The 72,089-nt window shown below is 35.8% G+C and overlaps 3 protein-coding genes, 1 long non-coding RNA gene and 1 other non-coding gene across 5 annotated transcripts; 2 read left to right on the plus strand and 3 right to left on the minus strand.

Moving 5' to 3' along the window:
- Nucleotides 1–12,694: 12,694 nt before the first annotated feature.
- Nucleotides 12,695–14,015, minus strand: LOC110880041 (E3 ubiquitin-protein ligase PUB23). Its single transcript, XM_022128602.2, has one exon. The coding sequence runs from the start codon at nt 13,912–13,914 to the stop codon at nt 12,697–12,699; it is 1,218 nt and encodes a 405-aa protein (XP_021984294.1). The 5' UTR covers nt 13,915–14,015; the 3' UTR covers nt 12,695–12,696.
- Nucleotides 14,016–21,469: 7,454 nt separating this feature from the next.
- On the plus strand, nt 21,470–21,576 carry LOC118482857. The gene has a single exon (XR_004869034.1). It is a non-coding gene; the product is annotated as a small nucleolar RNA R71 (small nucleolar RNA).
- An 8,920-nt stretch (nt 21,577–30,496) lies between these two features.
- LOC118491552 (zinc finger MYM-type protein 1-like) lies at nt 30,497–32,548 on the plus strand. The gene is made up of 2 exons (XM_035989410.1): nt 30,497–30,723; nt 31,120–32,548. Exons 1-2 carry the CDS (start codon nt 30,497–30,499, stop codon nt 32,546–32,548), a joined length of 1,656 nt encoding a protein of 551 aa, XP_035845303.1.
- A 1,140-nt stretch (nt 32,549–33,688) lies between these two features.
- LOC118491555 (glutathione S-transferase T3-like) lies at nt 33,689–34,746 on the minus strand. Its single transcript, XM_035989415.1, has 3 exons — nt 34,506–34,746; nt 34,118–34,422; nt 33,689–34,006 (listed from the first exon to the last, which is right to left on the minus strand). The coding sequence occupies exons 1-3, from the start codon at nt 34,744–34,746 to the stop codon at nt 33,689–33,691; spliced, it is 864 nt and encodes a 287-aa protein (XP_035845308.1).
- Nucleotides 34,747–42,416: 7,670 nt separating this feature from the next.
- Nucleotides 42,417–43,369, minus strand: LOC110940270. Its single transcript, XR_002592952.2, has 2 exons — nt 43,138–43,369; nt 42,417–42,666 (listed from the first exon to the last, which is right to left on the minus strand). It is a non-coding gene; the product is annotated as an uncharacterized LOC110940270 (long non-coding RNA).
- Between the last annotated feature and the right edge of the window lie 28,720 nt (nt 43,370–72,089).

The raw sequence follows: 72,089 nt of genomic DNA on the forward strand, positions 1-72,089 counted from the left end.
AAGAGAAAGAATAAGAATCGACTCAAGAAAAAAATAGCAGCAATAAAACATTTGGAAGAAGAAACTTTAAATGAGATAGTCACAAGATGTTACCATATGTTAAGTGAACTTGATCGAGTTGGTATCTTGGATGTAACCGATGTGGTAAGTAAAAAGTTGTTGGATGCTTTACACAATGATTGTGTAAAATATGATGATGAGGTTGATAAATGCAACATTCAACACCAACTTGCTCGTGATGAAAATATAGAGTTATATAGAAAGAATTTGAAGGTGAAGGGGTATGGTCTCAAATCCTGTGCCGGCCACATGAGTTAGCATCAGGTCGCGCGCGAGACCATACCCAAAAGTAAGCCAAAATGATGACTTTCCTAACTTTGCGCCAACTACAAGAGTGTATCCCAAGTCGCGCGCGAGGTCAGGACCACGATAAAATCAATTCTGACACTTAGTTCCTTTGACAAAAGACCTGGCTTCCTTAACCTTGCGCCGACTGCACGGGATGTATCCAAGTCGCATGGGGGCAAGAAGCGTAGGGTAACATCGGACAAGTACAGAAGGTACGAGTGGCAGAGCAGTGGACCAATATGCGCTACCCTCGGCCATATTGGTCTGAGTTAGCAGGGATACAGTCCCGCATGGCATGTTTAAAGTTTTAATAGTAGTTTATTATTAAGAGATCCAAGTCATTCTTACTTCCCTGATTTGATGCTATCTGCCTCAAGAGAAGTCCTAATAAGCTTGAATCAAGTCCTCGCAGGATCTATACACTGAACGAGACAAGAACTCTACCCAAACCACCCTTCTAACCCCCTTCCAGACAGTTAACGTGCTTTATATAGACCGTAAAGACACGAATGAGTGAATGATGTAGCGCGTGATACGGAAACGAAGATCAAACACGTTGATTCAAAGAATACCCGTGTGTTCTTCCCCAACTCCCAAGATTCCACCCAAAAGGCACGGAATTTGAAGTGAAAAATCAATTATGTCAAAATTCAAGTCTGATCATTCATACTACTAGAGGGACATATAAATAGAAACCGAAATTCGAAATGGGCCTCAAAAAGACAACGGGCCAAACACAAGCCCAAAAACAAAATGCCCAAAATACTTCAAAAAAACATAAAAATGTATATAACTAATAGAAATAAGCGTTTTTTGGCCCGGACGATGACCCAAACTGCCGTAGGCCATTTGCAGCAAGATGGAGCTCGTTCCCACGTTCGTTTCGCCTGGTCGCACGCCCAAAACGGACCCCCGTAGCCCAAGTTAGAGCCATTTTAGTGAAGCCTCTTTTGTTACACGATCTTGGGCCTCCAAATACAAAATGGCCCGCTCCTCCACACTAAGGCCCGCATCAGTGAATCAACAAAACATGAATAGATGATAGAATAAAGTTCACTTAAAATATAAAAAAACTAGTTATTAAAGTCATTAATACATACCCAAATAAAAAGTTAACTAAAGCTTGGAAATCAAAGTAATACATAAAAGATTTGTTTTCACCAAGTGATGTAAGAGATTAGCCAAGCATAACCTTTGTTTGACAAGAACTCTTATGATCAATCTTGGATCCCGAGACTACTACAAGCACTCTAAAGATGGATAATGGTGTTGTAGTGATGGTGGAGTGGTGGCAGGTATGAGAGAATTGGTTTTCTAAGGGATAAGTTGCAAGTGAACCAAACACCTCTATTTATAGCTGGAAACAGACCCTTCACACGGCCCCGTGCCCAGGGGGCACGACCATGTGTCCTTTTCTTCTCTGTCTTTATTTAATGAGTTGTGTCAGTCTGTATGCACACACGACCCATGTGTCAGAGGGCACGACCCCGTGGTCTATTACTTGCTGTGCTTTGAGAGATTTTGTATATCTGGGAGTTGACCATGACCCGTGTCCATGGGACACGACCCCGTGTCTCTTGTTCTTCATGGACTCTGGAGTGGGGCACGGCCTCGTGCTTGTCTTCTGATTTGTTGTTTTGGTCTTGGGGTGAAGCTTGGAAGGTAGGCATGGTGTATCAACTTCTCTTCTTTTGTATTTATGTTGGTTTTTGCCATTAATTTGTTCCTTTTGTACATTTAAGTTCTTTTATTCGTGAAAATCAAAAGTATAAAAAGAAGCGTACCTTTTCCAACATTAGTACATAAAAGGGTTGATTTTATACCTTAGAGTAAATTACGTTTTTGGCCCTTGTGGTTATATCACTTTTACTATATTAGCCCAAAATAAGAATTTTTAACATATCTGCCCCCATGGTCTCTATAACTAACCATTTTGGCCCCCATGATCTCTAGACTTAGGGGCCAAAATGGTTAGTTATAGAGACCATGGGGCAGATATGTTAAAAATTCTTATTTTTGGCTAATATAGTAAAAGTGATATAACCACAGGGGTCAAAAACGTAATTTACTCTATACCTTATTTGATATAATTTATATGTTATATTTTGCGCATATCAACCACCACCACCACCACCCTAATATCCCATAACCATCACCTCACCACACACCACCACCGATACACAAACAATTGATATTTAAAACTCCATCACTACCACACCACCACCAACACAATTACCTCCTCCCCCACCAAAAGGCCAAAACCAACCAGACAAATAAACACCACAGACCTCATCATTAGCACCGTCTTCCTCGTCATTTTCTCCATTTTACCCTATCCTTCCTTTTTATCCCTTTACGCTTCCCCACCGCAGGCTCCATACCCCCACCCTTTCCGTCCAATCCATAACACTCTTCATGTAAACCCTAACTCCAACACATCAATCCACAATCCAATCAACCCTAATTTAACCAACATAGACACAAATTAGATCCAAAACACGCTTCCTGTAAACCCTATATCCAATGCATCAATCCATAATCCAACATGTGCATAACTGCTTATCAACACAATTCATACAAACTCTTGCTTCCGAATATGTAAATAATCAACTCCGAACTCCCCTTCATGTTCCAATCTATAGATTTATTAAAAAAATCAAAAATTATATTTTCATAATTCTAGGTTTTTTTTTGAAAACATAAGCACAAAAAATAAAATTAAAATATCAAGATACTTGTATCATTTTATTATTTGTTTAAAAAGAAGTCTGCCTCCATTTGAGTTCTCAAAAATATATTTTCTAGGTTTACAAAGATGAATTTGGGTCTCGTATTGTTCTAAGATAATTCAACCAGAAAGATGTTTTTATGGTGGCATGACAGTAGGAGCTGGTGAGGGTGAGGATTGGTGAGAAATGGGGGAAAAGTTAGGGATGTAGGGTGTGAAAATGGGAAAAATAGGGGGTAGAGTGGGGTTAGGTTTTCTCAGAATGCGAAATGACCGATTTTCTCCCGCTACAGTATTTTCAGTTACCCAGTTAACAAAATATTCTAACGAAAACAAACCTCAGGGACTCAAAGTGTAGCGCTTTTCAAACCACAAGGACGCAACTTTCCATTTTGTTCAAAATAGGGACTCAAGTTGATTTTGCCTCGTACCAGAGGAACACGAATTACACTTTACTCTTTTCAAAATTCTTCTAATTTGTTGAATAACATTTTTTAGTCTTTACGTTACAAAAAAAGGTAATTAAGGAATTAGGTTTCAATAAGTCTCCCAACCTGTTGGTTATAGCTAGGTTCCATATGCTCAAGATGATATAAAATTAAAAGATTTCACACCATTTGAGTCATATGTCAATGATCTCTCAAGTGATGATATATCTGATTTTGAAAAATATGAGAATCTTGAATCTTGTGCAGATTTAGAAAAGTGTGAAGGAAGGTAAAGCAAAGAAAGGTTGTAATTGGATTTTTTTTTTTGAAAATAAAACTTCATTAAAACACACCTCCGAGCTAAACGGGCAAAAGGCCAATACAAAACAACACCCCCTGTCCAAACAGGCAAATGGCCAAATTACAACATATACATAGGGTATATACACCAATCCTTTCAACTAATATTTTTACAAGACCGTCTACTTTTGATCACAAAAACCTCTCGACTTGATCTCTAACAAAATATCTTGTGAGCTTCTCCTAATTTGATTGAATACCAAGTCATTCCTGCCTTTTCAAATACACCAACACGATATAATAATCAAAGCACGGATAATCTTTTTCATCTTTTTCCCACCCTGAATAGTATTACGAATATCCATTAAATCTTTGAAATCGAAAGCAAAGATCTGCGGAATCTTGCACCAAACACTGATAGTTGCCCACACCCGAATAGACACTGTGCATGCCAAAAACAAATGATCAACAGTTTCCTCATATTCTTCGCAAAAAGGGCATAATACCGATGTAATATCCACGTTCCTTCTTCTCAAATTAACTTTGGTAGCAAGTCTATATAAATTACCTCTCCATGCTATAATGTTACATTTTATAGGAACCCATTTGCTCCACTCAAATTTAGGGAGGATACAACTTTGCCTATCGGAAATTAAAGCCCTTTTACAGAATTCATCGAGAACACCTTCTGTCTGTCAACGTCCCATAACCATGCGTCTTTTTTATTTGACAAACTCACCATGTTGATGACTTCTTGGCACTCCTGCCATTTCTTAAGCTCAGTATCAGATTCTAGTATTCTAACCCAATTCCATGTGTATCCACCATTTCCTTGACTCGTCCCCATTCTTTCTGCAACCCTGCAAGATTTAAAAGATTCCAGAGCAAACATATGCGGCCATCTTTCCACAAAAGGAAGATCACCCACCCATTGTCTAGCCAAAAACGAATATATTCTCCGTTCCCCACTTTACCCAGGACCACCCTATTTATACTTTACCCGTTTAACTTCATTTTGGAAATCAATTTCACAATATTGCTCCAACAACTCGAATAATTGCCGTTTAGTGGAAAAAGCCTCTTTGGTTGATTTTAGAATGACACGCTTCCACCATTTTCCTCCATAAACTATCAAATTCGACCCTATATCTCCAACCCCACTTATACAGAAGCGCCTCGTTGACTTCTTTTAGTCTGTTGATACCAACCCCCTTTTTTTCTTGGGCCAAGAGACCCAATCCCATGCCACCCAATTCATTTTGTTATTTTCACTAGAGCCCGACCAAAAAAACTTTCTCATCTTAGCTTCGAGAATGATTTGGATAATATTATCCTTATTGAGTAGATAGTGAAATGTTAATAAAGTCAGGAGTTACTTTTGAAAACTACATTGTTAATGCATTGAAACTCATCAATGTTTTGAAACAAATCGACATTTTGGAAAACCAAGGTTTGAGTTCAAGTGGTCTCCCGACATGTCATTGTTTAGCAATTGCATAAATATGTTATTATCGTCAGTTGTTTTAATATGACAAAGATTTTACTGAGAATTTATATATTGAGACGGGAGTGTTAAAATGTTTGAGAATATATTGTATTTATTAGGGATGTGCATGGGTCGGTTTGGTTCGGTTTTTACTATTAACCATAACCATAACCGCTAGTTCGGTTATGGAGTTTTGGTAACCATAACCATAACCAAACTTCGATTATGGTTAATCGGTTATGAAGTTGGTTATGGTTCGGTTTTGGTTAATTTCGGTTAAGTAACCAAGCAAGGTTTGAAATAAATAGGGTTGTGCACGATTTGAACTTAGCTTGAGCCTATTTTATAAAATAACGGAGACTAAACTTTTTGGTTAAACTACCGATTTGGGGTTCCCTTTTAATAAGGTAATTCTCAAACAAAAAAAAATTATGAACATCACACCTTAGTTCTTTATTAAAATAAATGGCATCTACATCAAGATCATTTTGTTACTAACATACTTTTATCTTAGTAAAAACCTTCTATATGGTTTTGTAAAACACAAATCCATTATATAAAGTTAGCATTACAAGTTCGGTTCGGTTTCGGTTATATCGGTTAACCAAAGCTTCATAACCATAACCATAACCGATTGAGCGGTTATACAAAGTTTCATAACCATAACCATTGGTTATATTGGTTATCGGTTATTAGTGGTTCGGTTATGTCGGTTATGGTTCGGTTATCGGTTATGGTGGTTAATTTGCTCACCCATGGTTCGGTTATCGGTTATGGTGGTTAATTTGAATTTTTTTTAAATTTTATTAGTTAGATAATCTTCGGATGCTTAAAAGTAGGGGTCAGCAAATTAACCACCATAACCGATAACTGAACCATAACCGACATAACCGAACCACTAATAACCGATAACCAATATAACCAATGGTTAAGGTTATGAAACTTTGTATAACCGCTCACTCGGTTATGGTTATGGTTATGGTTATGAAGCTTTGGTTAACCGATATAACCGAAAGCGAACCGAACTTGCGATGTTAACTTTACATAATGAATTTGTGTTTTACAAAACCATATAGAGGGTTTTTAGTAAGATAAAAGTATGTTAGTAACAAAATGATCTTGATGTAGATGTCATTTATTTTGATAAAGAACCAAGGTGTTATGGCCATAATTGTTTTTGTTTGAGAATTATCTTATTAAAAAGAACCCTAAATCGATAGTTTAACCAAAAAGTTTAGTCTCCATTATCTTATAAAATAGGCTCAAGCTAAGTTCAAATCGTGCACAACCCTATTTATTTCAAACCTTGCTTGGTTACTTAACCAAAATTAACCAAAACCGAACCATAACCGACTTCATAACCGATTAACCGTAACCGAAGTTTGGTTATGGTTACCAAAACTCCATAACCGAACTAGCGGTTATGGTTATGGTTAATAGTAAAAACCGAACCAAACCGACCCATGCACACCCCTATACTTAAAAGTTCAATAATTTTCTTTATGCTACCAATTTAATGCGGATCCCAAACTCTCCAATCCACTCGCGTTCAGAAATCCGGACATCATCTCCCCTTTCGAAAATGAACAAACTCTCCAATGGGGTCGTCCGACAACTTAACGCCTGGCTATGCCACATCTAGGGTTGTTCGGTATTCAACCGGGCTCGACAAAACTCGAAATCCCATTTGAATCGGATAAAAAAATCACAAATTCGAAATTTGTTTCGAATTTTCAAATCAGATTGGATTCGATTCGATTTGACTTATGATATTAAATTCCAAATCGAACTTCAAGCTTTCAATTTTCGATTAGTTTCAGTTAGGAATATTAATTAAGACTATGCATATAATTCTTTTTATTTCTTACCCATAGATAGTTTATAATATCCTTTAAAAAAAAAAAAAAGATAGTTTATAATTTACATATACACACATAAAAAAGGCGTTTAATATCTTACAATTTGGTTAGATGCTATAAGCTTGTAATTTGGATGTCGTCTCTTTAAATGTTTTGGATGTTGCTTCTTGCTACATTATTTTGATTTTTTTTTTTGTTTATCGTGTGACTAATTTAAATTTGTATTCTAGATGTTACAATTATGATTTTGGTCATTTGACATTTTAATGGTTTATTAGTTTTATAGACTTGTATTTTTTTTGTTAACAAAAGTTCAAGTTTGTAGTACTTACGAAAATTGGATTAATCTACTTCATTTTTTAGCCGAATTCGAATCGACTTGAATTCTAATTTTAAATATGAATCGAATCAAATCTCGAATTGGATGCGAGTTTGAATTTCGAATTCCACCTTAGCTTCAAAATTTCTAAAACTAATTCGCTTAATTTGATAAATTCGAAATTCGATCCATTTGAACAAACCCTAGCTATGTCAGCCGTCAGCTTTATGCATTAGAGATGCTATAACTTCAACTCTGATCAAGGGAAACAAGTAATGCACCCTCCTGTTTTGACTAGCTACATACAAATTTAGTAGTAAATTGTGTTGGACAAAATTTGATGGGTTCAACATGAAGGGTTCCAACTTCTGAAGGATAAAATATAACAAATTTAACATTTAAAGGGTGAGGGAAAGAGCATTACGTACATAAAACGGCCCACGATTTATGACTACAAACCGGTTTAAGGGCCCCGCTAACTCCAATATTGACTTAGGGTGAAGGGGGTGCTCACCTAATAGGTGAGTCCCCTCTCTTACGCCAAACCAATCCCCGTGTGCCACGTCAACTCCCCTCTTAAACTCCCCTAACACCCCAATTTGATGGCGCCACTCCCCTCTTAGGTGAATTGGTTTTTTTTTTAAAAAAAAAAAAAAAAAAAAAGAAAAGGTTTGATTGGACAGCTGCCTTCTCTCTCCTCCCTCTCTCTCGGTGAGCCGCCACCGGTCCCCCTCCATCTCTCCTCCCCGATTTCCTCTCCCGAGTGATTGGCGCCACCCACCGATTTCCATCTCTCCTCCCCGATGAGCTTTACCGAATACGCCCCGACCCCCCTTACAATCAGCGTTTACTGGTCAACATTTTACTTTTGGTTCCAAAAATCTTCTTGTCCTATTCATGCAGACGTGAACCACGTTTTATTCTTTTAAAAATAGATATTATAAAAGTACAATTGTAAATACTATATTAGTAAAACGTGACTACTTTTTGAATCACACATAATAAGACATTTCTACATAATAAGACATATTCATTTTTGTCATTAAAAAATGTAAACACGTTTTAGTCTTTTTTATAGAAACATTTGCTATTATTAAATGTATTGTGAGAGAACTATATTAATATCTCATAGCATAGTTGCAAATCAAAAGTTATAGAATTAAATACACTTGGAAATAAGATATGAACTTCTGATTTTCAATTTTAAAGAAATAGGGTTTTGTATGTATTAATGTTAATTGTCTAGATATTGATTGTATGGTGCATATGATGAGTTAATTTGTGTCTTCCTTCCTTGGATCCCTTGTCACTAGCCATTTAGGACAAGATTTAAAGTTTAATGTCAATGAAATGAACCTCTTAGTTGATTAAAGTGTATTAAATTGTGGTAGAATTGATAGATTAAAAGAACCTAAAATGGTCATGTGACCTAGAAATATTTCTTCTAGCCGTTTGAAAAACACAAATAGCGCAAGTTGAATAGTTTTAGATGTCAAAACAATAAGAGTTACACGTGATGGGTGATGACTAAATCAAGCGATAAGGCATACTATTTCACAATATTTGTGATATTGTGAGAAATTCTCGGGATACCTGGCTGCTTTTGCCATAAATGTACAACACTCAAAGCAAAACCCACAATACTTGATGCATGTAAAAAATTTGAAGCCTCCGCGAAAACGTCACAACCTAGTTTTTTCTACCGGGTTAAAGAATTTTATGGTTTGCTAACCTCACTACTCTTTCAAACCTTCCATTTTTAGTATAAAACCGAATCGCAAGATTTTCGCGAGCAAAGAAAAAATCGCAAGGTTTATGCTGGCGTTTACAAAATGGCTCTTTTTTCTAATTGGTTACTTCTAATATCGCTCAACTAGCATTTCCTTATCTTCAAAAAACTACAACTGAATACTTCTCTGAATATATATATATATATATATATATATATATATATATATATATATATATATATATATATATATATAGGGGACCGCTAAAATGAGAACCACCTCCAGTTGTAAGAACTGAAGGAACCACTTTCTAGCCTTTAGATCAAGGAAATGGATGGATGAGATTTAAAGTAACTAAAATTAATATTAAATAGATTTTGTCTTATTATGTCTTTAATATTATAATCCAAAAGGGTAGTATAGTAAAATTACACTATTTTGTCTTTATATATATATTAGTATTTAATTGCCTTTTTGTCTTATTCATTAATTACTTTATATTAAAAAAACAGAATTTTATGTTAAACAATAATTTAAATTCAGATTTGTATAATAATTTTTTATTAAAAAGAATTTTTTTATTAAAATCTTTCTTTAAATTAAAATTTTTTTAACAAACCGTTTTTTTAATGCCGTTTTTTTTAACGCGCCGTTTTTTACGAGCGTTTTTTTACGAGCTTTTTTTTACGAAACGTAAAAAAGTTTTACGTTAACGTTTTTTACGTTTTACGCGCCGGTTTTTTACGTTTTACGCGACGATTTTTTTCATTTTACGCGCCGGTTTTTTACGTTTTACGCGCCGGTTTTTTTCATTTTACGCGCCGGCTTTTTACGTTTTACGCGCCGGTTTTTTTACGTTAACGTTTTTTTACCTTTTTTACGGAACGTAAAAAAGTTTTGCGTTAACGTTTTTACGTTTTACGCGCCGGTTTTTTACGTTTTACGCGCCGGTTTTTTACATTTTACGCGCCGGTTTTTTACGTAAAACTTTTTACGTTTTACTAAAAAAAATTACGTTTTACGTAAAGCTTTTTACGCTTCACGTTTTTACGTTTTACGTTAAAAAAGTTTACGGTTTTGCGTTAAAAAATTTACGGTTTAATTTTTTACGTTAACGTTTTTTTACGTTTTACGCGTCGGTTTTTTTACGTTTTACGCACCGGTTTTTTTACGTTTACACGCCGGTTTTTTTACGTTTAACACGCCGGTTTTTTTACGTTTTACGCAACGGTTTTTTACGTTTTACGCGCGGTTTTTTTTTACGTTTTACGCACCGGTTTTTTACGTCAACATTTTTTTACTTTTTATGTTTTTAAATTTTACGTTTTATGTAAAACTTTTTACTATTTAAGTTTTACGTTAAACTTTTTACGTTTTACGTTTTTTAAGTTTTACGATAAACTTTTTACGTTATACGTAAAAGTTTACGGTTGAACTTTTTTTCCACAAAAACTTTTTTACACGAAAACTTGTTTACGCAAAGACGAAGGTACCCATAAATCGCAAAGTCGGTAGGTGTCTCGGATATATTTCTATCGTCATCGAAGAGGGAAAAGAATATAAAAACCAACAACACCAAAAAAACAAAAGTATATCTCGAAAAAAAAGGGTTTGGCTCAGATTAACGGATAATCAAAAGGCTGCAAAAGAGGGGTTGCAGGTTTAAAAAACCTACCCTCCGCCGTCCTTGCCGCGCCATCGTCCGTTTTTTCTTATCATCACCGCCGATTCAAAAAGGCACCAGATTCAACCCAGATTCAACCGATTTAAACAAATCCGAAAATGGCAGTAGCAACAAAAATGGCAGTAGCAACATATTCAACATGAACATCATTCAAACCCAGATTCGATATGAACATCATTCAAACCCAGATTCAACATGAACATCATTAAAAAACAGAACATTATTCAAACCCAGATTCAACAGAATCAAAAAGTTCCCAAAAACATCATTCAAATTCAACATGAACATCATTCAAACCCAGATTCACCCATCGGAATCAAAGAAACCCCAAACCCAATCAACCCCAAACCCAATCAACCCCAAACAACATAAAGAAGCAGCACCCCCAAAAAACCCTCTGCCTTCACCCCCCAAAACCGGCACCACTTCTAGCCATCACTCAATCACCGGCACCACCTCTAGCCACCACTCAAACTCCGGCACCACCGACGTCGCTGGCACCACCGGCACCACCAACATCGATGGCACCACCGACATCAACATCGTCGTTAATCTCTCAGATGAAAAACAAGGCTCATGTGTGGGGTTTCCACATCATCATCGCCATTAAATCTCTCAGATGAAGAACAACCAGAAGAACAACAAAAAAAAACACACATTATGACTACCTGGCTGGCGTCGGACGATGGCGGAGGAGACGGCGGCGGCGGCGACCAAGGCTTAATCTCCGATAAACGAGGGCAGTGACGTTGGCGGTGATGATGGCGGCGGTGGTCACTACCCCCAAATCGGAGCGGTGATGATGGCGGCGGTGGTCGCCGGAGAAGGAGTGGTCGCCTGAGGGTTTCATCAGTGAAGATGATGAAGATTTCTTCATTAGTTTGGAGAGAGATGAAAATGGGTTTCAAAAATGAAGTCTGCTATTTGAATAAAGGATGAGAGAAGAGAGAGACAATAAAAAAGAAGACTAGACATCTCTGGTGAAAAATAAATGAAGAGAGAGAGAGTGTTAGAGATTAGACATTTGAGGTAAAAGACCAAAACACCCTTTTAGTTGGCATGCTCTGATTGGTTGAAAGTGGTTCTCGTGGTTCTTACAACTGGAGGTGGTTCCTATTTTAGCGGCTCCCTATATATATATATATATATATATATATATACACACATTTAAACTTAACTTGGTCATAAGAGAATCTGTAATATGGTTAATGCCCTTAAGAGGCATTTTTCGCCACATCACCTTCATAAAAGCTTACCTTTCCGATCGATGAATTCTATGTCCGAGTTTAATCAACCCCAATTAACATAGTTTTTAGGGGTTCTATCTCCAAGAAGTAGTTGATGAATGCTATAAGTTCACTTATGATTGCTAATTAATCATGGATCAATAAATTGAAAACCTTTAACACCAAATTAAATACTTGCCTATCTGTGTAAACATTTTGTAATCATTTAAGTTTGGGCGAAAATCATAGTTAGGTTGTCTTTTGTTTCCGTATTGTACTTTGTTGGGTTTTTACAGCATATGCTATTATACTGGCCATAGTCTATAATCATATAATCTTATCGTTCAAAAAAAATTTATATGAACATTTTGTAATATTCAAGTATAAGTTATATACAACATGATGGAAAGAAATAAAAACCTACTTAGGGACCTTATCTACATTCATCAAGAGATTAATTGTCGACAAATTTATTTGTAGTATTTTCTCCCCACAAGTATCTCCTAAAACAATTTTACAAGAAACCCTACAATGAAATTAAGGCCTTCTTTTTACCTAAACTTTCATTTTTGTAATTCTATTTTTCTTCTAATGTAACTTGAATGTGACACAAGGAGATTTCTTCCAAACCCTAGAATGCATCTTCACAATCTCCCTTGCTTTCTCCTTCATCTTGCTTCCACAATCCACTTGTATAACCAACAACAGTTTCTCAACAACCCCTAACTCCAACATCTCTTGCACCACCCGCGTGTTGCCGGAAAACACCGCGACCGAGTACAATATCCTCACCGCCTTCTCGCTTGCCACACTCGAAACACGAAATATCTTCTTCGAAACCACGGCTAAACCACCCGCATGGTTCAACAACTCCGCACGCCCTTCGGCTGACTGACAAATCTGATCCAACACCGTAAGAATCATCTCGGATGTCCTCTTTTCCGTACAATCCATAAGCGCGTCGATTAACACCTGAACCGCCCCCACCTCGGCCGCTTTTATCCGGTTCCGACCCCATGGACACACACTTATGAGTAGCTTTAGTGTTGCTTTTGTAGCTTTTTGAGAGATTTGATCCATCAAGATGTTTACAAGCTCCATGAAGAATTTAGGGTTTAGTGACGTCACTTGCATGGGCTCAGCCACCTCAAACATTGACTTCAATAACATGACGGCGTAAGCGCGTGACTCATAACCGGCGGCGCGTTGCATCACGCGCGTCAACGTCTCCACCATATCACCCTTTCCGATCAAAGATTTAAGACCAGTTGGTGAGAGCTTAAGGTGGTAGAGAATACTTAACGCTTCGTCGGCTGCCGGTGATGATGACGTCATGCTGTTATTATCGTTAATTTCGTTACTTATGATGTTAGATAAGTGATCAGCTGCTCCAACTGATTCCATTAACCGTTTATTCTTTTCATTTTCCAAAACAATTGTTTTCAATCTCTTTAAACTCATCATTTGTTGTTGAGGAGACTTTGAGTCTTTAATGAGTTTCATAATCTCGGTTTTGGAGATTGGAAGGCGCGGCGTTGGGAACCTTTCGACCCCGGATGAGGCGTTGAGGGTGCACCAAGATTGGATTAACCGGCGAAGGGTGTGGTTTGGGGTGAGCTCGATATCGACGACGACTTGTTTGGTCATGGGACAAAAGTCTTTCTTTTGTGAAAACAGCCAGTTTTCGATGCTTTCGCGGTCATAGGTGATGCCCGTGGAGAGTGTTACCGGGTCTTTCATGATCTCGAGTGATATCGGGCACAAGAAATAGCGAGGAATTTCAACTTCGCTTTGAAGATCACCCATATTGAATCAAGAAAAATCTAAGAAGTAGAAACAAAGCAAATAAGATTAAAATAAGATTGTAAAGTAGCTTGAGAGGTTTTTTTTTTGTGAATGTTGGTTTATGAATGTGGTATTATATATATGAGTTGTGAGGGGAGATTGAATATTTTGAAAAAGAGAAAGTCAAAGGACGTAGGATGTTTGACTTTTCAAATATACATGAGATAAGATTCTCCAGAACAGAAAGGTTCCATTTGATAATAAATGCATGTGGGATAATCCAACTGTGTGGGCAAGTTGTGGTCATTGAGTGTGGGAAGAATAAACAATTTCCGTGTACAAACATGTGACACTTGTTATTTACACATTTTCCCTTTTTAATATCAAGTTTTATTATTAATTATTATAAATAAATTAAACTAACGTAAATCAACTTCCCATCTTTATTCTTTGCTTAAAATACTCCTGTGTCTCATGTTTTTAGTGAGCCAAAACTAATTAAAATTTTGGTCTTATCAACTAACGTCTTCATAAAAGATCTAGTCATCTAACCCATTGTTTTATTGGTTTATAAAGCTAAATGATGTCATAAAATACTTAAAACAAAATATGAAATTATTTTATATATTGTTTAGTGAGAATTTATAATGTTAACAAAAATATGGATGCTAGAATATAAACCATGGAGCCTGAGTCATAAATGAATCTACAAATGAGATCTAGGGTATGTTTGGCAAAAGTAGCTGGTGGCTGAAAGCTGGTAGTTGAAAGCTGTAACTGTAGCTGTAGCTTTTTAGATATATTTGGTATTTGACAGAGTAACTGGAGCTTTTAATAAAATGTATAAAATAACCAAAATGGACATAACTAAAAATTTAAAAAGTTAGTGCATTAAAAAGTTTATTATCTTTAGAGGTTAAAATAGTCATTTTTTTCCTTAAAGGTAGTATGAGCGTTCAGCCAAAAGCTTCAAGCTCCTAACCTAAAAGATTCAAATTCCTTCGACCAAACGATATTTTTTTATTGAGCAGGAGCTTTTTCTTAAAAGCTTAAACCTAGAAGTTACTAAAAACTCCATACCAAATATACCCTTGACAAAAAGTTAATTTGAAATATATAGCCTAACACAGCTGATCTGGTTTACATAGATATTCAGTTGCCCTACTCAACGTAGGTAGTACAAAGAGTATTCAATTGACTAATCATTTGCGTATGTAGTTTTCGGTCCGACAATCATGTCCGATTCGGTTATGTAAGCACCGGTCTTGATTAATCTCCAAGGTTAAAGCATAAATATTCCTAATTAATAAAAAAAAATATTGACTAAAGAAAAAAATAGCGTGCAAAATAGTATTTCTAACTAACAAAAACAAGGAAGTTGTTAAAAAAATAAAAAAAAATAATAAGAAGGAAAATTTGTAAGTATATAAATAATTCACGATGCCGTGATTTTTTTTTAAAATCACTAGGTTAGAACCCCGTGTAATACACGAGTTGAATAAATGTAATTTTATATGTCAAATGATAAAAAATCTTTAAAAACCTCGTTTATTACACGGATTGAATAAATGTAATTTTATATACCAAATAATAAAAAATATATCTTTAAAAATCTCGTTTATTACATGGGTTGAATAAATGTAATTTTATATATTAAATAATAAAAAAAATTATATCTTTAAGAACCCCGTGTATTGTATGGGTTAAGTAAATTTAATTTTATATATTAAATAATGAAAAAGTTACATTTTTAAGAACCTCATGTATTGTATGGGTTGAGCACATGTAATTTTATATACTAATAAAAAAATGTTATATCTTGTTATATCTTTAGAAACCCTGTGTATTATAAAACCTTTGAATGAAACTGACAAAATAACCTACACCACAAGGACTAAAATGACATTTAACTCTTTACATTATATTAGTTTATATTTAGTGTACATCTTTTATTAATTTCAAGATAAATAATTTTGAAATCTAAAAAATATTTAAAAAGACTATATTATCTCCTATACAAATTGTCTAAATTATATTATATTAAATTTTATTTTATAATTATCTTCTAATTAATATTAATTAATATTAATTATAATTAAGTAGGAGATAGAGATGAGAAAACTAAAAAATAGATGGCCCCAATGAATGACGTGTGTCCCTCCATTGGTTTCTTTTATTATATAGTACTAGTGGTAAGACCCGTGTGCAAATACGGGTCGTTTCTTAGAAATTCATATATGCCTCGGTTTCTTCATCAATAAACATATAAAATGGTATATTCTCCCTTACAGCCTCATGAATCTTAGTCGGCTGCTGAATTACATCATAGTTTCCTGAAAGCCGAAAAATGATACGTTTGATACAACACTATTATTTATATGAAATCAAACAAATGAGATGTTTACTTAGAAGTACCAAATATGGCCGATGCAACAATAATATTATGAGATTACTGATGTGCGTGAAGTGTGTTATATTTTTAATATATATTTTAAGCCCTTTTACACTTTTAGCCAAGTTTTAAATTTATAAAACACGATATTTACTAACACTAAACACACATATGGGCAAGTGCACCCATCGTGGACGTAGTATAGTGTTGGTAAGATACCGAGGTCGTCCAAGGACACAAGAGCTTTTAGTACCGGTTTATCCTCAACGTCCAATCAAATCAAAAAGTTAGAAAAAAGGTTTTTAAACTAGAAAAATAAAAACTAACTAAATGCTGAAAAATAAAAATAAAATAAAAACAGATAGACAAGATGAATCACTTGGATCCGACTCGTGTATTAGTATAACCTTTGATTATTTTCGCACTTTTGCACTTGTTTAAGATATTATCTTAGTTATTGTAGTAGGCCCCTCTTTTGAAGGCGACGTTACCCTCAACCCAGTAGTTTGAGTCAGCAAGGATACAATCCTAAAGGGTTGGATTATTGGAAGATAATGAATTAAGTTATTAATGCAAATTGTGGTAGGCCCCGCTTTTGGCGGTGACGTTACCCTCGGCTAAGTAGTCTGAGTCAGCAGGGATACAGTCCTAAATAGCCGGGTTATAGTATTAATAGTAGTTAACTTATGAGGGGGTCAAAGAGTTTGGATCCCCGCCATACAATACCTATGGGCATTGAAGGGGATCCAACTAAATTTGACCCAGGTCCCTTGCAGGACCTCTAAACGCTGAACAAGGGCAAGACCCTTACCAAACCGTTCCCTTAACCCCCGACCAGGTAGCCAACATACCTCCATATAGACCGTGGAGATATGAATGGTGAAAATCTTTTATTTTATATAGACAGTAAAATAATGCCAAGACACCACAGACAAACGATAAGGAAAGATCACCTTCAACATAAGCAACTAGTTATTAAAGTCATTAATACAAAACCAAATAAAAAGTGCAAAAGATTAAAAATAAAAAGTATTATACTAAACACTTGTCTTCACCAAGTGATGTAAGAGACTTAGGCAAACATGGCCTTGATTGTCAAGAACTCTTACGATCAATCTTGGATCCCGAGACGACTCACACACTCTACGATGGACAATGGATGATGGTGGTGGATGATGGTGTTATGGTGGTGGTGGGTGGTGGATGAAGTGTGAGAGAGGTGGTGTGCCAAGGGATGAGTTGGAATGAAACCAAGCACTCCTATTTATAGGCTGAACAGAAGGCTGGGCACGGCCCCGTGTCCGCTGGACACGCCCCCGTGCCCGTCTGACACTCTCTCTCTTCATTAATTGTAATTCTCAATTACAATTAATGCGCCTGCTGTACTTTCGCCACGCCCCCGTGCTCACTGGACACGGCCCCGTGGTGGGCAATAGAAGCTTCTACAGGTTTGTCTTTTCTGCTGCTTCTTGGGCACGGCCCCTTGCTGGCTGAGCACGGGGCGTGTTCAGGCTTCTGTTTTCTCTTCTTTGCTTGGGAGGATGCCGTTGAGGGTTCGGGCAGTCTACTTTTGTTCCTTTTCTTGTATTTATGTTAGAATTAGCTGTCTTTTTGCTTCTTTTGTGAATTTGAGCTCATTTAATCCTGAAAATACAAAAGGAAGACAAAAACACTATTTTTCCAACATTAGTACTTAAAAAGGGTTAGTTTTATGCCTTATTTGATGTAATTTATATGTTGCATTTTACACACATCAAATACCCCCACACTTGAACTTTTGCTTGTCCTCAAGCAAAACTCTTTAAATGTGGCTTACACTCCCAAATGGAATGGGTAGAAGAGAAGGTTTTTGGCTTGTCATAGAGTGTCGGGAATCCAAGATCTTTTTGGGTTTTATTTTTATTTATTTACAATCCTATTCGTTATGATTTATTTAGAACGTTTCATAAGATAAATTACTTATTTGGGCATAACATGCCTTTTTTAAAATTTCATTTATATACAAGTTCACATACCTCACGAGATAAATCACTCAACACTCGGCCGAAGGTGTATTTTTTTAGTGAATCACTCGAGAGCGGCATGGAACTTACGCCTACCATAGGCTTGCCAAGCAATCAATCCTCCTCATTTTTAACTTTATACCTTTGTAAATATCAAGAGGACTTTTTGGGTGAAGGGTTAGGCTTGGGCTAAAGGTGGGTGGTTGGGTTAGTGGTTAATAAAAGGGCGAAAAGCGTAAAAAGCGTCGGTTTTCGTAAAACACTTTGTTTTTAGTGACTTTTTATTTTGAAGTATTTCTCCAAACAAGCTTTTGTTTGCATAGCTTTGTTTGTTTTTGACTTCATCATTTTTTTTTATTTTGATGTCCAACAAAAGAACGAGCTTGCAAAAAAAAAACGAGCTTGTTACTAAAATAAAGGGTGAAAATAAAAAAAAGGTTTTTGGTGGGTAAAAAGGGTTTAGGGTAAAGAAATGAAAGGTTTAGGCTCAAAGGGGTTAACTAGGGGGATTTTGGGTAGGTGGTAAAAAAAATGAAAAATAATGGTGTAAAAAGAAAAATGGTTAGTCCTAATGCCTCCATCATTTACTTACTTGGGTTTAAGTTGGTAAGGACCGGGAATGAATTGTCGTGGCAAGTTCTAGAGTTATAAGAACCAAGCGGCTATTCACACAAGAAACGAAAAATGAGCATTTAGTCTAAGGATGTAAATTTGTATGCTCAATAAAGGCTCAAAACTCGCTTTTGTGGGAATGGGTTTTTAATGTGATCAAGTATATATAATCAAATTTTAACTAGACTTGTTATGCCGTTTCATAATTTTCTTATGTTGGTTCTTGTTATCACGACGCTCTCGGTTGTAAAATTTATAAAAATATAACCTTATTAATCTTAGGATTCCTAACTTAAACTTTAGACAAGTAAAAAAAAATGAAAGTTTTTTGAAAAAAAAAAATTGGGGTGTTTAGCGGTTCCAATAGAGTTTTGTGTAAGGCTTGTTGTTAGGACTTGCAAAATTTCAAGGTGTTAGCTTCCCCCCCACACTTAAATTACACATTGTCCTCAATGTGTCCCAAAAATAAATTTTTAGGTTGATTGGATGTGTAATATGGTGTTAAAAAGCAAAGATTTATGTTACTGGCAGTCTGGACACGGCCCCGTGGTGACCGGACACGGCCCCGTGTTCAGGTGCCGGTAACAAAAATTAAAGAAATGAGACAGAAGCCTGGACACGGGGGCGTGTCTGGTGAACACGGCCCGTGTCTAGTTACCTGAACTGGGCGTTTTTCTGCAGGTGGCTCAGCACGGGGCCGTGTTGGTTGAGCACGACCCGTGTTGAGCCTTCTGTAATGGAGATTTGTGTCGGGTCGCTTCGTTCTTTGTGCATGGGGCCATTTTTCTCGTTCCCTTTTTCATCCTTTACCACCGCGAGTGTGTTTTATTTCTGCAAATTAAAACTAAAAGATTAAACTAAACTAATGATAGTTCCGCGGAATGCCTCCGTGGTACGCCACGTTTATAAGGGTCCTTGGCTAGACCCAATGTGAGGTTATATATTTTCTGAGTGGGATGCTTGGCGTCCCATGTTACACCGTCGGAGAGCAGCATCCAAACTCGAATCAATAACCTTCATGTAGTTGACCGGGTCGTCGTCCTCTATTCTCTTCCCAACTCCGAATTTTACTTCATCATCCCCATACCTCAAGGTGAGTGTTCCGTCATTCATATCTACCACCGCTTGTGCGGTGGCAAGAAATGGTCTCCCTAGTATGAAGGGGACCTCGGTGTCTTCCTCCATATCGAGTATGACAAAGTTGGCTGGGTAGACGAATTTGCTTACCTTTACCAAGACATTTTCAATGACACCTTGCGAGAATTTGACGGATCTATCAGCAAGTTGTATGCTTATTTTTGTAGGACTCGTTGTTCCTAGGCCGAGTCTTTTAAACATTGATGAGGGCATGAGGTTAATGCTAGCCCCAAGGTCGGCTAGTGCATTACGAACGGGGGACTCCCCGATTGAGCAGGGAATCGTGAAGCTTCCGGGATCGATTTTCTTTTGGGGAAGTTTATTGAGTACGAGTGCAGAGCATTCTTCGCCTAATTTAACTAATTGCAAAGTTTCAATTTTCTTTTTATGAGTGAGGAAGTCCCTCATGAACTTAGAGTATTTGGGCATTTGGGTTAGGACATCAATAAAAGGAATATTGACATGCAATTGCTTTAGTAGACTTTCGAACTTCGCGAATTGCTCATTGGTCTTTTGACGAATTAACCTACCGGGGTACGGAACTCGAGGAGCCTTGGTAGGTTCTGGTGACGGAGGGGAGTTCTTCTCCTGCAGAGGTGGGGGTACCGTTTCTTCTGTCGGCGGCGGCGTTTCTGCAGGCCCCACGGTGCGGTTTCGTAGTGTGATGAGATAAACTTACGCTTTTGGGTTTGTTTCGGTATTGCTAGGTAATGCGCCTTGTGGTCTCTCGGCAAAATTTTGAGCTATTTGATTTAATTGTTTTTCTATGTTTTGAATACTAGCTTGTTGATTTCTAAAATTTGATTCTAATTGTAGAAATCTTTCCGAGTTTTTCTTTTCAGTGTCGGAGATGAGGCGAGATACAGTATCTTCAAGCCTTTCTCGTCCACTTTGTTGTTGAGTGAAATTTTGTGACTCATTTCTTGGTTGTTGAAAGTTTGTTCGTTGGGTTTGTTGGTTACTACTATTGCCGGGTTCTCTCCAACCAAGGTTTGGGTGGTTTCGCCATCCTTGGTTGTAAGTGCCCGTTGGAGGACCCGACGGCCTAGGTCTATTACCAATGTAGCTTACCGATTCCTGTTGATCGTCTGTTTCTTTCATACAACTCCAATTTTCATGTGGCCCACCACACCCTTCACAAGCCATAACCGAGACTGTTTTTGTCATTTCTAATTTTTTTATTTTTGAAGAAAGGGCCTCGATTTGGGCTTGTAAAGAAGTGTTTTCATCGACCTTATGGGCGCCCGGGGCAATAGATTTATTGCCTCGGGGGGTGTGCCATTGAAAATTGGTTTGAGCAATTTCCTCAATTTGGTTATATATTTCATGCGGGCGTCGATTACCTAAAAGTCCCCCGGAGCTAGAATCAAGTGTCTGCCTTGTGTGTGGCAACAGTCCATTATAGAAAGTGGATACTTGTTGCCATATCGCAAGGCCATGATGTGGACACTTGCGTAATAACTCCTTGAACCTTTCCCAAATTTCATATAAGGATTCCCCGTCCTCTTGTGAATATGTATTAATTTCAGTCATTAATTTAGCCGTTTTAGCGGGAGGGAAATACTTATATAGAAATTTTTGGGCTAGTTCATCCCAGGTATTTACCGATCCAGCTGGGAGGGCGTTGAGCCAAGCTTTCGCTCGGTCTTTTAGTGAGAAAGGAAACATTCGGAGGCGGATGGCGTCGTTTGATGCTCCATTGATCCGAAAGGTATCACATATTTCTAAGAAATTAGTAATATGTAGATGGGGATCCTCGTCCGGAAGCCCATGGAAGGTTGCGGAGGTTTGGAGCATTTGTATCAAATGCGGCCGAAGTTCGAAGTTATTAGCTTCAACATTCGGAGCATTGATAGCGGCGCCTAGGTTACCTACGGTGGGTCGTAGATAATCCATGAGGGTACGTTGGTCCGCCATTGGAGGTGGATCACCCGAAACTTTCTCTTGGTTTTTAGCTTTTAATCTTTTTCTGAGAAAGCGTTCGGGTCCTTCTAGAGGTTCTTTTATGTCCTTATTAGAACTGGAGCTCATACACTATGTAGGATTGGCGTCTGGTTCCAAGTCCTGCAAAAAAAACATAAAAGAAGGCTGGTCAGAAGGTTCACCACGGCCCCGTGTTCAGCGAACACGGCCCGTGGTCGGAGTTACAGTGATTGTTTTCTAGATCCCAGTTACTGGAAGTTGGACACGGCCCCGTGTTGCACCGACACGGCCCCGTGGTCAGCCTTCTGTAACTTGGAAAACTAAAAACTGCCAGTAACGATGCTGGGCACGGCCCGTGTCCGACCAGGCACGACCCGTGCTGAGCTCTGCAGAAGCTGAAAAATTATGAAAAATCCTAAAAATTTAAAAGAAAAATAAAAATATGATTAGGCCGTTGATTCCTAACTTTCTTAAAATCCTTGTGTCCCCGGCAGCGGCGCCAAAAACTTGATGTGCGTGAAGTGTGTTATATTTTTAATAGATATTTTAAGCCCTTTACACTTTTAGCCAAATTTAAATTTATAAAACACGATATTTACTAACACTAAACACACATATGGGCAAGTGCACCCATCGTGGACGTAGTATAGTGTTGGTAAGATACCGAGGTCGTCCAAGGACACAAGAGCTTTTAGTACCGGTTTATCCTCAACGTCTAATCAAATCAAAAAGTTAGAAAAAAGGTTTTTAAACTAGAAAAATAAAAACTAACTAAATGCTGAAAAATAAAAATAAAATAAAAACAGATAGACAAGATGAATCACTTTGATCCGACTCATGTATTAGTATAACCTTTGATTATTTTCGCACTTTTGCACTTGTTTAAGAGATTATCTTAGTTATTGTAGTAGGCCCCTCTTTTGAAGGCGACGTTACCCTCAACCCAGTAGTTTGAGTCAGCAAGGATACAATCCTAAAGGGTTGGATTATTGGAAGATAATGAATTAAGTTATTAATGCAAATTGTGGTAGGCCCCGCTTTTGGCGGTGACGTTACCCTCGGCTAAGTAGTCTGAGTCAGCAGGGATACAGTCCTAAATAGCCGGGTTATAGTATTAATAGTAGTTAACTTATGAGGGGGTCAAAGAGTTTGGATCCCCGCCATCCAATACCTATGGGCATTGAAGGAGATCCTACTAAATTTGACCCAGGTCCCTTGCAGGACCTCTAAACGCTGAACAAGGGCAAGACCCTTACCAAACCGTTCCCTTAACCCCCGATCAGGTAGCCAACATACCTCCATATAGACCGTGGAGATATGAATGGTGAAAATCTTTTATTTTATATAGACAGTAAAATAATGCCAAGACACCACAGACAAACGATAAGGAAAGATCACCTTCAACATAAGCAACTAGTTATTAAAGTCATTAATACAAAACCAAATAAAAAGTGCAAAAGATTAAAAATAAAAAGTATTATACTAAACACTTGTCTTCACCAAGTGATGTAAGAGACTTAGGCAAACATGGCCTTGATTGTCAAGAACTCTTACGATCAATCTTGGATCCCGAGACGACTCACACACTCTACGATGGACAATGGATGATGGTGGTGGATGATGGTGTTATGGTGGTGGTGGGTGGTGGATGAAGTGTGAGAGAGGTGGTGTGCCAAGGGATGAGTTGGAATGAAACCAAGCACTCCTATTTATAGGCTGAACAGAAGGCTGGGCACGGCCCCGTGTCCGCTGGACACGCCCCCGTGCCCGTCTGACACTCTCTCTCTTCATTAATTGTAATTCGCAATTACAATTAATGCGCCTGCTGTACTTTCGCCACGCCCCCGTGCTCACTGGACACGGCCCCGTGGTGGGCAATAGAAGCTTCTACAGGTTTGTCTTTTCTGCTGCTTCTTGGGCACGGCCCCTTGCTGGCTGAGCACGGGGCGTGTTCAGGCTTCTGTTTTCTCTTCTTTGCTTGGGAGGATGCCGTTGAGGGTTCGGGCAGTCTACTTTTGTTCCTTTTCTTGTATTTATGTTAGAATTAGCTGTCTTTTTTCTTCTTTTGTGAATTTGAGCTCATTTAATCCTGAAAATACAAAAGGAAGACAAAAACACTCTTTTTCCAACATTAGTACTTAAAAAGGGTTAGTTTTATGCCTTATTTGATGTAATTTATATGTTGCATTTTACACACATCAATTACTCCAACTCTACAAGATCAGATACATCAATATCGAATCCGGTTTTGTAACCAGGTCTGCAACCTTTTACAAACCTGAAAGAAATTATAAAGATTTGTAAAAGTGTTTTAAACAATGATAGTATGATACCAAGTCTATATCGAACACATACTCGCAATGTACAGTCATTGATTCTTTAATATCAAAAGATTCATTCCTTTGCTTTATGGAAGGGTACCTACCAAAATCGGAGCCTTCATGTGGTTCAGTTTTAGTAGAAGTCTCCTCATGAAAATAAGTTAAGTGTTGAAGAACAGGTGATGCTGACGTGGCGCTCGGCATGCTAGCTATAGCTTCCTCCACCGAAAGGTAGCATACAGGACAAGCTGGTAGAACGGTTACATCACAAAATTAGTTACTAAATGGTTATAAACATTTATGGTTTAATGGAAAAGAAACAACTTTCTTACCTCTAGGTCCGGATCATCTCCTATCGCCTGGAGGAGGGGGTGAAAATGCAAAATTCTGACATCAATTGCTATGAGATGAAACTGATCTGAAGAATGTGATTCAATGGAAGTATGGCAGGTAGGAGGGTTTTCTTCGCATATAGACAACATTCTTTGTATATTAGAAATATCATCGTTTTGACTATGAAACGTTCTAGAGAACTGTAAAGATGTGTTATAAGTATCGCTAAAACGATTGAAGATCGTGCTCTCTGATACGTCTTCTGACAACACAACACAAAACCAATGCAAAAAAACACTATTAAAAACTTGAAAACATTATAAACTCAGAATGATGGTTGAGAAACAAACCTCTATTGGCATTAAAGAACGCTGATAAGAAAGCCATGAGTGCGAATAAACCTAAAATCATCATCACAATCTTCTTTCTATTTAGATATCTACACAAAAAAGGAAGAAATTTATCATTCTCCCTTGAACCGGTAAGCGACATTCTTGATGGCTTGCGCGCAGTAGCGAATCCATTTTGAGTCTTCAACGAACCGTTTTGTGGCTGTTGAGGTGATCCATAACTTTGTGGTCTTAAATCCAATGGCACTTCGGTCATTGTATTTCCAGTCTTACTATTCTACTCTTCATTGCCTTGTTCCCTCTCACATCTCCCTCATTCACAATAACCGAAGTTCCTCTCACAAACACAAACTTTTACCAGCAAAATCAAAATTTCAAAATAGACCAAATCTACAAGCAAATTACGAAACACATGAACAGTTGAACACTAAATAAGCAACTAAATGATTTGATTCCAACTCACAAACACAAATTCTAACAGCAAATCAAAATCAACCTGCGATTCAACCAAATCCACAAGCAATTACAAAACATGTGAACAATTTAACACCATCTAAATAAGTAACTAAATGATCTGATTCCAATAGTTGATTGAACAAATATCCAAATATGAACACAAAATTTTTGTAAAATTGCAGTAAATCAATCTGAAGTGGTATTAGATAAACAGAAAATCTCACACCTCACATTACTTCACAATAACTAAAGTTCCTCTCACAAACACAAACTCTATCAGCAAATCAAATTCAAGCAGTTACAAAATATAAAAAAATAACACTAAATTAGCAAACTAAATGATCCGATTCCAACAGTCGACGAACAGAAACACAAAATTTCCGTAGAATTACGGTAAATCAATCCGACGTCATATTAGACAAATAGATTAAAATCTCACACCTCAAATTACTTCACAATAACCGAAGTTCCTCTCACAAACATAAACTCTTAACAGAAAATCAAATTCAACCAAATCTACAAGCAATTACAAAACAGATAAACAATTAAACACTAAATAAGCAGCTAAATGATCTGATTCTAATCATGAATCAAACAACGGATAAAAAAATATCCAAACAGAAACACAAAATTTTCATAAAATAACTGTAAATAATTTGACGTCGTATCAAACAACCAGATCTAAACCTGACACCTCACATTACTCTATGATCTAATTCTAAACCCTAGGCAAACACGCACTATTTCACACAAATCTATCAATTTAAACGCAAAATCACACATATTCGATGGTATATACTATAAACAGATATATAAAAATAGAAATTACTCGATTAAACTCACCTGCTCCGTTAAAACACACTCGCGAGCAGCGAATTCGCACTGAAATCAACAAATCTCGCTGTAGAATCATCCTTCCTATTTCCACCTCCAGCCATTATCACCCAAAAATTGTCAAATATACTTTTCTAATCTCAACCCAAATCAAAGCCTCAAGTTTCCGGAAGCTTTTGGCTTCAGTTCTAAAACAGATACACTTATACATGTATCTATAATTGTATATAACTATATATACTTACACGTACACAAAACTGAGCCTATAAGTTTCGTTTCTTTCACGTTTCAACGATTTTATTAAGTTCTACTAAACCTTATAATCAACTTCGGCTTGGAGAAACAGTGGTTGAGACCCACTGTTGGGTTAATACCGTGGTTTGAAACCACTGTTCGGCCAAAACAGTGTTTTGTTGAGAAAACAATGGTTGAAACCACTGTTGGTTTTCTCCACAAAACATTGTTTTAACCCAATAAACCCAATAAAATATTACCCAACAGTGGTTTCAACCACTGTTTTTTCCAGCAGTTCAATTTTACCTGTTTCACCAACTCCCGGGCCCGGGCCTCTGCTTCTTCACGTTTTTCTTCTACACGATGAAGCTGAAATAGAAATATAACTAATTTGTCACACAGTTACCTATATGTATATGATATAACCAATAAATAAATCATATAGATGGACTCGCCTTATCTATAACAATGTCATGCTCTTCTTGTAACATATCAAGCTGCAATTAAGTGTCAATTTAAATCAGCCAACACTTGTAAAATTCATGCACCATGTAAGTTTAACACTTACATACTGATCAATATGACAAGATGTCCATTAATTATCATAACAATCAATAACAAATTCATTTTATAATTTTGAAAAGACATTCATACTTCATCGCGAAGTGCAGATGCCTCATGTTGATCTCCCATATCTTTGCCGCGACCATTGTCTGGTGTAAACCTACAAAATTACAACCAATAAATAAATAAATACTCCCTTAATTATTTACGTGATAAGATCGGTAACCTTAGTTCTGAAATTGTGATCACATATAGCGTCAACCAAGAATCATCATCGATGTACAACTGTATACAGAATTTAGGTGAGTTATGTTGGTGAAGACTTGAGATTGAAGAAAAGTGAAGACTTGTTTACACTTACAGTGGTTCATTCAGGTTAACGATCTCTTCCATTTCTTGATCTCAGCATCAACTCCTCAGTAGTTTCTGGAATCTTGAATCTCAACAGCCACTTCTCAAAGATCCCTATTTGGTTTCATTATTAGAAACCTTGCTCAATCTATAGGAAACATAAAACATGAACATCCAAGTATCTTTAAGACAAAAATCACTCTTCCTTTCTTTCGAGTAAAATTTATTATTAATTCTTGAACATAAAGACACTACTGATGGCTAGAGTAGACGCACCTTAAGGTGGCTTAAAACCCTTTACCAGAGACTGCGACAGCTTGTAAAGCACACAAGTCAATACATATACCAAATAAGTACTAAATATATTACATAGACAAGTAAAGAAGAAGCATACTTGTAAAGCACACAAAAATGCAGAGCCATCTCTCCGATAACCGATCCACTAACTATGACCTTCGCACCGGAAACTACGACAACTTTGATTTGAACAATGACATTGAATCAGTACTCTCATCTATGCCATAAGTAACTGAGAAGATGACCTTGAAACCCTAGATGATATTGAATCAGCCATATGAGAACAATGATATCGAACTCATCATAACAACTTAACAAATTCAACAAACAAATCAGATTACTACAATACTGAACTCTACAAACCCTAGGTTTTACTCATAAACCAAAAACTCACTCGAAAATGAAAACAACTTTGATTTGAACAATGATATTAAATCAGTACTCACTCCGGCCTTGTCGCCGCCTCTGTTGGTGGTGGCTGCGTCGACTTTGGCTTGAATTTCTCGGTGGTTCTGAATCTCATTGTTGAAGGCTTTGTTTCTCATATCTGAATCGTATAAAATCAAGAAGTGATATTTGCAGCATTGGTAAGAAAAGGAAAAACAAAACCCTAATCGAACATGATATGAAGAAGAAAACATGATATGAAGAGAATATGAAGATGAAAAACACAGAGGTTAATCGAATATCTCTGCTTACTACTTCCGGATCGCCGATAACATTCTTCGATGTCTTTGATCTTCTGCATAACGGCGATAACATTCTTCGCCGATAACATTCTTCGAACATGATATGAAGAGAAAATGAAGTTGCAGGTTCCAGATTCTTGCTAAAGAAGATAAATGAGATAATTGGATTTGAAAATGACTTTAGAGAGAGTAATTAATTGAAGAAGATGATATGTTATATACCTGGAGCCATAATTTTGAATTTTGAATTTGGAGCCATAATATTGAATCGTCAGAAGTTTTGAAGTTTGAATTTTGAATCATCAGTGGTTGATTTTTGGAGTTGGACAATGGTTGTTTGGATGAACATCAGTGGTTGGGCAGACCTTTGAAAAGGTGAATGTGGGCCACCTTTGAATCATCAGTGGTTGATTTATGATGTCACCATACTCTCTCTTTGGCTTCCACCTCATCATTGATGACATAAGAAAAGCCTTGTTGGACATGCTCTCTAGCTGACACCTCAGCTTTTCTTATATCACTTGGGTTTCTTCTTTTATAGAAAGTATAGATAGATTTTCGCTAATATTTCTTTCCAATGGAGAAGCATGTCATATATTAAAATTTTTGATGAGTCCAAACTTTGGTATTAAAACACTCAAATCTCTGTGTCTATACTTGTACTTGCATGTACTCCTTCAGTCTTTTTTAGCTAAACCTCATAAAACTATGGACAATTCAATTAGGGCGTGTTTGGCTAAGGGGCTGTTTGGTAGCCTCTGAATGGTCATTAAGAGGCTACCTCTTAATGGAACCATTAAGAATTTTACCAATGAGAAGGTAGAAGAATGTGACATGTGATGATTTACCATTCAGAGGTTACCTCTTAACCATTCAGACTTGAGGTTACCTCTTATTCATTCAGAGGTTTTAAACCATTAAGAGGTAGCATCCGAATGGTCATTAAGAGGCTACCAAACAGCCCCTAAGTTAATTTTACCTAAAAATGAATTTTTGTGAAAAGAACTTATTGACTTATTAATTTTTGAAAAGGAGTTTTTAAAAAAAATGTTTGGATTAGCTTATACAGGGGCGGACTTATGTAGAAAGTACGAGTTCCCGGGAACCCATTCGGTTTTTAATTTTTAGTGTAAATATATATAAGAAACTCAAAAGGAACCCATAAGTAAATTATAAAGGGAACCCATAAACAAAAGAAGCCTTGGTTCCACTGGTTATGTCCGCGCTTTTCCACCTGATACACCCGAGTTCGAATCCCGTTTCAACTCCTTTTTATTCCGTTTTTTTTATTTCTCTTTTAGTTATTTTTCTTTAATGCAATAAAACCCATTTAGGGTTATGTCACCAAACGTACGCCGCACAACACAATAGATTACAGAAACAAGTCAACAACTTCAGCAGCTGCAGCTCCACCTCTGACCTCTCCGCCGATTGCTCCCGTCGCCTGCCGCCGCTCCGCCTGCCGCCGCTCCGCCTGCCGCCTGTTGCGATTGATTAAGGTTAGAGTTTTTTTATCACATCAGTGATTTATGATTATATTTTTTATCACATAAGTCTTATACATCTGAATTGGGGTTTTTAAACTTGAATTGGGGTTTTTAAACCTAAATTTGTTAGTTAAACTTGGTGCTGAATAAACTTGAATTGGGGTTTTTAAACCTGAATTTGTTACTGAATCTTGGTGCTGAATTTGTTACTGAATCTTATATTTGTTTTATTTAAGTTAATATTGGTGATGAAATTGGGTTTTTGAGTTGAGAATAAACAGGTTTTGATGTATGTTTTAAACTTGAATTTGGTATATAGGCATTATCAGTTATGCAGAAGAATATTTCAAGTTTTTTTCAAAGGCAACCACCACCTAACATTGAATCGTCATCTTCAACTAGTAAACCCTTGAAAATCATTTTGGATGATCTTTAGTGGGATCCTTCCGAAAGGAAACCAATTTCATCTTATCACCCTAGTCAAAAAGATGAAATTAGGCGAACATATTTGCTTCGAGGTCCATGTCAACCGAAAGGGAAAAAAACAGATTTTCCACAAACACTTATTGGTAATGGTGATAAGTTAAGATGGTTCAATCCAAAATGGTACACAGAAAAGCATGGAAATTGGTTGGAATATAGTGTCAAAGCGGATAGAGTGTATTGCTTATATTGTTACTTATTCGAAGAAAGTGGACAAAAAGATGCATTTGCGAGTGAGGGGGTACAATGTTGGCACAGGAAAGAAGAAAGATTCGAAACTCATGTTGGTAAATGCAATAGTTTTCACAACAGGGCGGTTCAAAAAGGAGAAGAATTACTTAAAGAAGCCCAATCTATACATGCGGTTAAAAAAAAAACCCCGAACAAAACAAAGAATATAGAATCCGATTAAGTACTTCGGTTATACTCGCTAAAGGATTGTTGAATGGCGGATTACCTTTTCGGGGTCATGATGAATCTGAAGCATCCTTATATAGAGGAAATTTCATAGAGTTTTTAAAATTGTTTGCACAAATAAATGAAGAAATTGGAAAGTACATATTAAGTAATGCTCCGAAGAATTGCCAAATGACGGCTCCATCAATACAAAAAGACATTTGTAATTGTTTTGCAGAAGAAGTGTTAAAGATGATATTTGAAGAGCTTGGTGATGATGTCTTTTCTTTATTAGTTGATGAATCGAGGGATATTTCTAAAAAGGAACAAATGGCTGTGGTTTTGAGATTTGTTGATAAATTAGGATTTGTGAAGGAGCGATATATGGTGTAGTTCATGTTATGGAAACAACCGCTTTATCTCTTAAATCTGCAATTGATGAATTATTTGCTCATCGCAATTTGAGCTTGGGTAGGGTTAGAGGCCAAGGATATGACGGTGCAAGCAACATGTCCGGTGAGTTTAATGGTTTGAAAACTTTGATTTTGAAAGAAAATTCTTCGGCATATTATGTTCATTGTTTTGCCCACCAACTTCAACTTGTTGTTGTGGCCCTTGCAAACAAGCATCTTGAAATTTGTAGATTTTTTAAGGAAATAACAGATTTAATAAATGTTGTTGGTGCATCGTGCAAACGAATAGATTTGCTAAGAGAAAGTCAAAGAGAGCTTTTGGCATTGAATCCGGAAGTTGTAATCGGAAGTGGAAATAGTCAAGAAATGGCACTTACAAGGCCCGGAGATACACGTTGGAGCTCTCACGAAAAAACACTTCTTCGGTTGCTTACCTTATATCCTTGTGTTATTGAAATGCTTGAATATATAGAAACTTCGGCATGGGAACCAATTCACAAAACTCAAGCAAATGGACTTCAGTTATACATGAAAAGTTTCAAGTTTGTATTTTATTTACATTTGATGAAACATATCTTGGGAGTTACTAACTTATTGTGTGTCGCTCTTCAAAGAAAGAATCAAGATATTTTGAATGCAGTTGAGCTAGTTAGATCAACCAAAGAAGAATTACAAAGGTATCGACTTGAAGGCTTTGACTCACTTTTAAAAGATGTTACATCCTTTTGTGACAAGTATGATATTGAGATGATTAACATGGAAGATGAGTATGTTGACCCGAAAAACAGAAGAAGAAAGACCAACATCACCAATCGTCATCATTTTGTGGTCAATAATTTCAACACGGTTCTCGACATGCAAATTCAAGAGCTTGGAAACCGTTTTAACGAGGTAACCACTAACTTGCTTACGTGTATGAGTTCTTTGAGCCCGCGTGATAATTTTAGTTCCTTTAATAAACTAAATTTGCTAAAGTTGGCCGAAATGTATCCGTATGATTTTACTTTTGATGAAAAAGATAAGCTTATCGATGAACTCGGTCACTACATTTCTAATATGAAAAAAGATAGTCGGTTTGATAACCTGAATGGGGTTAGTGATCTTGCCAAAAGGATGGTGGAAACAAGGAAACACATTGAGTATCAGTTGGTCTATCGTTTAATAAAGTTGTCACTAGTTTTACCGGTTGCAACGGCTAGTGTTGAAAGGAGTTTTTCTTCAATGAAGCTTGTGAAGACAGAATTACGTAATAAGATGGGTGATGGATACATGAACGATTCTTGCATTTGTTACATTGAAAAGGAGTTCTTACAAAAAGTTTCCGTTGAGAGTGTAATGCAACGTTTTCAAAAGATGAAAACTCGTCGTCAACAACTTTAGGTAGTTTTTTTTTATTTGTAAAGACTATCGTATTTTATATTATGTGATTTTAAATTTCTAATGACGATTTTCTTTTCATCATTGTATCTTACTTTTATTATGTGGTGAACCTTACCCGATCCGAACTATCGAACTGACCCGAAATTCTTTATGTTCAGTAACATGAAATTGGAGTATCTAAAAAAGTGAACCCAGTGAAAAATATTCCTGGATCCGCCACTGAGCTTATAGGGTGGGAAAAGCCAATAAGTCAATAAGTTGTTTTTTAAAAAGTGTTTGGCTTAGCTTATTGATGTAAAATGACTAAAAGCTAATACGTCAATAAGTTGATTCAAAAAGTCACAACATCCTAACTTCTCAAAAATGACTTTTTTAAGACTTTTTCTCCTTCTCAAAAAGTCATTTTGAAAAGGACTTTTAGGTTTGTCAAACACTAAAACTCCTTTTTAGCTTTTTGATTAAGTCAATAAGTCATAAGTTGGTTGGAAAAGCTTAGCCAAACATGCCCTTAGACTAGTGGGTATGGAAGCAGGCCCTGTCCCGGCGAGGCCCGGCGCCGCACCCCCACACCGTCCTCTTTCCTCCTGTCCCGTCCCGTCGTCTCCATCTGCTGAAAGACGATCTCGCCGGCCCACCTTTCTCCCTCTCTTTCATCTTTCTCTCTCCTCTCTCCCTGTCTCTAAAATCAAATCAATTTATATTATTTAATTGTTTTTATAAATAGTGTGGGACCTCATCCTCCACCCCCTTGATCCATCCCCTTTAGGCCCATCCTCACTCCCATTGACGTGATGGCCCATCCCTTTGGGGATGAGCCTCACCATACCTTCTAGCCTTAGGCTAGTAGGTATGGTGAGGGTGATCCCTAAGGGGATGAGCCGCCACGTAGGATGCCACATCCCCATCCTATATGAGATGACCCTCCAAACATTTTTAAGGGGGTGGAGGATGGGGCCCCACAACAAATTTTTTTATTGTTTAACTTTTTTATTTGGTTAACTTTATAAAACAATTAAAAAAGTAAATAAAAATACTACATAAAAGAAGTAAATTAAATCCATTACATAACATAAATTAAAATTACATAACCTAAAAAAAAAATACGAATCCTAAAAAAATAAAACATTAAGGCGAAATAATCTACGACGCCCATTTTTTCTTAACTTTCTCTTTCATCCTCCGGTAAACCTCGCGTTCATCCTCCGGAACCGAGTCGAGATCCAACCTCATAATCCTAAAATCCTCCGCTCGAGCATGGTCGGCCGATAAGTTTTTCATATAACTATATTTTTCCGTCGTGAGCTCTTTGAACGAACGGAATTTGGATATCAACTCGTCCATTTTCGAAACGGCCCCGGAAGACGGTTGGTTCGAGCCGCCCGCTTTTCTCTTTTCGACCGCCTCTTTTTTTGCTTTGTCCCTTCCAGGGGGACGTCCCGACTCGTGAACGGCAAACACCTACTCGTCAAATTACGGTTCGTCGTTTATGTCTATGTGACAACGAGCGGTGGAGCCTCCCGCACTGTAACTTCCGGACTCGGAAGTTTTACTCCGTTTGGCGGTTGCGACCTCGTTTGGAATAGGCTTCCATTTGTTTTCTTTCTTTAAAACGTTCCATGCTCGGAGGTGTTGGAAAGGAGTTGTATTCTTATCATCCCACTTAGCCAAAGCAAGGTTGAGAATGTCCTCCTCGTTCCCACTAGGAGGATTAGTGTAATATTGGTTATAAATACCGCTAAAGCGGTTGATGACCTTGATCATTTTACGCCACTTACCAGAGACGGAATCGACATCGCGCATCGGGCCTTGCTCCATAATCGCGTTAAATTTCTCCATTATCACCTTCCAAAAACCACTACCCGTTTGGTTGTTCCCTAAATTTAAAAAAAAAATTGCCTTAGTAAAATAAAAATTTTATCTTTTTAGAATTAAATTTAAAAAAAAGTTTGTTTCATACCGATAATCGGGCAAGTTGAGGACTTAACCCACGCCATTGCTAGCGCCTCCTCCTCTAATTTTGTCCAAGGTCTCGCCTTTGGTTTCGAATCGCCTTTGGTTTCGACTACGGTTTCAACCGCCTTCCCCTTATTTTTTTTTGCGCTTGAGATTTTGAGGTGGCGAATCGGGACGACTTCTTCATCATCTACAAGTCGAACCGGCGATGTTGGCGGTTGGGATTCGAATTGCGCTTGACCCATTCAAACGAGTTGCGTAGTATCATTTGTTGGAGTGCTTGGAAATGTTGCATTTGTTGGAGTTGAGACATTTGTTTGAACGCGTTGGGTGATTGTTGGAAACCCGAAAAGGTAAATTGCGGAGACACCCATGAAGGATCGATAGTCCGAGTGTAACCGGGCGTCGAAAAAATGTTAGCTTGATTCGGGTTCGGGTTGGGATTGTTTGGGTCGAACGGATTCATGATTTTTTTTTAATAAAAAGATGGAGTTTTTTTTTTTTTTTTTTTTTTTTTTTTTTTTTTTTTTTTTATAAAAATGGATGAGAGAAGTTGGGAGATTTTGGATGAAGTTAATTTAAAAAAAATGGAAGAGGTGGGTATTTATTTAAAGTAAAGAAATCTTCTTTTTTTTATAATATAGCCGTTGTCAACGGCTCTTTTTCAAAGAAATTGGCCCGTCGCGAGCATCTGGAGGGTGACGGAGAGGAAGGGATGGGCCGCAGGGGGCAGTGTTAGACTGCGGGGTATGGGGCGGGGGTTTGGGCGTGGGTGGGCTGAAAACGCCCTAGCCACCACCCCGGGTGGGCATGGGTTTGGGCGTGGCCCCTATTTCGTGGGTTTCAAGCCGGGCGTGGGGCGGTCTGGCCAAGCTGACATGGCGGGTTTTGAATGGCCAAACTAGGCTAGCCGTTGGGCTAGCCGTTGGGCTATTTAAAAAAAAAAAACTTTTCTTCCTTTATAAATACTTTACAATATTTATCATTTTTCTCACACAACCTAAACGCAGAAGAAGGTACATCGCTCGTGAACGGGTTACCGCTAACGATTTGTTGGTAAGCGATTACTTCTCAGCTGAACCTAAGTATGATGAAAAAATGTTTAGGCGCCGTTTTCGTATGAGTAGAAACTTATTTTTAAGGATATCTAGAGATCTTGAGGAGAAGTATGTTTATTTTCAACAAAAACCCGATGTAACCGGGCAATTAGGAGGACGAAGGTAGAGCGGTCGTTACCTACTATGATGACGACGATTCCCAACCAGGTAACGTAACAGACCAAGATAAAGCGGTTAATGAATTTTGGATCAAGTCAAGGGATATACATCACAACCTTCGATCTGATTTGGTGGAACATGTTTCAACGATTCCTGGGTTCGAAACCGACGAAGACGACGAAGAATGATTGTTTTTTATTTTAATAATTATTATGTTTGTTTATGTATTTAAAAAAATATGTTTTTTTTATGTTTTTAATTAATTTAAATATATGTTAAAAAAAATGATGATGTGGCTAGGCCACGCCGGCCCAACCCACGCCCAACCCAAGCCCCACCATACCCCATTAAAACTTGGGTTTGGGTTAACATCCACGTGTCAGCAATTGCCCCAACCCACGCCCAACCCAAGCCCCGCCATACCCAGCAGTCTTAGGGTGCGACGCCGGGCCTAGCTGGGGCAGGCCGGCCCCCATACCTTCTAAAAACTCGTTTCTACTTTCTAATAACAGAATAACAAGAGAGAATTAAAAACCATTGATCAATGATAATTTATTTTTGTAGAATAGTAACTACCAATCCATTATATGGAGATCACAACCAGATTATTGTATTAGTAGATAGTAGATATATGTATAATAATAAAACTTGTATAGCTAATATTCAACTTATACATGTTAAATTATTATTTATCATATTCCTCATTTCCTAAGTTTTCTTAAATAAATTACACAATATAAAGTTATTCTATTTTCATAACGAATTATATCAACAAATTTTATCATAGCGATATGTATTTAGTTTGATAATTCGTCATGTTCTTTGGTCAAAATTATTAGTATCAACTACTGTATAGAGAATTTAAAGTACGGAATAAAGTAATACCTATTAAAGTAGATGTTTTACATGGCTTACCATGAGAAGGCTTCATACAAGGGTGAAATTCAACTTACACATTTTGGGGCATCGACCTCAACTATACTAGTGTCCATTTACTAATTAATGGGGACGGATGAAGAGAATATTATGTAAAATTATGGAAAGGCCTTTTTTTTTAACGGCAAATTAGGATCACTGACGGATCACTGGAGTATCATTGTGCCATCAGCGGAATCACCCAATCATATCTATCTCCACTAGACATAATGCCTATACACCAATTCAGGAGGAAACCCAATAAATATGGGAAAACCCCCTTGTGAGAATCGAACCCAGGACCTATTGGTCCCAAAGCTTTATCCCATCCCTAAAATGCCACTAGGCTATAAAGCCATGGACTATGGAAAGGCCTTTTAGAAGAGGTTATCATGAGTGAGGCTACTCGATTTAAAATACCTTATTTATTTTCAAAACCTTGTGTTGTTACTGATATAAATTGAAGTTGAATTGTTTATAAGCGTGCTACTCGAGGTTGACTCTCAAAAGGCTTAATTGAGCCGAGCTTAAATGAGAGTTTGAGTATAAATTGAAGTTTATTTAAAAAACAAGTCACAGATTGAGCTTCATATACCAAGTTGGGTTAGGCTTACATGTGTAAGCCAAGTTATTATTATAATTATTATATGATTATATATAATAACTTTTAGGGGCAACCCAATAGCGGTGACATGGGGTACTAACGTCGACACAAGGCGTTGTCACCCCTAATACTCTGATTTCTTGTAGTAAATTTCAAGACGATATCAAAATGTAGCCTTAAAATGGTAAAATTTGGTTGGCAACAAGTATCTATCCTTAGTTAAACCCGGTGGCAGACCCATATTTTGTTTTTTCAACGCGGTCCTTTTTTTGATGTTAAAACTTTTCAAAACCAAACGTTAGAATTTTCGGGTCAGTCGTTATTCGGGTTAGGTCGAGGGCGGTCCGGCGGCTCAGTTTAATAATACGGATTTTTTAAGATGAATTGTATTTTTATCAACTCGAATCAAATCAAGCCGAGCTCAAATAGACATATAAATTCGGTTAAATTGTTAATTCGAAATAACCTTCAAATTTATAAAATTCAAATAAACTGAATCGATTCACTCAACTAACTTATTATTAGATTGTTTTATACATTTAAACAACCATATATATTTTAGCATTATCTTGATTTTCTCATACAGAAAATTTAACATACCGTACTAAATTTTAAAAACATTGGGGGTATTGGGACCCGACCCACATAGTGTGGGTCCGTCCCTGGTTAAACCATTCTGTATATTTAATTTAAAAAAAAAGAGTTAACTGCCATTTTCGTTCCCGTGGTTTGTCCAATTATGTTAGTTTATGTCAAATTTCAAATTTGTACCATTTTCGTCCATGACATTCTTGAAACATGCCAGTTCCATCCAAAAAAACTAAGGTTAAATCGAATAATTAGACAAACCACAGGGATGAAAATGGCAGTTAACTCATGTTTTTTTGGACGGAACTGGCATGTTTCAAGAATGTCAGGAACAGAAATGGTACAAATTTGAAATTTGGTCTGAACTAACATAATTGGACAAACCACATGGACGAAAATGACAGTTAACTCTAAGAAAAAATGATATAACAATAGAAGAATACTCATATTTAAATGGAAACGAAGTGGGATATCCATGCAAGAGAGAGGCCAAGTCTTAAGTGAATGGGTCCATGTAGGCTTTGGCGGTGGCTGACTGGTTGGTTGTGCTCATGTGGACCATGTATTTGCTTTGGCGGTCGCTGCTGGTTCCTGGTTGTGTGCCAACAATCTTCTAACTATAAAAAGTCAACCCTTCTTTGTTTAAACCAAAAAAGTAACAGTCAAGATGGGTTACCCACAACTATTTACTTTTAATTCACGTGTTCAAAATTGATCAAATTTTATATAATCTTGGTCGTTGAAGTATGGAAAATGTCATATATTTTAGATCTCTTTATTAATGATTAAACCGAAGTTTCTGCACGGCATTAAAACCACTTATACTTGTTATATATCCTACGTACAAAGGCATGCATAAAAAAAATTAAAATTGGTGATACCGTTGAATTTATTAATTTAATAGTCACATATATTTTTCAAAATATTGGATCAGATCGCTTATGCCAAATAGGCTCATGTAGTCATGCTCATCTTGTGAGAGGTGGATCAAGTTCATCAAGTTGTTCATTCAAATTGTGGTCCAATAAAACCAGTCAGCGCTAAATTTTTTTTTCTTTTTTTAATTAATCAGGTCTCCCTAGACAATTAAAAGAGAATATTATTTCTGAAACTTTACATAACCGAAACCAACTCTTGGCTATATGTTGAATGGCACATAGATTAAGACAATTAAGTTAACTTTAAGTAAAGAGAAATGCTAGCTCTTCTTGTTTCAAAACCTCAGGGCCGGTTCAACTATTTTGGTGGTCTAAGGCGAAGTAAAATCTTGTGGCCTTTTTCCCAAAAAATGTATGTGATTGAAAGTTAAACTTGAAGGGCCCAAGTGTAATTATTTGAAAGATTGTGTTAAAATTTAAAAACAAGAAAAAAAATGGTGAACCAGGGATTTGAACCCGGGTCTCACCAACATCCATACATACACAAAACAACTACACTACAACCATCAATCTGTTAATAACCCACACCCTAAATCTTTTATAAATGGACTGTGGTTTCATCAAATTGTGGAGGCCCTACAGTTTTGGTGGCCCAAGGCCCAAGCCTCATTTGGCTTACTCTTGGGGCGACCCTGCAAAACCTATAAAGGAAATATATACAAAACACATTTCCATACTATAATTTAGTAACGTGTTGATGCTATATGTTGTTGTATCTTATGCATGAGGAGTTTTTCAAAAAAAAAAAAAGTTGAGTTTTTCAAAAAATGGTGAACTTGGGATTTCCACACTCTCTCTTTGTGTTAAAGAGCATTAAATAGGTTATGTGTTAACATGTTAACCTAATGTTAAAAGATTGAAATTAATTATTTTTTTCTTTTTTAGACCAAAAACCACTAAAAGATAAAATTAAATAAAGTTAATGGGATTAAACCATTTCTTTGAAGTGAGGCAAAGTGAAATGGAGAAAAAAGATTAATATGACACTTAGGTAGAGATAAAAGATAGGTTAAAGTATACTCAAAGACCAAAGGGCTAAGAATAAACATGGATTAAAATTTCACCAAAGATGAAGACTTTGCATTTATATAATCTACAAACGAAGTGTTATTTTTCCATTTTACATCACATTCCAAATATATGCTACTTGATTATTTTTATTATTGTTGCTGGTTTTATTATGAACTAGTTAATGCCACCGCCCGCGTTGCGGGGCGATGGCCGAATAATTCTCAATCAATTAAAAAAACACTATTATAGTTTTCTTAGGGAAAAAAAAACTAAAACAATGACAAGATCGTAGTTCTGAGCTCAGGGCAAAACTGTAGTTTGTAAGGATTAATGAGCGAGTTTTAGGAAGCTCCTTCACATGGAAAAAATTAAATCCAGTCAACTAATAAAAAAACACTTTTATAGTTTTGCTAAAAAAACTAAAACGATAGCAATACTTTAATTTGAACTGAGGGCAAAGTTGTATTTGTTGAGTTGGGTAAAATCTTAATTTGGCAAAAGTTAAAGTGATGGCAATACTATAAATTTGAACCGGAGACAAAATCGTAATATAACTTTGCACTAAGGACAAAATCGTAATTTTAAGCTGGGGACAAAACTATATTTTTAATTTGAGTTGGGGCAAAATCAAAATTTTGAACTGAGGGCAAATTCGTAATTTTGAATAGGGGCAAAAGCATAGTTTTATTTTGAACCGGGTAAAAACATAATTTTAAACTGAAGGCGAAAGCATAATTTTTGAAACGGGGCGAAAATGCAAAGTCGTAATTTTTAGTTTGGGGCAAAAGCAAAAATTATTTTGAACTGGGACCAAAATTGTAATTGTAATATGGGGATAAAATCATAATTTTGAAGCGAGGGCAAAATCGTAATTTTGAGCGAGTGATAAAAACATAATTTTATTTTGAGCTGGAGGCAAAAACGTAATTTTATTTTAAATTAAGGACAAAACCGTAATTTTAAAACGAACATAAAACAATTTTAAAACGAATATAAAACAATAAAACTGTTGGTCCAATAGGGAAGTGCCACGCAGCTATTCCCCCACTTCCTTTTTGTATATGTAGAGAATGTTGTTGTCGTCGTTTTTATCATTAAGAGTCTAAGATGTACGTAGTGAAAATAAAACTGTAAAAGAATAAACATGGATTCAAATTTCACCAAAAATGAAGACTTTGCATTTATATATTATCTACAAAGGAAGTTTTAGTTTTTTTATCTACAAAGGAAGTTTTAGTTTTTTCATTTGATATATGTTATTTTTTCATTTGATATATCGTATTCTAAATTTAAGCCACTTGATTATTATTATTATTATTATTATTATTATTATTATTATTATTATTATTATTATTATTATTATTATTATTATTACTAGGTTAGAACCCCGTGTAATACACGGGTTGAATAAAGGTAATTTTATATACCAAATAACAAAAAAAATATATCTTTAAAAACCTCGTTTATTACACGGGTTGAATAAATGTAATTTTATATACCAAATCATAAAAAAATATATCTTTAAAAATCTTGTTTATTACATAGGTTGAATAAATGTAATTTTATATATTAAATAATAAAAAGTTATATCTTTAAAAACCTCGTGTATTGTACGGATTGAGTAAATTTAATTTTATATATTAAATAATGAAAAAGTTACATTTTTAGAAAACCCCATATATTATATGTGTTGAACACATGTAACTATATATACCAATCAATAATTACATCTAATTTTATATACCACAAAATAAAAAAAAAAGTTATATTTTTAAAAACCCGGTGTATTACACGTGTTGCATAAATGTAATTTGGTATAGTAAATAATAAAAGTATTATATCTTTAAAAAAACCTCTTTTATTATACAGGTTGAATGAATCTAATAAAAAAATTATATCTTTAAAAAAACTAACGGATATAATCGATATATGATGGATGGGATGGTTGTAGTGATGATTCTTATAAATGTCATGTAAACATAGTGAATACTGTATTTGAGTTGAGAGTTGAACACGAAAATAAAAGTATAGAACCAATAAAAATTGATTAATATTTTTGTTTACCCCTTATAAACATTTAGGCTGGAGGGTGTGGTCATATAGCGCCCCGGGGCGCTATAGTTACTGAGTTGGCGGGGGTGGCGCCCCCACACCCTCCAGCCTTATAAAATAGGTTCTACCCTTAACTACTTTAGTTAAATAAAATAAATAAATCATTTACATTATATTAATTTATATTTAGTGTACATCTTTTGTTAATTTCAGAATAAATAATTTTGAAATCTACAAATAAACATATTTCAATTTTTTATATGTGAAATATAATTAAGGCAATGCATATATTTAATTACATGTAGTTATTATCTCACAAGGCCTTTTAATTTTAATAATATTTTAAAATAACTTTATAACACATATATGAATTGTTCTATTATCAAATACGTTATTATTTTATATTATATTTTAATTAATAACTTTCTTTATTAATACGTATTTATAGACTTTTAATTTTAATAAACTAGAGGGTAGGCCCGTGCGGTGCACGGCATAACCAACAGTTAGTGTCCTTCATTTTGTGGTGCGTTCGGGAAAAATGTTTATGCATGGATAAAAGGTAATTAGCCAAAAGACAATGTAAGAGAAGCCATACAAAACGTCATAAGAGCTTGTACCATAAGCCGGCCACACAAAATTTAAGGCGTGCATAGCACAGGAAACTTTGTTTGCGGAATGTGTTTAAGAACAAACATGTATGCCAAGTCTAAAAACATACATTACAGAAAAAAAACTTAAAGGAGTTCATAAAGCTTCCGGTTTTATTCAATAATTCACGAAATCTTCTGCCGCTAATGCATGCCCATGTAGTCGCCCTCCCCCTTAGTAGTTTCTTGTCTACAACAGGTTTAAGCAAGTAAACATAAGCAAAGGCTATGAATTAGTCAAATCAAATATCTTAACATATGTGCACGCATGACTCTCCATACATGACTAACCCATAAAAATCATAGAGAGAACTCACTACCATATGAAAACCTTAAATCATATTACAATATGCTACAATAAATTAAATAAAACCAGACTAAATTGTAGCTGCCTAAAAACTTGAAATGAATATTAAACGAACTTAAACATAGATAAATGAAGGTAAATGAACACACATAAACAAATTTTTAAGTGAACGAACGTTTATGAACTTATATAAACTAACGAAGCATGTGTTCATATTTGTTCATTTAATTAATGAACAAAAAAAATTGTTCATGTTCATTCGTTTATTAAGAACATCCGTATCGGTTCGCTTGCAGGCCTACCCACAACTCTTTTAATGAAAGTAAGACTTATTCAAAGCATTATAGAACATACCTTCCATGTTTTTGAAGCAAAGATCTCCTAATAGCTTGAGTTGGATGAGCAGTGAACACTAAATCAACTGTTTGATTTTTCAATGAATCAAAAACCTCTTGAGGTGATTTTTTAAGCTTATTCACAAGTCTCTTAAGAGTTTCTTCATTGGATGAGTTAAAATATCATATCTTGCTGAAAAATGTCGGTGTTGGTTCATTCTTAAGAGATGTCGATTAATGTATTCAGATGAATATATTAGGCCCATTTGTACATTATTACATGGCCTATAATTCAAATCCAGATAAGCTATTAACCAAGCTTTGAAAATTGAAATTATAACTAATAAGGCTACTCAATTGGGTTCAAAGGAGGTATATATTGGTATGGGTGCATAAACTACTAAGTTGTACACATGCGTCCATAGTTAGGAAATTATGAAAAAGATATGAAGTAATGTAAGGGAATTGACCATTAATTTTTTTCACGATTATAAATAAAATAATATATGTCAAACCTAATATTACTACCTACCTTATTTGAAAAAATAAATAAATAACTATATGCTTATAGGCTAAATATATACCTTTCGCCTGGAGCGCTACCCACAGAACCATCTGAATAAGAACCTTCATAAGTAGGACGACTGGGAAACTGTTACACCCCGATTTCCACGTGTTTCACCGGTGGGCCCGGTGGGGGATTACCGTGACGTAGTTGGCAACAATATAGTCAAACCACAATATTTAAATGCACAGCGGAAGCATAAAGATAAATTATATTTCAACCACTGATTGTAATATCCAAGTATCACGAGTAGTCGAAACAATCCACAGGGGATCAAAATAAAATATAAATATTGTTCAACAGATATTGGCATCCCAAGCTTGCGAGACTCTAACGATGCTAAGGAGTGGCCAGCCTATTACGAGTAGAACCTGCATTAATCTTTTTGGGGAAAATACGTCAGTTTACACTGGTAAATACATTCAACCGACACTTTTGTAAAATGTTTAATAAAATTGATTTGAATGCACAAGGCACAAACTCTTTATAACTTGGGATAATTTATAATTAAATCTTGTAAAAGAATTACATGTTCACTATGCGTTCGGTCGCCCGGGTCGTGCCGGGTTTAAGGTTAATAGACACGCCACAAAGCATAAAGCCGTGGCAGGAAAACCAACGGTTATACCTTTAATAATATAGACACATTACGGGTGTACGCCTACACCCGTGTGTCGGGGTCGTGGCCATTTCGTAAAATGATGCCAAGGATATCCGGGACATGGTCATTAAGCTCCCAAAGGCGTAAAGCCAACAAAACTAATTTTTAAACGAGTCACATTGAAATCACCCGACTACTAATGAGTTGGGGTCAATTGCCCGACCAGGCGGTATTTTAAATACCGTAACCCAAGCCCGTATAACGGAAAATAAGTTAAAAGTATTTACCTGAGCAAGTAATATCCTTAATAAACAAATGCAAGTTTCTTTTACTGGTCTCCTATTCTGGAACGAAGGTTTAAACAACCTATTAGAATCCTAACGGGTCTTTAATTTAGCCTTAGCTTAGACCGGTCAGTTTCAAAGGATATATACGGTTTAGTCGCGTGAAAGGCGAAAACCGGGAATGGAATGTGGTTTGGACCCAACAAGTTTAAAGACTTGTTTTATATGGGTATTATAACCACTCTCTGGATTTTGAGGTAAAAAAAAATAAGGTTTGACCCATTTCGGCTAGTTTATGTAAACTAGTTACATAAACCGAACCGTGCGCGCAAAAGGCGTAACGGGTAACCGTAAGAGTCCTTGTCACACCCCCAAATTACCACCTAGGGAATGTCCCTGTTAGGCGTGTGACGACTAGCAATGAGCCACCAATTACATTGAATCACAAGTTTGAAATAAAATTCCATCATTTAATAACACTGAAATCCCAAACATAAGTTGTTCAAAAACCATAAGTTCAGCGGAAGCGTTAATGTATCATACTGTAAATACTATCCAAACAACCACAATGAATGAATGTCTGATAAATAAGTTTATTAATGTAACCATGACCACTCTCGCCCTCCAGCCAGCAAGTTCCTGCGTTCCAAGTACCTATGGGCCTGCGAGCATGTAACACACGTATCAGACAAAGCTGGCGAGTTCACAGTTTTAGAAAACGTTTGTTACCCGTTGTATGTAAAACAGTTCAATAACCAATGCAAGTAATATTGTTAATATCTCAATTCCGAACAATGACGGCTCCTGAAATACACGACTGCCCTTCCCACGTACTCCTATCTAGTACTGGGCCAGACTGGGTCATTAGTTCACCTCCGTCCTCTACAGGCACGGGGTGAGGGTGCCAAACCTAAGTAGCGCTACTAACTAATACCCGATGAGGGACTTACAAAAGATGATAGGTGAGAATATTAACCAATATACTCGTTTTTACCCAAAGACTCATCCCCCCATGGGATACCCACTGACTGTCCCCAACCACTGGGACGCATGCTCGAATGTAGTGAACTCACCTTGGATTGCTCGGTAGAATTAGTTACTCGTTTAACAACAGTGATTTACCAAGCCCTATGATAGTTACACATAACAGTCAGTTTGCATACAAGCACAACACGTATCATTTCTCATTTAATCATCAGCTGGTGTACATGAATACAAATGTTCACATTCATCACTAGACATGGTGTACCAATTAGTCAAGCACAATATCTTTCGGTTCACATTTATCCTTCGGTTCACAGTTATCATTCGACACAGTAGTCATCTTTCGATTCACAGTTATCATTCGACACATTAGTCATCTTTCGATTCACAGTTATCATTCGACACATTAGTCATCTTTCGATTCACAGTTATCATTCGGCACAGTAGTCATCTTTCGATTCACAGTTATCATTCGGCACATTAGTCATCTTTCGACAGACTCATCTTTCGGTCAACAACAGTTATGTTTCGATACACTCATCTTTCGATCACAACAGATATGTTTCGATCATAGTTATCTTCCGGTCAACTGTTACCTTTCGGTCACAGTTAACAAACAGTTACAGCATCTTTCGGTTACAGTAACCCTAATCATACAATCCGACAATTACGTTTTGTGTTTTCACCAGAAGTCAGTCCGTGAACGTGTGTGAATGAGTGCATACTTGTGTTCTAATGTACGATATGATATTCAAACAAATCACGATAACCGAACAACAATAATCAGTAGCCTATCCGATTGGCTAGAATACAACCGATTAACATTAATCCAACCGATTAACCCTAGTCCGGTTCTACAACAACCCGAAACCATTCATCACATTAACCCTAATCGGTTGAAACAGGAACGTGGAACAATAACATCAATCAACATTATATCACAGAAATCGTCAATCAATCACCTACTTGTTAAACCCTAGTTCCATGCATGAACTATCTATCAACAAGATCATGTAATTGAGAGCATCACATAGGAACAATATGCAAAGGATTATACTAACCGAATGACGGATGAGAATATGATGATGATCACAACAGGAGGTTCTTGATTACTGCCGTCGCCCAAAAGGTTTCTAGGGTTTGGAATATGATTAAGTGTTTTGTGCTAGACATCTACGTAACGTTTTATAACATTGATGGGGGTTTGGGCCGGTACCGAGTTGGGCCGAAAGTTAAGGCCTTACATCGAAGGATTGATTCTTGTCTCGAAGGATCCTTCCTAGTCCGAAAGATTGTCGAAGGGTCCTATCCTGGGTCGAAGGATAGGTCTTGGGTCGAAGGATAGATCTTTCGGTCGAGGAATCCTTGGTTGAAAGATGTGTTAGCATAAATCAAGTATTTCAATGCGTTACTCACTAACAAGTTTGCAACACTAGCACAATGATCTAGGATATGTAAATACAACAAAGGAGTCGGGGAATAGGATAATACTAACCTCAAGAAGTCGGGTTGTCACATCATCCCCAACTTGAAAGAAATTTCGTCCCGAAATTTAGCAAATAGGTAAAAGGGAGTGAAGCGACAATTCAAGATCGTTGTGGAATTTCCTCAGGTGTTACAGTCCTACACAAGTTTCCTAAGTTAATATGCTTTAAAAAGGTTGTGGTATCAGTAGGATACCTTCCATAATGCCCGTAACGAGTTTAAATCCATTATATGCCCCGTAGGGGTATTTTGGTCATTTTAAAGGTTATAAAAGGGGTTTCTGAGTTCTACAGGAAATCTGAGTTTTCCGAATGGCTTATAAAGTCCAAAATACTCTATTTATTGTTTAAAATCAGTAGCAACTGGAATCGGGTCAAAATACCTTGTAGAACTCAAGTTATGTTCAAAAAGGGTATATTCGATATTTACCGAACCGATGCCATAACCACAGGTTATGAGCAGGCTAAAAATGATTAAAAATCTTTAAAAATCCCAAAATATCATTTTACATCAGTGTGTAAAAGGTTTGGTGTCGAAATTTGGGTTTAGATAGGCGTTATGCTAATTGCGCCGTTTAATTACTAAAGTTTCCGTAATTGCGCTATTTAGCATAACTCCTATTCTGGACCTCGGATTGACGTAAAATTTTTGGGACATGCTTAGAAATCAGTAACTAAGGTTATTGTCCTTTCACGTTTCCAAAATTCTCGTTTTAAAGTAAAAAGGGCGTTACGGTCAACTTTTAAGTATTTAACGGAAACGTGCAAAAGACTCGGACAAACAACGAACCGGTCACAGAGGGTTATACCATCATGTAACCTGGTCCTAAGAGAATCCTAAGGCATATCTAAATCATACCATAATGGGTCAGAACTGAAGTCAAAGCAAAAGTCAAAGTTTTACGACTTTCGGCTCCGAACCGGGTCAAAACAGTAAATGGTCGGATCAAACAAGCTTAGACTAGTTAATATACTTATTATCATGTTATATGAGTGTTAAAACAGGTTACACGCTATCTACATTACTGATTATGCATAAAATCGCAAAATAGCATTCTGTTGACTTTTTCTAAGCAAGTTTGACTCGACATTCGGACTAGTTAGAGTGGGAATCAGAGGGTGCCCTTTTAGGGGTTTAAAGCCTACATGATTACCAGCATATAACTACCTTTGATTCGACAAACCACTGGACCATTTGTGATTTATCGTAAAGTCAATCGTTAATTACGACGGATTGACTTTTAAGCTATAACTATGCGTAAACTGAACTAAGAAGGGTGGAGCATACTTACAAGAGTCCTATGCACGACCAGGGATGAGCAAAGAAGGCACTTGAGCTCCAGGAATGATCAGAAGAATTGTTTGAAGGTGTGATGAACAATGGTGCACTAGATGGCCTTTTATAGCGTTTCACACCTTAGATCATTGATAACTAAGGCTACAAGTGTTCTTGGATGATCACCAAGTGTCCCTGAGTGCTAGGGGCCGTTCAGGGGGCGCCCATGCTCTCATAATGGCACTCTAAGTCGGTTAAAACAGCAAACAATGAACCTGTCCGCATTTTCTGCATCTGGCGGTCTAATGCGGCCCGCGTAAGAGACCACTTAACTCTTACGCGGGTCGCCTGAATCTGTCTGACATGCCCATATCTTCTACTGGCCATGCGGCCCGTGTGAGGTTGCTTGGATCACTAACGCGGCCTGCCAGAGATCAATTTTCCAAGATTTTCAAATCTTTTGTAATCATTGACCTGGCCTTTCGGTTTCGAAGGGGTAACTTTGCGATTTGGGCCTCGCTTATTTGCGTATAAGGGCCTCGGAATTTCTACCCAACATATTAACCCTTGGTTAATTTATTATTACCCGAAAAGTCTTATCTTTCAATGTTTGACGCTTTTAACCCTTTTTAACGAATTCGATCATAACTTTCTCGTTTTGAATCGGAACTTCGCGAAATTTATATCGCGCATTCTAGTGAGTATAATTTACCATTACAAAGCCTTGGGTATGCCCAAAGGTCACTCAGAGGTATAACTTAAACATGTTGACACATTTGGCCCCTGTAGTTTGTAATTCCTCACTTTCTCCCACAATTCGTTCCGTACGATCCATGATTCATTCGTTTGAAGGTACGAGCATCATTTAGGGCTACTGTACAGTATATTTATCCCTCGTTGACATTTTTAACCCTCGAATTTACATACTTTCAATGTTTGTCAACTTTAGTCCTTTATTTAGTATTTAACACCACGTGTAAACTTAAGACACGTGTCAATACATTATTGGACGCAAAATCTCGAGGTGTTACAGAAACAAAAAAAGGAAATGTTAGGCAGAACTTTAACTTGGATGATGTATATATTAGTAGTTCATATTCCATTATTTTGTACTAAAAACTTGATAGAATGTAACTTCGTTCAAGTATTGACATAGTGTTGGTGCAGTTGTCTGTCGACTACATCCTCGTTCGAGTCTTAGTTAAAGAAAGACAAGCCACTACTAGTTTAACTACGAATTGACTGCGGCAATATCCAAGGGGGAGTTTGTTGATGCATTTATTGTCTATCGCCTTCGTCAATTCGTGTCGTAGTGAAAAGCCGGAAGAAATCAAGCTCATAATGTCACAAGTAGATAAAATTAGCAAGGTGTCATTTTGGTAATTAATGAGAAATCTCATTAATTCCAATCACATATAAATAGGAGAGTTATGTCATAAGTTGTAAGGCTTGGAAGACTTTTAGAAGACTTAGCTCTCATTTGGTGTATTTGGTGATTCAAGTTTAGAGAGAGAAAGTCTAGAGAGAGAAAGTCTTTGTATACGTGTTTCTTGTACCGAACTTGTCATATCTTGCAATGGATTCACGTTTCTAGTACGTTATTGTGTGTTCGGTCATGCACGTTCACGGATTCCGCACGTCGAACGTTCGTTACGCAATCAAACGGCGTCAAAACCGGTCCTACAAGTGGTATCAGAGCTAGGAGCTCGATTGCACGATCAAACACATCGTTTTCGTACCAGATTTCAGCTGATTCAGATCCGATTTCATTAAATTGTTCATCTTCTACCTATTTTTCACGTTTTTTTTCGGAAATTCGTCAAATTGAACGTGATTTCATGGTCCGATTCGTCTGAATTTTTAACATGTTGTGCGAAAATACTTGAATTGCAACCCTACCAAGTTTCAGATCGAAACTCCAAGCCGTTTAGGAGAAATCGCAGTTTTTTCGTTCGGATTTGCGTCACACAAACAGGTCCGCTCGTCCATGGTTCGCTCATAGGGTCAACATATCAGGTCTGCTCATGTATCAAAATACAGGTTCGCTTATAGGTTGAGGAGATTCGCTCATAGTGTTCATTATTTGTGATGGTTCGCTTATAGGTAAACAGTCAGGTTCACTCATTGTGCTTTAATCAGTGGTCCGCTTATTGTTACATATTTGGTTCGCTCATAATGTCATAGCCTGTAAGGTTCGCTCATAGGACATTATTCAGGTCCGCTCATATTGTTCGATAGTGGTTCGCTTTTGTGTCATCGTTGTCGGTAGGTTGATTGTTTGGCCTATGATACACCGACCCACTAACTAGAAAGGCCCAATCAAAGTGTTCCACCCACTTATTGTTTGTTTGTAGAAAGTCACTAAATAAAGGCCCAATCACAGCCCATAATTGTCGGTTGGTTGTTGTTATTGAGATCACGTGAAGTTTTAAAACGGCCCAATCAGAAAATAGTGTTGATTTGGTGAAAATTGTTGTGTAGTGTTATTAATCAAGTGGTTGTTCGAGTTTAAAGTGCATCAAATCGAGTGGCAATCCAAAGAAGTTGCCACCTCATTCTAATTAGTGTTGTTTGAATTGTTTCAGGTAATTTGTCAAGCATCAGATACTCGTACGAGCGAATTCACACTTGATCCGTTGTCGCCTAATCTTTGATAGTTATTTGATTGTGTGAATTTCAGAATTATTTGAAAATCCGTTTTTGTGAATCTTTTCATTACCTAATCATGAATACTAATTTCTTTAATATGACTCAAGAAACATCTGATAGAATAAAAGTATTAAAGAAAGAATTTGATTCATTTTCAGGTTATCCAGGAGAAAGTACAAAGTGTATCATTGAGAGATATAAACATCTTGTTCGTTCAATGTCCAAAATTGGTATAACCAAAGGACCAGAAGAATGAGTTGAAAAATTTGTCAGTGCTTTACCTCAAGAAGAATGGGAAAATTATATATTGAACTTGAAAATTTCTGGAGAATTTTCTCAACTGACAATTTGTCCATTCATTGAAAAGATTGAAGAACAAATGATGATAAATGCTGAAAAGAAGAAAAGTCAAAATGATGTCCAAAGAGCAAAGGAAGAAAAAGCTTCAAAAGTTGAAGAATCTGTGAAGAATGAAACTTCAAATTCTACATCAGTATGCTTTACATGTGACAACTTAAAGACAGAAAATGACAAACTCGTGAAAGATGCGGAAAGTTTGACTTTGGAAGTCAAAGAGCTGAAAAATAGGAAGCAAACTGATGATAATCAGATTCTTGTTTTGCAGGGAAATTGTGAGAAACTGAAAGCTGAAAATGACAAACTGTTAAGTAACTTGAACAGTTTGACATTTGAAAACAAGAAGTTGAAAGAAAAAGGAAAAAATTTTGAAGAGAAAGTTAAAGGTTTTGAAATTGAAAAAACAAAAATTGAGAAAGATTTTCAAAATCAAATGAAAATTCTTGAAGATGGGAGAGATGTGTTTAGCAAAAACAACATTGAAAAACAGAAAATGATAAATTCCCATCTTCAGAAAATTATAAAATTGGAGAAAGAAGGTGAATGTGCTAAAAAGAAAATCAAAGAGTTGGAAAAAGAGCTTGAAAGCAAACAGAAATCTTCAGAAGATTTGGATTTCTGGATAAAGCTTGAGAATAAGAATTTGAAAGCTAATGAAACGAAATTTCAGGAACAGATAAAAGCTTTGGAAAATGAAAAGTCTGTCCTTGAAAACGTGAAGAATGAGAATGAAAATTCCATCAAGTCTCATCTTGTTAGAATATCTCAACTTGAAAACGAAGTTGTGAATTCCAGGAGTAAGATTGATGAACTTGAGAAGAAATTGATAGGTTTTGTGACTAAATCAGACAGTTTGAATTTTCCCTGTCCAAAACCAATCAATTCTGTTCCAATAACTGACGATGTCACAAACTTTGACAATGTCAAAGTTGAAGATTGCGATGAGAAATCTGATGATGTAAATGAAAAAATAGAAAAACAAAAATTGTTTTTGAAATTGAAAGAAAAATTTCAGAAAACTGTTCTACAATCGACTGAAAAGGGAGAATGCTCTAAGCAAAAACCTTTGAAGAAGAAGTGGAACAAAAACAAAAAGATAATAAAAGTTCATCAGGTCGATTATCCAATCGTAATGAAAAATTACAAAAAGTAAAAAATGAAAACTCAAAAAGTGTTGGTAATAAGTGGTGCAGGTCAAACCACAGTGCAGAAAAGTCAAATCCAGCAATAAACATGAGGAAGGAATATCACCAAGCCAGACAATGCTATGATCTGAGTGTTTGGTGTGAAGGTGGTATACGGTACGATAACAGAGTGTGTTACCGATGCGGTTATCAAGGACACATTGCTGTTAACTGCCGGAATTGGAGTTATGAGACCAGAAGATGCTACAATTGCCAAATCAAAGGTCACATTGCCAGAGATTGCCCAAGGAGATCGAATGAAAGATTGAGGGCTAAGTCTCAGAAATTGGCAAAGATTCCAGTCAAAGTCAAGCCTCATGAACAGAAGGTTCTAAAACCTAAAGTTCAAGATCAGACAAGTCAAGAAAAGAAAGTTAAACTTTCTCAAGGGCAAAGGACAGACTGAGGAAGAAGAGGAAGAAAGCTCGAGAGTATTTGGAAAAGATTTTGTCCTCGGGTTCATCCGTTGGAAAGAATAAGAGTTCTAATGAATCAACTTCATCGGCTGCAAAGTCAAGCAAGAAGAATTCATCAGATACTAATCTGAGGACGAAAGAGGAAAAGAAGAAGATGAAAGGTGTCGGCGATGAATCTGGCTCATCTAAGTCAGACAAGCCACACTCAGGCAATGATTCTGGTTCGTCAAAGCCAGAAGAGCCATTGGTTGAGGTAAAAAAGGAGAATTCAGTTTTAACAATGGATGATGCAAATTTTCCACCATTGTTGAATAAGAATTCAAAATCACCCAAGGACCGTCAGGCTTGGGTGAATTTGTTTAAATGAAAAACCTGACTTGCCGGAGTTCCCAGGTTGGTAAGCGTGGAACATGAATCGGCACATTTCTTGAGAAACTTCACTCCGATGATTTTTCGTTTTACATGTGGTAAATCAGGGACATTAAGTTGTACTTGATTTTCTACAAGTGATGTTTGAGATCTAAAACTGAATTTGTTAAATCTGTCATGTGGAGGAAAAAAACAAGGTGATGAAGTAACCCCGTACCTACAAATGTTTGGTAAACAAACTAATTTTTTCGGAAAAACCATTTTGATTAAAACAAACTTAAGTGTTTTGAAATCACAATGGGAAAATAGTTTGTTGTGAGGGGGAGTTCTGATTGTTTACGCCATGTGGATGGAGAATTGATGCGATTCTCATCAAGTTGTCAACTTTGTATAGTTTGTTTCAAATTTTCCCAGAAAATCAAAATTGAAACATATTTTGATTTTAGGGGGAGAAAAATTTAAAAAAAAATCAGAAAATTTGAAAAAAGACAAAAACATGATAAAACTGAAAAATGAGTTTTGGTTGCATAAAAGAGGAAATGATAGTACATCAGTGAACTATCACAACACGCTAAAGAATTGGAATGTTTAAAAGTGATAAACAATCTTACTGCGGATGTGTCAGTAGGTTTTCACACATTTAGTAAATTGAAACGAGATATAAACCTAAATTCGAACTTGCTTAATTCGTGGGTAACTATTCTTGGATATATGGGTAACCCCCGAAATCTTGTTTGAAAGGTCCCGTATTCTGAGATACTAGGTCTTTATGCTCAGTGATATCTGGGGTATTATTCCGGGACTTCTGCTGTATGGAAGTACTGACCTAGTCCCCGAATAATACTTTCTGCAAAAAGCTTTGAAACATAAGCTCGCCCTCAGCAATCTGATTAAACAATAAAATTGATAATCCTTGCTGTTGTAACAAAAGATCCTCTAAAGGGGACCCACCGAAGTCGAAGCCGTCATCTCTCTGCGTATACGGAAGTATCGACCTGAGCTCTCACGGCCCTCGCACATTACTCCTTTACAGATATCATCTGTGGTATACTCACCTGTAAGACTGAATATTGGGATCTGGATACATGAGTATATTCAAGTGGAGTGATACACAATTAAGTTTTAGTTTCTAAAACATTAATAACGTATCTCGAATCAATTGAAATCTGTGTGAAAATTTCAGTGGACAAACATACTGACAATCTAGGTAAATTGTTTAGAACTTAATATGTAATCAAGCTTAATGGTGTTGGTGATGTGTCTCAAAAACTGATATGATCCTCTTGCACGAACTCACAAAAATATGTTTGTACATATTTCATTTCTGCATTTAAATTTCTGCTATTGCATTTATGTTTCATAAAATCCAAAAAAGATTTTCGACAACTGATGGTGAAAAGCTGATATTCAAAATCTCAAAGGCTAAACAAGATGAACAGTTGGATTGGTTAATTGGTTTGAAATGTTGAATCAGAATTTGAAATGTTTCAAATTTTTGAAAAATTTTAAATGTGAAAGATTCTCAAATGTTTAGTTGATTCAGTTAGTTGAATCACAATATTGTTTGTTCTTATTAGTGTTTGAGATTTGTGTAGGTGTTTGAGCTGAACAGAGAAAAAGCCAGGATATAATTTCAAAGGTGATAACGAATTCCAGACAACGATCCCAGCTCGATGATAGGGGGAGTCTGACGAGAGTTAGATCCAGAGAAAGATCCAGGTACATAATTCCAGGAAGAAGTTCATGAAGAAGACATGATTCCAGGAAGAAGTCCTGAAGAAGACCGATCGAGATTGAAGAGTGTCATGTTTGAAGACTCTCACTAAAGATTCCGTCAACATTCAAGGGGGAGTCTGTTGGTGCAGTTGTCTGTCGACTACATCCTCGTTCGAGTCTTAGTTAAAGAAAGACAAGCCACTACTAGTTTAACTACGAATTGACTGCGGCAATATCCAAGGGGGAGTTTGTTGATGCATTTATTGTCTATCGCCTTCGTCAATTCGTGTCGTAGTGAAAAGCCGGAAGAAATCAAGCTCATAATGTCACAAAGGGGCTGTCTTTTAGAATCCGGTATTGATCGGTGCTCTGGACTATAACACCCTTGAGTAAATATATCCTGCCCTCTTTGAGCTTGTCAAAGAAGTAGTGTGCAATGTTATTCCGGGCGGTACAATGCATCACACCTCCCTGTGCAAACCAAACAGCAGACTTTCAATAACGATGAAACTTGTAAAAGGGAAAGGGTACGGGGGTTTAAAGGGTGAGAGTTACCTTTATATCACTGACGACATAGTCGATGCTCATGTAGCGTCCATTGACACTTGTGACGTCCCACATTCTACAAACCATAACCGTGATGGGGCCGGTACTCCCTTCACAGAGGTCAGCAAGGACCATTTGGTTGCCAACACCAATTCCCGATGTATTCACACTAAGAGAGCTAGCCATGATAGTAGAGTAGCAAGTCTGAATATGGGCCTACAACAATAGGGAAGGTGGAGCTCATATAATAGAAATTAAGACCATTCACCTTCCCAGAAAGAAACCAGTGAATAATCAATGCAATTAAATCCGACCGTAACTTGTGGTGGTATGTAAATAGCCCCATTAAATGATCATGCAATTGTGGTATGTAAATAGCCTCATTAATCAATATCCATAATTAAAACCCTAAAATCTTACTTATGAAATAATATGATATAATGACACAATTTCAATATTGGAAAAAAAGAAAGATATTGAACCAACACCTAACACATTTCTAAATCACAAAATAAATTCAGTACTTCCATAATTAATAAAATAATAAAACATAAAACACCATTAACTTACTAACTAAAAAAACTCCCTAATAAAACATAAAACACCATTAACTTACTAACTTAAAAAGTATGACTGTTAAAAATAAAACTTATACCTTTCCCTTTTTTTTTTATCTAACTTCACTCTTTGAACACCATTAACTTACTAACTTAAAAACTATGAGTGTTAATCACTTTTCTTGAATAAAATAAAAAAAATATAGAAGACGAAGCATGATTTAACCAAATCATATAAACTAAAGTCACTTTTCTTATACCTTCTCATTTGCCATGATTTATGCGTAGGAACACAAATACTTCCTCACAAAGTCAACTGACCCTGATTTTGTTCCATCCTTACTTCCATCATCAACGATTACTACCTGCTCTAAAACCAATCCTTTGAAACTAAGCTTTCAATATAACAAACACTGATTTGATTGAAACAGATTAAAACAGATCTATAATTAACAATTTTTGATCAAGTCATACATACTAAGTTTATTGTAACACAAACTATGATTAATCGGTAGTTAAAAAGTTAAAGATGATATACTTTGTAATTGTAATTCCTATACTTTATTTTTTATGTTAATTATGTCATCGAAATCCAACTTAATTTTCAGTCGAGCATTTTAACAAACACCTGGCGTGCGTCGTTCAATTTACAATAATTTCCAAGTAATTAAACTGTTAATATCCAAGTAATTAAGCTGTAATTAAGCTATTAATCTAACCTTTGGATTTATCGACGAAGAACAGAGAATCGCTCGGAACTTCGGTGAGCATATCTTCGGAGTTAATATTGGATCTTCATGTTTTCTTCCCCTTCAATGTATAACAGGATCGTTTCACACAAAGAACCAATCTTTTTCATTCGTTTCACACAAATTTGGATGCATACGTATGTCAATCGTACCTGCGATAGGATCTTGTTTAGAGGTTGAGAGTCGATGTCTTCTTCCACAACTTTAGAGGTTGAGAGTCGATTGCTTTCTCCACAGCTTCCCTAATTTCCATGTTCAAAACCCTAATTAAAACGAATAAGGTGGATGGGGGCGGACTTATGATTTTGTAATATATTATTTTAATCAATATTATTTTAAGTACTGCATTTCAAAGATCATAAATGTTGATTTTAAAACAGAACATGTAACTAAATTTTAGATAAAGAACCAATCTTTTTCATTCGTTTCACACAAATTTGGATGCATACGTATGTCAATCGTACCTGAGATTGGATCTTGTTTAGAGGTTGAGAGTCGATGGCTTCTTCCACAACTTTAGGGGTTGAGAGTCGGTGGCTTTCTCCACAGCTTCCCTAATTTCCATGTTCAAAACCCTAATTAAAACGAATAAGGTGGATGGAGGCGGACTTATGATTTTGTAATATATTATTTTAATCAATATTATTTTAAGTACTGCATTTAAAACATCATAAATGTTGATTTTAAAACAGAACATGTAACTAAATTTTAGATTATATATAGATAACTATGAGATAAACTTTCTTGATCATTTTAAATTTATTGTATTAATTTAATTAATTATCTTTTAATTAATATTAATTATCTATAATTAAGTAGGATATAGAGAAAAAACTAAAAAACAGATGGCTTCAATAAATGACATGTGTCCTCTTATTGGTTTCTTTTATTATATAGTATAGATTATTATTATTATTATTATTATTATTATTATTATTATTATTATTATTATTATTATTATTATTATTATTATTATTAGTACACTTTTTGTCCTTTATGTTTGTATCAAATTACAATGGATAGTCTTTAACTTCAATAATTACAGTTACAATCCTTTATTTGGAAAACCTATTACACATTTCGTCCTTTAACACTAATCAGATTAAAAATTTCAATTAACTCTAATCATGTGCCTTGACCATGAGGGTAGAATGGTAATTTTACTTGTTTATTCCAAATATATTTAATAAATAAAACAAAAGAGAATTTTAAATAATAAAATATATATATACATATATACATGACCCACTCTCTCTCAGCTATCTCTATCTCTCTCTAACTTCAACCAAACCCAAGATCACCACCTGTGACCGCCACCACCGGCCAAAAAAACCCACCGTCGAGAGAATCATGAACAACCATCTTTAATCAAAAACCAAATCGAAGTTTTAGTAATTTTGCCTCAGTTAGTGTAGACCATAAAAGCAATTATCCAAATCATATGAACACAATCCAACAAAATCATGATTTCTGTATTTAAAAAATGGCATAAATCAAACTTCATTGGTAGAAACAAACTATTAAAAAAAATAAATAAATAAAGATTTCAAAACATGTAATCCCAATAAACAACTCTGTGAATGAACAATCAGTTCACATGTGACCCACTACAAAGTTGAAATAGAAGTTTATTATCTATCCAAGGCATTGTTTAAAAAGGCGGTCCGAGGCGCGCCTCGAGGCGTACGCCTCGTATGAGGCAGTGGAAAAACGCCTAAGACGCTTAGCCTCATAGTGCTCATTCGAAAACTAAGCCTCAGTCATCCGAGGCGGTGAGGCGAGGCGGTGAGGCTTAAGCCTCACCAGACTTGTGAAAATTGAAAGATTTTAGGTTTTCTGGACTTTATTTTTGGACTCATTTAATGTCTGTTGGGCTTAATTGATGGTCCAGCCCAATAGTTCACTTAAAAAACATATCTATTAGGTTAAAAAACCCTAATAGAAGATCAGAATCTCTTTACGCAGTCAACCTCCAAGCACGCAGAATATACTTCTGATTCTTCTCCAAGCACGCAAATTTCAGACTGATTTGAGGTTCATTCTCGCTAACACAGTACACAGAAGTTCATTTGTTGTTTTAATTAGGTTTTTCTTACTTTTTTTTGTTATGTTTTCTTAATTTTTTTGTTGTTTTAATCAGAATATACTTCTGATTCTTCTCCAATTTTTTTGTTTTAATTCCAATAACTAGTATGGCTGGTAAAGGGTCACGATCACGAAAAGATCTAGCTTTGAAATATGGTGTTGAACATGAAGTTCCACCAGAAGGTGAAAAAAAGTTACAAATACCTAAAATGCAAGTTTTGTAATAGAGTTATTACCGGTGGCGTTTCAAGGATGAAAGCACATCTTGGTGGCACGCACAAAAATGTTGCACCATGTCCTCAAGTGCCACAGGAAGTGAAAGATGAGATTAGAGAATATGTTAAACAGTTTGAAACAGCAAAATTCCAATACCAACGGGATTTTGAAGAGAGAATTGATGCTGGAGCATACTTTGTAAGTAGTACTGGTGGAGCAGGAAGTGGGAGTGTTGAATCTTCTGCACGTGTTCAAAAGGGTGTAACGCAACAAAGTATGCTTAGATTTTTGAATCCCGAAGAAGACAATGAGGAAGGACCAAAGGTGGAAGAAAAGATGACACCAGCTGTTGCTAAAGAGCAACGCAACAGTGTTTGTTTAGACATTGGAAGATTTTTTTTATGAGAACGGAATCCCTTTTAATGTTGCAACAAGTACTTCATTCGCTAGCATGCTCCGATCAGTTGGTAACTATGGTCGAGGATTGAAACCTCCAACCATGTATGAGTTGAGGACTTGGATACTGCAAGAAGAAGTAAATACAACAAAGGCACTTGTGGCAGGTATAAAAGAAACATGGAAGAGTACTGGAGTGTCGTTGTTATCAGATGGTTGGTGTGATATGAGAAATAGAAGTCTCATCAATTTTTTGGTGAACAATCCACATGGTACAGTTTTCTTGAAGACGGTTGATGCATCCGATTGTATCAAGAACGCCGACAAATTATTTGAGTTGCTTGATGCGATGATTGAAGAAATTGGTGAAGACATTGTTGTTCAAGTCGTGACTGATAATGCAAGTGCATACAAAAAGGCTGGAGAGTTATTGACGGAGAAGAGGAAATCTTTGTATTGGACCCCATGTGCTGCTCATTGCATTGACTTAATGCTTGAGAAAATTGCGGAGTTGACCCAATTAAAAAGAGCTTTGATTAAAGCAAAAAAAATTAGCAACTTCATTTATAACCATCAGTGGGTATTAAGTTTAGCTAGAAAGTTTTTAAAGAAGGATCTTCTTCGACCTGCCGCCATTAGATTTGCCACCGGTTTTTTGACTTTAGAAAGCGTATCTGAATTGAAAGAACCACTACAACAAATGTTTTTTTCAAGCGAATGGAATGGTTGTGCTTGGGCAAAGAAACGTGATGGAATTGAGGTAAAATAGATAATCATAAACAAGAAAACTTTTTGGCCTAGTGTGGTTTATTCTCTTAAAACCACAAAGCCACTTGTCGAGGTTTTGAGGATTGTTGATGGGAGCGGTCACCGGGTATGGCTTTTATTTATGGTGCGATGGATGAATGCAAGGAAAAAATTGCAAGTAACTTTGATAATAAAGAGTCTTCTTATAAAGAGATTTGGGATATCATTGATGAAAAATGGCAAAACCAAATCCATCGTGACTTACATGAAACCGCCTATTACTTGAATCCTCGATTTAGATGGAGTCCCAACGTTTCCAACCACCCGGAAATTAAATTGGGACTGTACAGATGCATGGATAGACTTGTTAAAAAATGAGGAAGTCTATATGAAGATCGAATCTCCACTTGATGACTACAAATACAAGAGAGGACTGTTTGGACATAGAGCTTCTCTCCGCTCATATATGGATCGTGTATCAAGTAATTAAATTATAAGTTCTGATTATTTACTCCTATTATTTATTTAATTGTTCTCTAATTTATTTTTTCCTTAACTTATATAGTTACATGGTGGGACAATTATGGAGATGAAGTTCCAGAACTGAAAGCCTTCGCAATGAAGATATTGGGTCTTACTTGTTCAGCTTCAGCTTGTGAACGTAATTGGAGCACGTTCAATCAAGTTCATACAAAAAGAAGAAATCAGTTGGGCACGGATAGGATGAACAAGTTGGTGTACGTTATGTACAATAGGAGATTAAAGCAAAAGTTTATAAAGAAGACGAATCTAAAAGACGATGAAGACCTGATAGTTGCTGATGAGGTTTTGTAAGATGATGAGTGGATAGCCAACCCGAGTGGGGATGAAGATGAAGATGGCATGGTTGGAGTTGGCGGATCAAATGAGGAAGCAGGTGAGAGTTCATCTAGGAGGAAAAGGAAAAAAGTTATTACTTTGGTTGATGAAGATGATGATGACGATGACGATCTAAATCCTCCAAATGAAAACTTTGAGGAGGATGATGATGATGATGATGCGGAGTGGAGCGAGTATCATGATATTTAGATGTCAGTTTAAGTTATTTGAACTATTTTATGGTGTTTGTTTTATGTTAAACCTTGTTTGTTGAACTATTTTATGGTGTTTGTTTTATGTTAAACCTTGTTTGTTGAACTATTTTCTATTTATGATGTTTGTTTTATGTTAATTTGTGATTTTTATGAGAGATATCTATACTTTTTTATTTTTTTAATAATGTTTCGAGGCTTACGCCTCGTGAGGCTAAGGGAAAACGCCTCGATACCCGTTTTAGCCTTTTTAAACCTTGATCCGAGGAACATAGAACATCATTTGTACAAAGTTGAATGGATTTCAAAGGAGAACAATTAGATCTCTTGAGCGTGACGTCGGATGCAAATTTGACTTCATAAGTCCTCCAGCCATTGAAGATGTATTCGAATCTTCTGCTCATTTGCAGCGACGATGTTGTTGGTGGTTCATCGGTGGCGGTGGTGTAGGGACTGCAGCGGCAGCAGTTGGTTGTGGTAACAAGTGGTTGTCTTGGTCGATGGTGGTGGTGGGCTTGCAGGACGGATTTGGTGGTGGTGATTGTGGGATACAGTGGTGGTGGTGGGGCTTGGCTAGCAGAAGTTTGGAACCCTAATTTGGGATGGTAGGTGAAAGAACGACTTATAAGGTGGGAAGAATCAGGGGTAAAATTACCATTCTACCCTCATGTGCAAGGCACATGATTTGACTTAATTGAAAATTTTAACCTGGTTAGTGTTAAAGGACGAAAGGTGTAATGAGTTTTCCAAATAAAGGATTGTGACTGTAATTATTGAAGTTAAAGACTATCCATTGCAATTTTATACAAACATAAAAGACGAAAAATGTAATTTACCCTTATTATTATTATTATTATTATTATTATTATTATTATTATTATTATTATTATTATTATCATTATCATTATCACTTTTGCACTACAATATTATATAATAAGTGTTATTTTTTCATTTGATATATCTTGATTATTATTATTATTATTACTATTACTATTACTATTACTATTACTATTATTATTATTATTATTATTATTATTTTTTTCAGTTTTTCACTACAATATTATGTAATAATATATGTTTGACTCACCAAATGTATCATATGGACCACATAAACTTATATTAAGATGACACAATAATTTGATCACCAAATGTATCATAAGGACCACATAAACTTATATTAAGATGACACAATAAAATGGGGCATTCGAAGGTCAAACTTGTGATACACAGCTAATATGTTTTGACTCAATTACCCTTGACATTGATTTTTATACACAAAAGGTTTGTATTATATTACGAGATTTGAATATTTTAATCATCCAATTATTAGCCACATATCAAGTCAAATGTTATAACCAAAACAGTAAACTGCAAAAATGGTCCATTAGGGTTTGGTCACTTTTGTCACTTTAGTCCAAAACTCAAACCTTTTGAATCTGGGTCCTTGTGGTTTCAATTTTGTTGTCATTTTCATCCAAAATCAAAATCTGGTCAGATTTTTCCGTTAATATCCAGTTTTTTTGTCCTTTTCCTCCCTTTTAATGAAGGGCAAAATGGTCAGATTTTTTAATTTGTTATAATAAAACGTTAAAAAACATTTTGCCCTTCATTAAAAGAGAGAAAAAAGACAAAAAAAAAAAAAAAAAAAAAAAAACTGAATGTTAACTGAAAAATCTGACCAGATTTTGATTTTGGATGAAAATGGCAACAAAATTGAAACGACAGGGACTCAGATTCAAAAAGTTTGAGTTTTGAACTAAAGTGGCAAAAGTGACCAAACCTCAAGGACCATTTTGGCAGTTTACTCTAACCAAAATAATATCCGTCCATTTATCCGCGGAGCCTGCTCCCCACTTCGGATACGCCATGGAAGAGGAGATAAAAATGACTATAAAAACAATGTGTGGCCAATGACGTTGTGCGAATCTCTGCATCATTGATCTCCACTAACGGTGATCATAGGAGAGACAAAAAGGACAACAAATAGCGACTCCAACCAATCACGTCCTACGGATCCCTCTCCCTCTGAACCTCCATTAGCAGTTATCATAGAAGAGACCACAAGGAAACCCCAATAGCAATGTCTAGCCAATAACATGTTGCGGATACATACCCTCCTCTGCCACTAATAACGATCTGCAGGGAGGGGACCAAAGATAAATTCAGATAGTGACGTCTCGTCTAATCACTTCTTACTATCACGACTATAAATACCCCACACTTTACCAAGGTGAATGTTCCCACACTCTCTACCCTCACTCATACTTTACTCTAAAAAAACAATATTTATTCTCACGCTAAAGGGTGGTTACGATAATAACCCCCAACCTCCCTCCATCTGTCTCTTTCGTAACAAGCCTAACGGTGTTTCTTCATTTTGAAGATCGACCTGTTGTTTGAATTCTTGAAGATCGGAGCCCCGCAACTAGGGCTGTAAACGAACCGAACGTTCAGCGAACAGTTCGTGAACCGTTCGGCGGGAAGTTCGTTTATGTTCGTTCGTTTAATAAACGAACGAACATGAACAAGAAATTCCGTTCGATTAGTTAAATGAACGAACATGAACAAAGGTCTCGTTCGTTCAATTGTGTTCGTGAACGTTCGGTAAGGTGTTCGTGAACATTCGTTCATTTGCGTTCATTTATGTTCGTATGTTCGTGTTTTAATTAAAGATTTTTATACTTTCATATATTTTATATATACTTTTTATACTATTAAAATTTTATTTATATCATTACCCCAACAATTAAACTAGGAAACCCTCTTTCACCTTGTTTATGCACCATTTCCCTTTCTTTTCTCGTTATTTACATCGATGAATATGATCTACCTCCGTTCCACAATAAGGGATTTAAGTTCTAGTGCTACTCTCTGGGCCATCCACCTTTATCCTTCATCGCGTTCGACAAATTTATTTGTGTTCGTGAACCGTTCGTGAACACGCTCATTTCCTTAATGAACGAACACGAACATAAAATCTCGTTCGGTAAGTGTTCATGAACCGTTCATGAACACATTTATTTCCTTAACGAACGAACACGAACAAGGTCTCGTTCGTGTTCGTTCGGTTCGTTTACAGCCCTACCCGCAACCTATTGAACATTATCTAGTTTGGTGTTTCTTCACTTTCGTATATGTTATGTTAGTAAATATAAAATTAGCTAGTCGACCGTCAAAATCAAACCTCAGTCGCATACCAACAAATTGTTGTAACATCCAACCAGTGGTGGAAACATTTGGGCGATACAAATGATTGTCCAATAACACATGATCAAAATATTAAAGTTGAAATATTCATTTATTCAATTCAAAAATCCAAACAACCAATTCAAAATACAACTTGTTTAACAAACAAAAAAATAATTCCAAATTAAATTTAAACAAAGTCCAAGCTCCTATGTGTGACATGTCTTAGAATATCAATATATCATCAAACATTATACTTGTAACATGTGGGAAAATCAAGTGTCAATTTTGAGAAGTTCGTGAGTAAATATAGGTTTATGATACATATAATAAAATAAATTTGTGAATCATATGTCAATGGTAAAATGCAAGCAAAAGAAGTGCAATGATCAAACCTTTGTTGACCTGTGTCCTTAACTCGCAAGTTAAGCTTAGAATGAATTTGGTTTTGATACCTAAATAGGTCAATAATTTGGGCGAGTGTCAACCAATAGCGTTGTTATCATTACCTTAGGCTTGTATAGTTAATGATCAATGCTAGAATATGGAATGTATGTATGAATATATGGATATAGAATTAGACTCACAACCTAATAGTAAACATATAGCATAGAATCAAACACATAGATATAAAATGAATCGCATAGCTTATGTAAAAATATTTAGAATTTGAATAAGGCATACATTTTATATCCCAAAATGTAAAAGTGAAGAAGGATTATGAGTACTCACAGTTTGCGTATAACTTAAATGAAGCACAAACATATAAGGTGATGGTATAGTAGGATAAATTCCAATAAATTATCCTAAATGAAATAATAATATACGTTTAAAACAAAAGTAGATAATAAATCGAGAATGTTTAGAAAGTTCTAAGATCGAATAGGGATTTAGGGATTCTAGATTGGATTTGAGATTAGTTTGAATAAATAAGTTAATGTTTAGAATAATAATCATAATGTAATTTATATTACACAAACATTAAAAATAAAGGTTAATTGAATAACAAAAGATTATTTTCTAAGGGACTCAAGTTCGATTTCTGCTAGGGCTGAGCAGTATACGGTTCAGAATCGTCAGAACCGGGGAACCGAACCGGAACCGCTAGATCCAAACCGTATTTTTGGATATAGGGTCCGGTTCCGGTTCTTAAATTTGGGTAAAAACGGTTCCCGGTTCGGTTCCGGTTAAAACCACGGTTCCGGTTAAAGAACCGCTAGAACCAGTTGGGATTATAAATATTTAAAACCCTATTTTATTAATGGGCTTTTTAACATCATACGACCATCCTGATTCTTATTCCCTCTTCTTATATTCATTCCATTATCTCATCTTTCATCTTCTAATTCTTCTCCATCTCTCAACCCCAACCCTAACCCTAATTGCTATCATACAAGTTCATCTCTATCAACACCTTGCAAATACAGGTACGCTAATCTACATGACCCTTTTTTATGATTGCATATATTTTGTTTCTAGATGTTTGCTTTCTGAGACATATAGTTTTCTGTATGTGAAAATAAAAATTGAACAAAAATAATCAAATCAATGTTGATCGAATTGTAAATGTGTATATAAATAGTGTATCGCTTGTTTTAATTGTCAACACGATGGTTGTAATAGTTTTATTTAGAGATTGTTTATGGCTTGAAATTTTTTATTGTTGTTTTGCTACTTTTATTTTGGTTGGTTTGAACTTTGAATGTTGCAACTCTTAGTTAATGTTTTAAATGGTTTGATTCGTTTCTATTGAGTTGTTAATTTTAGGATTTAATTGTCAACCGGTTCCCGGGAGAACCGTTTACACGAGAACCGTTTAACCGGTTCGGAACCGAACCGGAACCGTTATAATACGGTTCGGTTCCGGTTCTTAAATTTAGCAATTAACGGTTCCGGTTCGGCTCCGGTTCGGTTCGGTTCGATCCGGTTCTGAACCGTTGCACAGCCCTAATTTCTGCTCTCTCTATTTTATTTTGTGACATCTGGTGATGATGGGAGACTAGGCGAGTAGACGGTGATCACTAGTTCGATCCTTGACCTGCACGAGTTTTACCTCAACCGCACTGTCGTGCCTTCAGACGAGTGTTCACGGGCTTTGGTCCTAGGTGAGGGTTTTCCTCGGTTCGGAGGCGAGTGTATCCCGAAACGGTGAGTTTCGCCAGTAACCCATTTGAAGGATTCGTTGGCCGTTAAAAGAATGTTTCAACAAAGTATCTTTCTATACTAATAAACAAAAATCCTTTTTGGAGACGTGTCATTCTCTGGTAATTTCTCACCCTTATTTTTTATTTATCTCTTTTATTAAATAATAATAATAATAATAATAATAATAATAATAATAATAATTATAATAATAATAATAATATTAAACATCAATTTAACTAAATCTATTTATCTCTTTTGTTCATAATCTGAAATTGATTTCTTTTTTAACTCTAAAGTTTCAATCTTTGGCAATTTAAGTCTAAAGTTTCAATCTTTGTTATTTTAACCCCTTTGATTAATTTGATTTTTCACTTTTAATTCAAAAGTTTTCATCTTTTGCAATTTAATCTCAACATTTTTTTACTTTCAACTTTAGTCTCTTATATACTTATCATCTTTCATAAGTTCTCCTTTAACGTGTCGTTCTAAATTTCCGAGTTAACACACCGCAACATGCGTGTGGGGTTCAACATTTTTCCATCTATTTTTTTCCTGTTTGACATGTCCATCGCAGCGCGTCTATTTTTCCCGTTTGACAGGTCTGTCGCAACGTGCGAGTCAGAGATCGACTTAGTTATTTTTTTCTCGGTTTTACACATAGGCTCGTGGTCATGTGAGAAACATTTGCCATTCATCTAACATGATATATAACTAATGAATCCCCGCCGCATTGTGGCGGGTGGTAATTCTAGTCTAACTACTATAATAAAAGAAATCAACTTTTGGATACGTGTCATTTATTGAAGATATCCTCAAATTTATATTTATTTTATATTAATTAAATAAATAAATAAATAATAAATTAATATTAAATCTGATCATACTTTAATAAAATATTATCCTTAAATCTAACTTGTTAGTTTAATATATTTTTAAAATAAATACCTCTCTTATCTACTTATCTTATACTAAATAATAAATTAATATTAAATGTTATCCTATATTTTTTTTTATTATTTGGTAGATTTTTCAACCCGACTATACACGGGCTTTTTTTAAAGATACGACGTTTTTAGTATTTAATATACAAAATTACATTTATTTAGGATATAATTTTTCTTATTATTTGGTAGATTTTTCAACCTGACTATACATGGGTTTTTTAAAGATACGACGTTTTTAGTATTTAATATACAAAATTACATTTATTTAACCTGTGTAATACACATGGTTTTTAAAGATATAACTCTTTTTTAGATCTATTCAACACGTGTAATATACGGAGTTTTTAAGGATGTAATTTTTTATTATTTGGTAGATTTATTCAACCGATTATAAACGGGTTTTTAAAGATACGACGTTTTTAGTATTTAGTATACAAAATTATATTTATTTAATCTGTGTAATACACATGGTTTTTAAAGATATAACTTTTATATTATTTGATATATAAAATTACATTTATATAACCCGTACAATATACAGAGTTTATAAAGATATAACTTTTTATTATTTAATATATAAAATTACATTTATTCAACCCGTGTAATACACGGAGTTCTAACCTAGTTAATTATATATAATGATATAGTCAGTAATACATAAGTTACAAATATTGTTTATTAGTTATAAGATTAAATACAAGTTGTTTTAAGTAAAATAATTAATTAGATTTACTAATATAATTAATTAAGAATTTTACATAAGTACTCCACTAAATTTATTATCTAAATAGTTTTTAAGTTTATAAAAAATTAATAAGTTTGCTAAATTAATCATGTAATAGTTATAAAAAAAGATTTTTAAATAAATAGGTTTAGAATAATTACACGAATTAAATTCATTTAAAAGGTTCTAGATAAATTAAATACATTAAATAAATTTTAAATTTATTGTTAAAGTTATAAAAATAATTTATAATAATCAACGAAGAACATAACATAAGATTTGGATGAATATTCTTGCTTGTTCTTGCAACTATATAGGTTTGATCCAAGATTATAAAATCAAAGTGTTTATTTAGATATCAATGATCATTATGATTTTTAGAACCAAAATATAAGAATTTTTATTATAAAAGTACTATGATCATGAAAAATAAATTAAAAACAAGTATAAGCATTTAAAGTAAAATCATAACATAAGCTATAAAATACATAAAATTGTAAAGCTTACATGTATATGCTTTAAAGCTTAAGAAAGAATGTGTTGTGGTGTGAAAATCACTCGACCCGATCTCTCATATGCCGTAAATCAAGTCAGTCAATACCTTTAACAACCCATCATCACTCATTTTCAATTGGTCAAGCGAATTCTTAGATACGTTAAAGGCACTTTATCTCATGGCTTACATTTTGACAGACCTCCTAACACTACTTTACTAGGTTTTTCTGATGCAGATTGGGCTCGATGTATGGACACTAGAAGATCCACCTATGGCTACTGTATCTACTTAGGTGGAAACTTGGTCTCTTGGAGTGCAAAGAAGCAGCCTACCGTCTCACGGTCTAGTTGTGAGTTCGAATATCGAGCCATGACAAATACGGCGGCAAAAATTATTTGGCTCACAAATCTTCTACGGGAACTTAAAGCATTACCACGGAGACGTCCAGAATTATTGTGTGACAACAAGAGTGCTTGTTCTTAACTCAAAATTCTATCTCTCACAAAAGAGCTAAGCACATTGACATAGACTACCATTTTGTTCGTGAACTAGTTGTCGCCGGTCGTCTTCACACCAAGTTTATCTCTACCGACAAACAAGTTGCGGATATGTTCACAAAAAGTCTTCTAAAACCGTTATTTGAACGAGTTCGCACAATGCTTCGACTCGGTCAACCGCCATCTCGCATTGACGGGGTGTAACATATCCCATAAGTCAAGCTTTCAAATCATCTCACTACCTTGATTTCCTCCTAGTCAATCGATCATATCCTCCTCATTAAGTGTGATTTGTATATTTTAGTAATGAGAGATATTCTCTCATTTATTGTTGTATCAATTCAACTTGTATTTATAGTTGTAGAAGTTGAATGCAAATCATCAAGGTTTTACTATTATGACACTATTGGTATGCTGTCTGTTTGAAATCTTTTTTTTTTTTTTTTTTTTTTTTTTTGCAATAGTAACAAATAACCATTATCATTGATGATGAATCTTTTAATTCTAATGCGGCATCAACATTGGATCAAAATAAATTATTTGAAAATGCATTTTGTCGAGATTTTGAATTTGTGATTTTATATCGTATTTTGAGTATGATTTTTTTTTTAATTTGTAATAGAGTATGCTAAAAAAAATTAGCATTAAATTCGTCATTTCATGTCAACTGATAAATAGTTGAGTTGTGCTCATGTGTCTAACATAATATTTGAGCTCATGCCGTATTTAAGTTCGAATTATAAGATTAAATATATATTATGTTATATTTAATATAGTAAACATTATAATCATTTACATTATATAGATCAAAATATATAACAACCTATTAAATAATTAGTTGGTAATTGTTGATGAGTCTTATTACCTTATTAACTAATTAGGGTTTTGTTAAAAATATAAAAGGTTATTTTTTGTTTGTTTTACAATTTAATATATGTTATTATATATTGATCTTGTTATAACAATATGGTTTTATATTTCTTTGCAACATGTACCGGGCTGGAGATAATGGACTTATATGGGCCGAGCGACTACTGGGCTGGTAATTCAGGCTTGTTGCGGTTACATGTTGGGCTGTTATAACAAACTGGTAACAACCCAGTCTAAAAGATTAAAAAAAGAGTAGCAGATATTAATATAGAGAATCCATCCGTTCGAGACAAGTGTGCGCGATACTTCTCTCCAGATTCTTCTTTCTCTTTCTAGATGAATTAGGGTTTTTTTCTGTAAAAGCTTTGGTCAGTTGTTTATCAAAGTTTATAGCATAGATCCGGTTGTAATTCATTAGAGATTATCACTTTGATAATCTCTTTATGTGTGAGAGTGTTAGTTCGAGAGATCTGTACTTGTGTCTTGTTTCAATCAGTTGTATTTCATCTTTGTTCTTGAGTTAATAATCTTGATTCGAGTTCAGTGGTTGATAGGTTGTGATACCAGTTTTGTTGACATGGTATCAGAGCTCCTCTGGTGAGCTCTTGGGTGAAAGTTGTTCCGCTGCTCTGCTATCAAATCGGTACCTGTGTTTTCGTTGTCTTCAAGATCTGGTTGTTTCCTTGTAGATCCGGGTCTCCGACTTCAGATCGGAGTTTTTGTAAGAATACAAAGTGAAACCCTAATCTAGGGTTTGGGGATTTGTTGTGAAGAGCCTTTTGTGTGCAAAGGGACTCAAGAACAGGAAGCTGCCGTTCTGTTTTAAGTTCAACCCTAAGTGAAGGTTGTAAAACTTAAAACACGAACAGGAGAAACCCTTGCTAGGGTTTGCTATTTGGTGAGATCGTTTCTTGCTTTCCGTCTTTGTTCTTTATTTTCTGCATTTAGGCATTATTGTTGCCGGGGTAGTGTGGACCGATTTGATGTATTGGGACACAGGAAGGGTACATCCTGTTGCATTTTAGGCATTCTTATTGCAATTAGGTTTATTTTGTGTTTTTGTGCTGTGTGTCTCTCTGTATCTGTTCTTGTTGTTTATTTCTGGTCGTGTTGATTGGTTTTAGGTCTAAAGGCTCCCTTGATAAGACTTGCAGAGGCACCTTTGAGTGATGAACTTCTGATCTGGACTCTGTCAAGGTTTTTCCATAGTTGCTTACCGGTGATTTGTTGTGATAGTTTTGTGCCTCTATTAATTCTTCCTGTTATTTTGTTCTTGTTTGCTTCTGTTTTGTGTTTACAATGGTTGATGGTCCAGTTGTCACAAGTGGGGGTTCTGGTCCTAGTGACCCACCTCCTGAGACCTTAGTAAGTAAACTGGATGCAAGTGATCCTTTGTACTTGCATCCATCTGACTCTAGTAATTTGACTATTGTGACTGTGAAACTAAAAGGATCTGAAAATTATACAGTTTGGTCTAATGCAATGCAGTTAGCATTACAGGTTAAAAATAAATGGGGTTTTATTGATAAAACTTGTATAAAATCTGAGAATAATGATGTTTTGGCCAGACAATGGGACAGATGCAATTCTATTGTTCTTACTTGGATATTAAATTCTATTAGTGAGGAATTGTATATGGGTCAAGTTTTTTCTAAACTTGCTAGTGATGTGTGGACAGATTTAAAAGAGACATATAATAAAATAGATGGGTCGGTTGTGTATGACTTGTATCAGAAAATTAACAGTTTCACTCAAAATGGTTTAGGTGTCTCTGAATATTATCATAAATTGAATGTTATGTGGAGACAATTAGATCAAATCTTGCAACTGCCTACTTGTTCTTGTGATGCTGCAAAGG

Source organism: Helianthus annuus, chromosome 1 (genome assembly GCF_002127325.2).
Source record: "Helianthus annuus cultivar XRQ/B chromosome 1, HanXRQr2.0-SUNRISE, whole genome shotgun sequence".
NCBI classification, from domain to species: domain Eukaryota; kingdom Viridiplantae; phylum Streptophyta; class Magnoliopsida; order Asterales; family Asteraceae; genus Helianthus; species Helianthus annuus.

Bases quoted from the DNA above. Each gene is read 5' to 3' on its own strand.
- LOC118491552 (XM_035989410.1), top strand. From the start codon at position 30,497: ATGGAAATTGGTTGGAATATAGTGTCAAAGCGGATAGAGTGTATTGCT. The intron at 30,724-31,119 runs GTTAAAAAAAAA...TTGATAAATTAG, and splicing joins AAGCCCAATCTATACATGCG to GATTTGTGAAGGAGCGATAT.
- LOC110880041 (XM_022128602.2), bottom strand. From the start codon at position 13,914: ATGGGTGATCTTCAAAGCGAAGTTGAAATTCCTCGCTATTTCTTGTGC.
- LOC118491555 (XM_035989415.1), bottom strand. From the start codon at position 34,746: ATGGGTCAAGCGCAATTCGAATCCCAACCGCCAACATCGCCGGTTCGA. The intron at 34,423-34,505 runs GTATGAAACAAA...TTTTAAATTTAG, and splicing joins CTCAACTTGCCCGATTATCG to GGAACAACCAAACGGGTAGT. The intron at 34,007-34,117 runs GTCGCAACCGCC...TTTGACGAGTAG, and splicing joins GGAAGCCTATTCCAAACGAG to GTGTTTGCCGTTCACGAGTC.